At 32.3% G+C, this 72,089-nt stretch overlaps 2 long non-coding RNA genes across 2 annotated transcripts; both read left to right on the plus strand.

Moving 5' to 3' along the window:
- Positions 1-26,959: 26,959 nt before the first annotated feature.
- LOC126880462 (uncharacterized) lies at positions 26,960-27,247 on the plus strand. The gene is made up of 2 exons (XR_007696596.1): positions 26,960-27,079; positions 27,142-27,247. It is a non-coding gene; the product is annotated as an uncharacterized LOC126880462 (long non-coding RNA).
- Positions 27,248-28,828: 1,581 nt separating this feature from the next.
- On the plus strand, positions 28,829-32,817 carry LOC114339737 (uncharacterized). Its single transcript, XR_003653965.2, has 2 exons — positions 28,829-29,102; positions 32,702-32,817. It is a non-coding gene; the product is annotated as an uncharacterized LOC114339737 (long non-coding RNA).
- The last annotated feature ends 39,272 nt before the right edge of the window (positions 32,818-72,089 follow it).

Below are 72,089 nucleotides of genomic sequence, written 5' to 3' on the forward strand. Positions count from 1 at the left end.
GTCCATTTTGCTCTATTTTGAGCACTTTGCATCCAATTTCTTGACATTTTCTTGAGATCGTTAGTCCAACGAGTAGGGGGTCTTCCTCTATTTCTTTTGTCTAATATCGACCTCCACCGAATAGATATTAAAGCGAATACTTACCGGTAATAAAATACAATAATAAAAATAATATTTGTAATACCTATCCATTAATCTAGTAAATATTTTTTTTATTCTGGACTTGATATTGTATGAATATATTTTTTAGATACTACTTGAAGAATCCGACGCTCTTATAGGGTGGACAACGAGAAGGAGAAGATACTACTTGAAATTATGTTTAACTAATCTTCTTCTTGCAGTACCGTCTCCCATCGGAGGTTGGCTACCATCAGAGCAATTTTAACTTTGTTAGCTGCAGCTCTGAACAATTGTATTGGACTGCACCCGCATCACTCCCTTAAATTTCGCAACCAGGAAATCCTCCTACGTATCACATTTTTCTTTCCCGAGATTTTTCCTTGGATTATGACCATTGGCAGGGAGTACTTTTCTCCTCTCATAATGTGGCGTAGATATTCCAGTTTTCTCGTTTGTAAGGATTTTATGACTTCGAATTCCTTTCCCATCTTCAGCAAACACATCCTGATTTGTTACTCTCTCTGCCCGTGCTATTTTCCACATTCTCCTGTATCACCACACCTTGAACGCCTCAAAGTTTTTGATGTTTATCTTTTTCAGTGTCCAAGCTTCCATGCCGTACAAAGGATCGAAGAAAACGTAGCACCTTTTACCACAATTTACCTAATATTTAGTCGCTATTCAGTGAAAATTAATATTTAACATTTAATGTAAAAAATCAATCATTAAAAGTAAAGTAAACTTCCTGTTGGTCAGGCCATGGAGCTGGGATGTCTACATTGTAAAATGGCGTACATCCTATCCTCCATGCTATGACATGCTGGATGAGCCATACAGCCTGTAATCAACACCCCGAAGTATGAGCGGGAATACAAAGTGTAACAATACTCATACGCTTATGACACGCACCTGGCGGATCGTAAGGGCCTTCACATTTTACTCATTTTCAACTAGTCTTGAGTGAAATGTCTTTAATCTTTCCTATCAGCCTCTATACTACAATAAAAGTGGATTTTTTTCTATGATTGTTCTTTATTATATTGATACGATAGATTTTTCTGTTGTAATGTCAAGAACGATACAAAAGATTGTCAGTCAAATGCACGTCAAGTTTTGTATACGCTGTGAGCTCGTACGTAGAGGGGATATTTAAAAATTCGCGAGCGCCAGTAGTGACAAGTCTGTAAACGTTTACTGGAAATTTGACATAAATGTCAAAGTGATTACTTTAAAATTAAAAATAAAAACATTAATTATAAAAAATATTAGTTGGTCAAAGCTGTGGTATATGTTCTTACCTTAAATACACTTATGTTTTAAATACTGAATTTAAGTTTTTTTAATGTTCCGTAATATGTAATTTTAAATTAATCTATTAATCTTAGCGCCATCTACACGATAATTGTGAAAGTCTCCGAAGTAAGAAATTATTATTTCATCAATAGAACGTCAAAATGCTTAGCAAAGTCTCAAAAAAATTCACTACAATTTAATTAATTTTTTGCGTTATAAATATTAAGTCATAACAATTAAATAATAAATTTAAAAATTACCGGTGAAAGTTGCATTACTAATCCGCTAGGAGCGACATCAGCGAAGCTCAGAGCGTATGGGGCTTTTCGTCGATTGTCATTTTTGATTCGAGCTTCTGTCATATGTCGTATAATCCGTGTATATTAATATTATACACAGATTATAAAACATATGACAGAAGCTGGAAACAAATGACTGTTGTTGAAAAGCCCTATTCTCCTGTAGTTGAGGAGGAATAATTCATACTTGATGGTCAGAAGAATATTATTGGTAAATATTTCCTAAAGTAGGTACATATGTCCTTTTTTCTAGAAGTCTTCAAACTGGAAGGGATACGTCTTCTTAACGTACCCTATCAAGTCCCCTTGACGTTGACGATTAACATGGCGAAAGTGTCTCTGTCTCGACCGCTATTTTAAATAGTTGTTCTGCTTTCTTTGTTCCTATTCACTCCTTGATATTCTTCAATCAAGAGACCTGTTTTCTACCAATTACTCATCATCCTTCGATTTTACCCGTCCTAACAAGTTGAAGAATCTACCTCTTACTACTTGTCCAAAATAGACCATCTTTCTACATTTGGTATTATCAAGCAGCCTGCGAGCAGCATTTGCCCTTTTAAGGACTGCCACGTTTGTCAGCAGAGCCGTCAATTAGGGTGGGTCGGTTCTCTAGTTTTTTATGCCTGTAGTGAAGAAAGTTTGCCAAATGTTTTAAAATAAATAGTGATATTTTTATTTTTTTTATTTTATTCTTTAGCCCGACCCCTAAAAAAAATTAAAAATTTAATTCTTACATCAATGAAACCTGATGCTTCAAATGGCTAAAAATAACTTCAAATGCACTTAAAAAATACTTACTTAATTTAAGCAACCTTAAACGCCACCGCCAGGTAAATTTCTCCAGTTCCAGAAGGACCCCTAATACCCCTAAGCACTCTACGGCTACACCGCCTACCATTGACTGCAATAGACCGAACTGAATTTATTATCGAGTAGAAAAGGAGCAATGATCGCTAGTGCAGTTCTTGAAGATATTGGATTGATATCCAAAAATGACAAGTCTATATAATAGACAAGTCTAAATTAGATCGACAAAGAAAAAGGCAACGAGTTGATTTACAAAAAAAAAACATAAAGGATAATTGTAGTCTGCAAACTCTCTATTTTGTTGGTCGCAAAAATCAAAGCCTTCACATTCAAGAGCAGGGAGAATCGTTATCTAGAAAAACCACTGTCGAAGAACATAAAGTGTTATTGAAGGAACCTGGTAGCGACTATATAGGGTACGTAACACCTCAAAATGGTACTGCAAAGGCCATATCATCAACTATTTTTAACTATTTAACAGAAAATCAGGTGTCAATTATTAGCGAGTTGACTGCTATTGGCTGCGATGGTACTGTCGTTAACACTGGGCTCCACGGTGGTGTAATACATTTTATGGAATTGCGAGTACGTCATAAACGACCCTTGCAATGGAAAGTATGTCATCTACATACAAAAGATTTGCCACTGCGACATTTGGTTAGATATCTGGACGGAAATACCACAGGACCTCTATTATTCTCGTGTTCCATCGGCAAACTTATTGAAACTTATGAGCGATTACCTGTTGTGTGCTACGAAAAACTCAAAGTTGAGTGGCCTGAGGTAAATTTAAAAGAATTAAGCAGCAATTAAAAATATTTATACCAGATGTGCACTGCCATATCTTCCGAAAACTGTCCAAATAATTTAGCGAATAACCCTTCTGGCAAATTATCCCATGAAAGATAGCTACCTACGGCGAATCGTATCTTGAGGGCTTACTTACATTGCAGTAAAGAATCCGCCGCCTAGTTTAAAAAATTTAACAGAGTATATTCTGCGAATATATGCTAAGGTTTGGTTTTTAATAAATACTGTATCAGTGTGTACATTTGGAACTCTTCGCCTTTGGAAGCTAATTGAATATTCCAGATATTTAAGTGACGAACTAAAAGCTGTAGTTGACCCTGTGATCCAACGAAATGGCTTTTATGGCCATCCTGAAAATATTTTACTAACGATGATCTTTGATTAACGTAGTCATATAAGAAAATTAGGATAAAAAAGGATATGAAGGTGCAGATCGAAAGCGAAATAAAATCTTATAAATTTGAATAACACTGCGAGAAAATTGGAAATTCTTAATTTTGAAGCGGAATTCTAGATTGATTGAATAGATTGGCAAGAGTGCAGATAATCGGAGCCGCTAATGACGAAAAATCTGGCTGATGAAGACATTCAAGAATTTATTAAATCTGGTAGATATCCAGAAGGAGATTTATGGAAGTTACCCTGCCATACACAGGCTGGTGAAAGAGGTGTCAAATTAGTGACGGACGCATCTTTGGCCGTATGTGGGTTTACTAATAGGGATGGTTCGATATGTACAACTATAGCATCTAGAAGCATCATGCTAAAGTTTAATAGCAAATCAGACTATAACGTAGGAAATTAAAAATTGCTCACATGGTTGGGTGGATGAGTGGGCAGGGATGGAACTCGATGGCACCTACCTCCCCGTGGTGAGTTCTAGGTTATTTTGTATATTTTAAACCACAAAATAAGCGAAGAGCTGCTCCAAAGTGGAAAAGTACTTGATTGTGTTTAGCCAAAGCTTGTCACGTACGGGGAGCTATAGTATAATGTACATATATTATAGTATATCATATCGCTGATTATAGTAATGAGTGAGCCTGCAAACACGGAAGCATTAGTTCGATGTATGCAGCCTCACTCATTACTATAAGAGCGATATGATATAATATACTATTATATTATAATATAGCTCCCCGTGCGTAACAAGCTTTAAGGGCTGGCGGGGTGCCTAAATATATCTAAAAATTAAAAATATTTTTTTTTATGTAATAAGAGAACCATTAAAATGTAATTTAATTATGTAATAAGAGAAACATTATTTCATAATACAGGGAAATTAATTTGTTGATTTAATTTTTTTTGTTCATTGAGGGGGCTGGCGGGGGGCTCAAATAGTGACGAAAAAATTTTAAAAAATTTGTACAAGATAATTTTACCAATACCAACTTTTTCAACTACAGGCGTCTTGTGATTTAAAAAGAAAAGTATAAAAACGACCCACCCTACCGTCCATGGTATTTTTAATCTACGTCTGTGGAGCCACATTCCAAAGGCTTCCAAACGATTAATGGTGAATACTAATATATATGTCCACCGCATAAGAGGACTGACCAAATATAACATTGAAACATGCGCTTTCGAAGTTGAATTTGCAAGTTATAATTACAAAAGAATTTTTAGAAAAGAAAAACCTCATTTTTAAAAATGTTGAGCGGGCTATCTTAATTCTACATTTTGTCTCTTTTTCTGGAACGAGTTGATAAGTAATATGGCAACCAAGATATTTAAAACCGGTGCCGCCCAAAATCCCGACAGCCAAAATCGCGACAGCGAAAATCCCGACAGCCAAAATCCCGACGGCCAAAACTCCGACACACCAGAATCCCGCCACGCCAGAATCCCGACAGGCCAAAATCTCGACATGCAACAATCCTCGCATAAGTAAAAGTTCCGACTTTTTTTAATAATTTTAATAAAATACTTTTGTTTAATAACAAAAAATAAAAAACATAGATGGCCATAAACAAAAAACAAGAAATAAATATAATTATATGTTAAAAAGAAACTTTATCAAACCTGTCGGGATTCTGGACTCTAGGGATTTTGGCCGTCGGGATTGTGGCTGTCGGGATTTTGGCCGTCGGTATTGTGGCTGTCGGGATTTTGGCTGTCGGGATTTTGGGGTAGACCCATTTAAAACTGTTTTAAAAGTTAAAGTTCCATTAACTTTCACGCCCCATTCCAAATTATGCAGTGCTTCTTTAAATTGAACAACAGTGGGGGCAGTATAAAACCTTGCCTTTAAATTTTTGTGCAAGCCGACGGTGTTTTACGCCAGTATAATTTTTCTATTATTCGTACGTCTTGAATACCAACTCCTTTATCCTTTAATATTTAACTCAATTTGTGAAGCTGTACTCTATCAAAGGCCTTTTCATAGTCCATAAATACAGCAAAAACGTCTTTCCTTTGATATCGGCATTTCTACAATAATACATTTAGTGTAAAGAGTACGTTCCGGGTTCCCAGTCCATTTCTGAAGCCAAATTGTGTTTCATCCTGGTTTTCTTCAGATTAATCTATGATCCTACTGTGGATGATACGTAGAAATACTTTTAAAGCGTGGCTTATAAGGATTGCCATTCTATAACCGCTTCAGGTTTTCGGATGTTGTTTTTTTGGTAGTATTATGAATTCGGACTTTACCATCTTCAGGGATACCACCAGTCGAATAAACATTGAAAAGTTTGACCAGTATTTCAATGTTTTACTCACTTATGGCTTTAATATCTCTATCGGTGCGTTATCAGAGTCAACGGATTTCTTGTTTTTTGCCATTTGTATAGCATGTAGTATTTCTGGTTTTAGAATTTCTGGTCCTTCACTTTCATCTAAAGTCTCCAGTTCTTCGAGTCTATCATCATTTTTATACAGTTTATTTTTTATATAATTACACCATGTTGTTCGAATTTCGTGTTCGTCTATTATCATTTTCCCCGACGAATCGGTTAAAGTAGGTGGAGTTTTCTTATGATAAATAATACCAGCTAGGCACTTCTCTAACTGTTTTAAACATATTAAGCCTTTCATGTTTTTCATCAAATTTTTTTAATTCCATGCTCCATCCATTTTTCTACAGCCATTTTTATTTTTTGTTTAATTAGTTCCTGTTTTTCCTTAGTGCTTTTTTTTGGACTTTTTGAGCTTCACATTGATGTCGTTTGCGGACTTCTTTATCTGGTTCTCTATCACTAGTAAGTGGTCGTTAGTGCTATATCCCGATCTACATCCAGTTTGTTCTCTATGCTGTTAGAAGTCCAACTTACCATCAAATCTTTTTTTGATAATATTTTTGAAAAGTTTCTAATTGGATTTATAATTCATATAGACGAAGAGGCAGCGCTGAAAAATCTGTTGAATTTACTAAAGCTAGATTTTTCACAGTTGATTACCGTGATTGTGTAGAGAAACATACTGCGGTCGGTCAAGCGAAACGTAGAACAGGGGTTACTGAGAGGGTATCAAAGTTGCTTTCCTACGAAGGTAATTAAATCCATTTACTAAGGCTGAAAATCAGTACACACATTCTAAATTAAATATAATTAAAAGTTATTATAGTCGGTCAGCTGTATGACGGGACAGAGCCGGTCGGTCGGCCCCAATAATCGATTGAGGAAATGAAGCATTTTGGATCGCAATTTTTTCGTCCAGCATGGATTTACTTGAAATTTTCACAGAAGGTAGGGAATAGTCGAAGGATCATTTCAGCCGCTATCATACGCTAAAACCTTCGGGGTAGTTGCCACCCCATCTCGGGGGTGGGAATTTTTTATTACATTTTAACCATGTAATTCGATGGAAGATTTGATTCTAAGAAAAAAATATTTTTTACATTTTCTTCGTAAAACTAACATTTTTCGAGTTAATCGCGCTTGAAAATAATAACAGTTTTTCAACGAAAAAATCGAATTTTTAAGAGGGTTTTTTGAGAATACCTTGAAAAATATGCATTTAATAAAAAAAACTATTGATACCAAAATTATATCTGTAGTAACTCAAACCAAATTCTTTTTCAATAATATCTTTAAGACCAATACAAACCGTGATACGACATGTTAAAATTAGCTTTTTTCGTCAAATGCATAATTTGAAATACTCAAAGCCAAATAATGGGAAAAATTTGAATTTTTCGAGGAAAACTTAAATAATTTTTTTCAAGTGTCCAATTAGACCTTTCAAAAAAAATAATAAAAAGCTTCTAGCATGAAAATTAAGCGACTTATAATCAAAAAAATGTCGGTACCTGCTTTTCTCTACGAAAAAATCAGTGACAACAACCCCCTAACTACCTTCCTAATTCAAAATTGGTCTTCACCTTTCTGTACATACAGTTGAGTCCGCGAGTCTTTACCCGTGCGTCATCACTTAAAGCAAACGAAATAAGACGGAAATCTATTTCACGCAACAACATCTGACAGAAAGTGGCTACTGTTCCGATTACGGGTTTTATTATAAAATTTTACGTTATCAAATACATATATAGAATGTCAAATGTAAGTTTTGCTTCAAAATTTTTGCGCAGAATTACAGCTACATTTGAAGTAGCTTAATAAATTCTTTTATTATTATTGATTAATAAATAAATAAACAATTTATAAAAAAATCCAATAACATATTTTATTTTTGTTATTTTATTCACTTTGACAGAAATCTAAACACAGTCATTTCTTTACTGTGTGAATGACGTTAGCTTTGTATGTTTTAAATATTAATTGCCTAAATATAATTATTTACCTTAAAATTTCAAAGCCCAATATAAAATTAGTTGTGAAAACAACTGTTTGTGTAATATAAAGAAACTTCAAAACGCAAAAATTCGACAAAAACCGCAAAAAGTTCAACTGACTGACAGCCACAAAATTAAACAAATCGGAAACGTCAAACAAATTGTGCTTAAAATATGAAAACATACCGAATCGTCTTTTTTGTACCTATCTCCTTTCAATGCACTGAGTCTAGATGGTTCATAAAAATAACATGTGTTGTTACTTAATAACAAACGGCAGCTGGTTTGTCATGAGTTTCATGCATGGAAGAGAATGATGCTAGATAAAAAGTATGTGTTTTATCTCGCCAGGTATTAATGACGCACGGGTAAAGACTCGCGGACTCAACTGTAGTTCCTTTTATATTTATATTATCAATACACTCAAGGAGTTTGACCTATTTAAAATGCCTAATTTTGGAAAAATTGGAGTTTAAAGGAAAAATGGTTTTTTACAATTTGGTATTTTTCACTTTACTTCAAAATATCTCCGAAAATACTGAAGATACGAAAAAACTTATAAACAACTAAATTGCAGCTTTTTAATGACTAAAATTACCCTGTGCATCTATTTCAATACAGTAAATAGTTAGCCAGATATAGCTGTTTAAAACCTCTATTTACCAGCAAACACCCCCTTATTCGAGCCCTTTAAACCAGCCCTAATTAAAAACTAAGGGATCTTACGGAATTTAATTTACACAGTCTTATAGCTCTTTAAAAATCCAACAAAATCATTTTTGAAAAAACTTTTTATCGCCAAAAATATATAGAATATTTTTCGATTTATTCTCAAAAAACCCTCTAAAAAAGTCGATTTTTTCGTCGAAAAACTGATATTTTCAAGCTCGAATAACTCCAAAAATATTAGTTTTAAGAAGAAAACGTAAAAAGCATTTTTTCTTTCTTTCTTTCTTTTCTAATCACTATTTACATCGAATAACATGGTTAAAATATAATAAAAAATTCCCACCCCCGAGATGGGGTGGCAACCACCCCCAAAGTTTTAGCGTATGATAGCGGCATGATATAGAAAATGATCCAGAGACTATTCTATTTTTCACATGACCTTCTGTGAAAATTTTAAGTAAATCCATACTCGACGAATATTAAATTGTAATAAAAATAGAACGAAGATCAATATTTTTATGGAATTAATTATGAAAATGAAAGTTTTAATAAAACCAATCAATCTTTATGAATTGATAGTGTCTAACAATTTAGAAGTATATAAGTTGTTATATTAACACATAAGCAGTTTAAATACAAGAATTTGAAGTATTAGTTTATAAATAAAATATATACCAAAATTTTACATAATTGGAAAAGATAGAAAAAAAAAGTAAACAAAAAATAAAAGAAAAAATCATTTTAGTACAAAAAAAATATTGGTTAAAAAGATAAAAAAATGAGACAAAAAAAGATCAAAAAATCAATAAATAAATAAAAAAAAAGAATTATGAGCACAATAAAAAAATATAATAATAAAATAATAAAAAAATATTTCAAAAAAACCAAAAAAACCAAAAAAAAAAGAAATCAATCACTGGAAGCGACACTGGACAATACGGGAGAAATATAACCACTGGATTCGGAACTGGATATGGAACTGGATAATATTAGAAAACTGTGTACCAACATTAATATTATGTGATTTGCAAGTTTGCCAATTGTAGAATGTAGCATTTTTTACCGTACTGATATTGTTTAAAAACATTAATATTATTGATATAAAATGTTAATAAATTTTATTTTTTGTTATAATAATCAAAGGTAAATATGATTAGGCGAATGCAGCCTTAGGTTTCGCAGTCAATATCCCAACCATACACACACATACTCGACGAAAAAATTGCGAGCCAAAATGCTTCATTTCCTCAATCGACTATTGGGGCCGACCGACTCTGTCCCGTCATACAGCTGACCGACTATAATAACTTTTATTTATATTTAATTTAGAATGTGTGTACTGATTTTCAGCCTTAGTAAATGGAAATAATTACCTTCGTAGGAAAGCAACTTTGATACCCTCTCAGTAACCCCTGTTCTACGTTTCGCTTGACCGACCGCAGTATGTTTCTCTACACACTCACGGTAAGTAATCAACTGTGAAAAATCTAGCTTTAGTAAATTCAAAGAGATTTTTCAGCGCTGCCTCTTGGTCTCATATACATATCTATATAAAAATCTTACGAGGATAGATTGATATAAACCTTTGATAGATGCCTTACTTAATACCGAATTGCTCTCGGTTTTGACATTTGCCAATTATGACATGACATCTGTCAAAATTTTAAACCAAAAAACTATTAGTTAGGTTTTATAGCCGTCAGAAGCAAACAACTTTTGTGTTTTCGGAAAAATGAGAAAATCGAGTATCGTTCGGTAATTAAGTTCCTCCACAAACAGGGGAAAACGAATGTGCAAATTAAAGCCGACCTGGACGAAGTATATTATGGTGAGGCTGCACCTTCTTTAGCAACAGTAAAATTTTGGAAAGCTGAATTTGTTTGTGGTCATACAAGTGTTTTTGATGATGAGCGTTCCAGGAGGCCAAATGAAGTCACCACGCCGGAAATTATCAACAAAGTCTATGACATGATTATGGAAGATCGTCGAATTCAGCTCTGCGAGTTAGTAGAGGCCCTAAACATTTCCTACGAATGCATTTACAACATTATTCACCATCATGTGGACATGAAAAATCTATCAGCGCGATGGCTGTCGCATTTGTTGACAATCGGTCAAATGCGAAAACGTCATTCGGTTGGAAAAGTGATGGCGGCTGTTTTCTGGGATGCAAAGGGCATCATCCACATCGACTACTTGGAAAAAGGAAAAACAGTCAATGACGAGTACTACGCAGCATTATTCCATCGATTCGATAATAATAATAATAATAATATCGTATGATATTTTTGCCGGGGAGATCCTTTCGGACAGGTTCCGGCGCCATTTACATATTAACCTTGTTTCAAGTAACTAGTGTCGATGTTAACACTAGCCCAGTGGGACCGACGGCTTAACGTACTCTCCGAGGCACGGTGAACAGCTCGTAACATTATTAGAAATGAAAAATGGATGGTCTTTGCTGGGGTTCGAACACAGGCGCTCTGGTTTATGAGACCAGTTGTCATGTATCAACCCAAAAGGGGACTATGTTGAGAAATAAATCGATTTAATCCCAAAAAACTTGTTTTTTCTATTAATCCACCCTCATAGTTTTTAATTTCTAGGGTAGAAATACTATTTGAATTAAAAACTTATATTTTAATAATAACCATTAAGCTGTAGAAAGGCTCAGGAGGTATATACCAACGACGCGTTGGAGAACGTATTGAAGCAGTTTACGAATTTAAACGTCGGCAAAAAAGATAGTCCAGGAACCTAAGCTTTTAACCTTGCAATTTTTACAAAAAGGATCGATTTGCTTGAAAATTTGAGAATAATCGTGGATAGCCCAAGAATCAAAATCTATATAATGCCGAAAGGCGCTTTTAGCATGAGGGTGGTTGCCACCCCATCTTGGGGGTGGAAATTTTTTATTATATTTTGACCGCAAAATTTGATAAAAACATTCATTCTAAGCAAAAAATATTCTATACATTTTTTTGATAAAATTAATAGTTTTTGATTTAATCGCTATCGAAAGTGTTAGTTTTATATAAAAAAAATCAGTGTTTTTCAATAACATTCTCATTTACGATTCACTCAATTCAATTTTTGCCGTAGAAATTTTTTTTTAAATCAAGTTCTTAGAAATTAAATAACATACAATTTCATAGTTAAACATTTTTTCGTATCTCTGATGCTAATCTAATTATATTCTGAAAAAAATGGCATTTTTTATCATACTACAAAAATTGGTAATTCGCTTTTAACTCCAGTTTTTCTTTAAACGAATCATTCTAAGCTAGTCAAGCTTCTAGCATCCGTTAATAATACATAAATTAATAAAGAAGAATGAATAAGGAAAATGACTAAAAGCACCGCTAACTTACATTATTAGGCGTCCAATTGGATTTCTCTTTTTTTTTTTCAAAAAAAAAATCATTGATTTTTTAACCTTATCTTTTTTATCTTTTATCTTAGAAAGTTTCATAAAAAATTTTTTATAGGTATTTGAAAGATCTATAAGCTTATTAATATTAAATCTTTTTAAAATCCTCAGTCGCAAAAAGAGGTAACTTTGAAAAGGTGGGTAAAGGTAGTTTTTGCATGTTATTAAAAGATTTAATTGTCAATGGGTCACCCAATTTTTACCGTAGAAAAAAATTATGCAAACCAGATTCTTGGGGATTAAATAGTCTACAATTTCATATTAATGGTTTCTTAGTATATTTAATTCTAATCTTCCTATTCTGAAGAAAAGGCCATTTTTCCCAAAACATTTTTTTAAAAACTGATCATTTTAAGCCGGTCAAACTTGTAGAACCTATTATTAATACATAAGTAAACAAGAAGAAATAAGGTCAATGACCAATTTTAATTAGGGTGGTAATTGGGGGTGCTTTCGATCACTTTTTTGCTGGAAAAAATAGGCACTGACATTCTTTCATTATGTGACTTAATTTTTGAGCTAGATTTTTTTTATTTCTGAAGATAGATATTTTTATATACTTTAAATTAGTTTGAACCAGTTATCCTCGAAAATGCATAGTTTTCCCGTCTTTTGACTTTAAAACTACAATATTTAGCACTTGACGAAGAATAGCACTTGACGAAGAATAGCTAACATACAGGGTGGGGCATTAGTGTGACAAAGTCCAATTACTCGTTTCTCGTAAGAGATACGAAAAAAAGTTATTTAGATAAAAGTTGGGGCACACATAGTACCATAATCTAAAAATATTTTCAAATATACAGGGGCGTGCGTATTGACAGGGTGACACAAACTTATGTTTTTTTAAATGGAACACCCTGTATATTTTTACATTTTTGGATTCTCCTCAATGTTTTCATTCTTAAAATATATAGTTTTGTAATATTATACGAGGTAGTTTAAAAGTTAATTACGTTTTTTTGTTAATTTCGTAGCAACATCTACACCCTGTAGAATTGTAGTGATTTGACATCAAATTTTCTATTTATATTCAAACGATTTTTAATATAGTCTACTACTGTTAATCATTAACAGTATAGCGAAATGTTTAATTTTAGTATACAGGGTGGGTCGAAACTCGGAATGAGTATTTTCTGAGTTTTCTTAAATGGAACACCCTGTATTTTAGTATTGTACTAAAATGATATTTTATGGTACTTTTTTATTTCTTAAGCATTCCCTATACCTAAGTGCTTTAATTTGTAAGTTATTCGTGATTCTTTAAGCCAAACATTAATTACAGGAAAAATGACGTAAAATTTTATTAGGTGGCCGTGAAAATATCCAATCAAAAATAATTTTTCAAAAAAAATACATAATAATCTAGCCTGATCCTTAATTTATTAATATTGGATGAGATATCCAAATACATTCGTAGTTAAGGTTGTTGGTTCTTAAAATATTAATCAGACATATAAAATTTTCCCTAGTTGGCTATGACACAAAATTTGCTTAAAAATTTGACATTATACTATTTATATAGTTCCAGTTGATTTGTTACCATTACTAATATTAATTTTTCTAATGAGGTACTGATTAAAATGGCTTTGTGCTAGGACAGTATAACAAAAATGAGCTACTTGCAATAAAAAATTATCATCAGCAATTCCCTGATAGACGACAACCAAAAAGAGAAACTTTTGAAAGTGTACTAAAACGGTTTCAACAGACTAGATACTTAGATTGTAAGAACGGTTGTACTAATATGCAGATCCTCAGTGAAACTAAGGATTACATTTAATTCCTGTTTTTTTCACTTACAATAGTTTTTGTTCGATCAGATTTATCATAATCTAAGTGTCCAGCCTGTTGAAACCGTTTTAGTATATTTTTAAACGTTTCTCTTCTTAGTTGTCGTCTATCAGGTAATTTCTGATGAAACATTCTTATTGCTAGTAGCACTTTTTGGTATACTCCATTAGCACAAAAATCTTATCAGTTCCTCACTAGAATAATTATTCATATTATGTAGTAATGGTAATAAAGCAACTGGAACTATAAAAATAGTATAATGTCAAATGTTTAAAGAAATTCAGTGTCATAGCCGACTAGGTAGAATATTGTATGTTTTTATTAATATTTTGAGCACCAACAATCTTAACTACGAATTTATTTGGATATCTCATCCAATATCAATAAATTAAGGATCAGGCTAGATTATTATGTATTTTTTTTGAAAAATTATTTTTGATTGAATATTTTCACGGCCACCTAATAAAATTTCACGTAGTTTTTCTTGCATTTATTGTTTGGCTTAACAAATCACGAATAACTTACAAATTAAAGCACTTAGGTATAGGGAATGTTTAAGAAATAAAAAAGTACGATAAAATATCATTTCATTACAATACTAAAATACAGGGTGTTCTATTTAAGAAAACAAAGAAAATACTCATTCCGAGTTTCGACCAACCCTGTATACTAAAATTTAACATTTCGCTACACCGTTAATGTTTAACAATAGTAGACTATATTAAAAATCGTTTGGACATAAAATAAAAATTTGATGTCAAATGACTACAATTCTACAGGGTGTCGATGTTGCTACGAAATTAACAAAAAAACGTAATTAACTTTTAAACTACCTCGTATAATATTACAAAGCCATATATTTTAAGAAAGAAAACATTGAGGAGAATCCAAAAATGTAAAAATATACAGGGTGTTCCATTTAAAAAAACATAAGTTTGTGTCACCCTGTCAATACGCACGCCCCTGTATATTTGAAAATATTTTTAAATTATGGTGCTATGTGTGCCCCAACTTTTACCTAAATAACTTTTTTTCGTATCTCTTACGACAAACGAGTAATTGGACTTTGTCACACTAATGCCCCACCCTGTATAATAAAGTATAGCTATTGGCCTTAAAGAAAATTTAAAGAAAGGGTTTCGTTTATTTTTTCAAAAGGTACATTTTTGTTAGGTAAAGTTGTTTTGATAAAACGAAAACTTTTGGAGTTATTGGCAGAAAACTTATTAAAAACATTGATTTTTTCGATATAAAACTGACACTTTCGATAGCGAATAAATCGAAAACTATTAATTTTATTAAAAAAATGTATGGAACGTTTTTTGCTTAGAATGAATGTTTTTACCAACTTTTGTGGTCCAAATATAATAAAAAGTTTCCACCCCTGAGATGGGATGGCAACCACCCTTATGGTAAGAGCGTCTTTCGGCATCATATATATTTTGATCCTTGAACTATCCACTAAATACCTACTAACTAAATATGAACTAACTAAAAATGAAACTAAATACCTACCCATAGGAGCTGAGTTATCCAATATCGAACTAGAGGATAATGAACAAATCACATCCTGTAGTGAATACACGTACCTGGGAGTAATATTCGATAGAACGGGAAAAGACGATGAGGAAATAAAGAAAAGGGTAACACAAGCTAGAAGAACAATTGGCTGCCTAAATGGAATACTTTGGAGCTCCGAAATAGGAATACAGCGAAAATACAATATCTATGAAACACTTATTAAAAGCAGCCTACTTTACGAAGCAGAAACTTGGAGAATAGCCGAGAACAACAGAAAAAAATTAGAAGCTGTAGAAATGGATGTGTTTAGAAGATCGTTAGGTATATCCCGTAGGGAAAGAGTTCTAAATGAGGAAGTAAGACGACGAATTGGAATAGATGGCTACTTAACAACAGACATTGAGAGGAAACAGTTGATTTGGTATGGTTATGTTCAAAGAATGGAAGACACAAGATTGCCCAAAAAGATCATGCAGTGGGTACCACCAAACCGCAAAAAACGAGGAAGACCCAAAAAGACATGGAAAGAAGGGGTAACCAAAGCAATGGGTGCAAGGGATCTTAGAGAGGGCCAATGGGATGATAGAAGGACGTGGAAGTTGGGCATCGGACAACGTCGAAAGACGTTCTAAAACCGATACATATATATAACTATCCACTACTTATTCTCAAATTTTCAAGCACATTAAATATTCTCATTCTGTAAAAATTGCGAGGTTTTGTCCTATTTTAAGCTTGGTCTTTTTATTACTTGGTCTAAGATAGATAGGGCAAATATTTAATAGTGCAAAGGAAAAGTAACACAGTTGGCACCCCAAAGTACTGTAAAATTAATAAATATTTACTTTTATGATAAAATCAATCGGAGCATCAAGCCCCAAGAATATTTCCCCACAACGCCATTGTGGGCGGTAGAAATTTTATCATATTGGTTACCTCATACAATGATAAAAATCTTAACACAATAGACACAATGATAAAAATCTTAACACAATAGACACAATGGTAAAATCTTAAAACTACAACATAGTTAGACCACTACATAGTAAAATTACCACGACACTGATCGTATCATCTCACTAGCTTAGTCGAAAATGGGACGTTTTAACACTTGTATGTTAAATCTCTTTGATCTGTGTAATTTTACCAATAATTCATCGAAAAATGATCCACGCTCCTTAGGACAATTAAAAAGGGCGAAGAGGCAATAAATTAGTGGATCGTAAAGGATCGTAAATCACAAATTTTGAGGAAAATTTACATTTTTACTGTAACATTTTTCTATTTCACTCAGAATGCTGCACAACGTTCTGTCGGAGATCTTCTAATATGTAATGTTGTTTTTAAGACTTCGAAGTTATCCCAAAATACAGACACATAACATATAACATGCTTGAAGAAATTTAACCGAAAATCAATATTGCCAGACAAAATTACCTTAGAGGTGTTTCAAGTGTTAATAAAACGATTTTGCGATATTGAGTAGCCTACACGATTGTTTAATATGATAATGGAAGCAATACAAATGCCAGACGACTTAAGAGGCAAACTTTCAGGTTCGATACATCAATAGACTAAGAGCCGGTATAGATGAAATTTACTAATCATTTTAGGGCAGATAAGAGTTTATAACTTAAAAAGTAGAACACAAAAGAAAACGTATGAACACTAAGCCATCACTTTTTAGTAGCACATGCGTCGACAGTGGCGCATCAAACTTTCCACATATTGACGGGAAAAATAAATTAAAAGGTACCCTCCCCCCTACCAGAATTAAATTTTTTTCGCATTTTTAAGTTTTGGGTGATTAACAAATAAGACTCAGCCTAATTTTATTCCACCACCCCCTTCCCCATAATCAAAAACTTCCTTTTTCTTTTTTATTTTTGTTTAGGTGGGATTCAATGAATTTTAAAATTTCAAAAAATTCACATGCATAATTTTAGGCTTTTACAAAATAGGTATGCCTACTTTTTTTGGATCCGTAAGTTAAGTGTACTTAATCTCAAAAAAAAATTTAATTTTTCTTTCGGAAAAAAGCTTATAGCTTCTTTTGGGGACGGTCTTTTTGGGGACGGGTGAAGGTCTTATTTTCCTTTAGTCTTGTGTATTTTATCAAACACTATATTTCTAATTTTTATTAGCTTTTTCTGTAAGGTTCCCACTTTCAAAAACCCAAATAGGTAATTGTTTTTTTTTTTGAGGGTTTTTGAGGAATCTCACATTTCGATTTTGGGAAGTTTCCCATTTGATAGACTTCAAAACAGACCAAATTAATGTTTTTTTAGAGGTTTTATGAAAATAGGGAACTTGCATAAATTTTTAAATTCGAAAAAAATGTTATAAATCACAACAGAACATAATTTAAAACATGTATCAAAGATAAAAAAGTTTTTTTTGTCTTTCGTTTGGCCCCTAAAGACGATTAAAAATTTAAATTCAAACAGGTGGTCCAAAACGCATCGTGACGTCACTTGGTTTTACATTTACATTTTTCCAATAAAGTAAACAGAATTTTAAATTAGACGTTATAAACGTCAGTAGAAAAACAGTATAAAACTACAATTTTAATATACTGGTATATATTATTACAATGACATACGATAAATGTCATTAGAATATAAATATTTTTGACTTATTCCACGACGATGAGCTTGCCAAATACCCAAGTAGGTGGAGGCCAATAAACCAAAGAATGAGAAGAAGAATATACCTAAATATAAGGTTGTGTCTAGGTATACGCTAACGTGTACGCAAATAAAAAAGTTAGAGTGTCAGTGATTTCTTATTTTTTATTTGTTTAGTGTTTGTTTTTAAATTAACTACGGAGTGCGGACAATTATTTAGTTCTTTTAATGAGTTTAAGAACATTTTAAAACAGTACGCAAAAGATAAGAGACTATAAATTAATATATATATTTTTTAGTTATAAATGAAATAGTATTACCGTAAAAGATTAAAATAAAAGGAAGACCTAAAGATTTCACAATAATAATTAACTTGTTTTAAAGCTATTATCCTTGTGGCATTTTTGTAATCAACTATTCTAAATGGGAACTAAGCCACAATTTAACTAAAAAATTGATTTTATTAACGTTTCGACTTCTAAACCGGATGTCGTTGTCAAAATACAAAATATTAATAAATTAAACAAAAATGTTGTTGCTTAGTAAAAAAATTTTTCCAATAATTTATTTAATCTGACTAATTTTTGTATTTTGACAATTACATACGATTTGGACGTCTAAACGTTAATAAAATATTTTTTTTAGTTAAATTGTGGCTTATTTTGCATTTAGAATAGTTGATTATAATAATTCACCTATGTATAAAAATTATTTTAACAATATTTTGTACCTACATGTCATGTCAACTAAATACATATAATTATTTTGCTAACCTAAATATATACTTTTAGATATACACATTGATTTATTACAATTAAGTTTGAAACATCTAAATAGTTCTGTTTCCCGTCCCTTAACAAATATGTTTCTATCAAACAAACACTAAACATATCAAAATAGCATGTACCAAAATATATAGTAACTGCGCAAGCTAAATAATGACGTCACTGGCTTGATGAAGTTTAATTCGCGTTTACCTAACTTTTTTATTTGCGTACACGTTAGCGTGTACCTAGACACAGCGAAATATAACCATAATAAAAACTAATGCAAAACTATGTGACGTCACGTGCCGTTTGAACTATTTTATACCGCTGAAGACTTTAAATATGTATTTCTAAGTTATTACGAGTTTTTGAAGCGTGAAATTTTGGAAATCTCATTTTTAAACAAAACTGAACATTATTATCTAATAAAAAAAATGTGCAAGTTCCCTATTGAAGTAATTGAGACCCTTGGAACATTTAAAAATGGAAGAAACCTGTTCAAACCCCCAAAAACCCCCTAAAAACTGTTTTCGAATTTTTGAAGACGGCGAACCTTACAGAAAAATCTAAAAAAAATTAGAAATATAGTGTTTGATAAAATACATAAAACTAAAAAAATTAAGCCTTCAGCCATCCCCAAAAAAATTATAGGCTTTTTTCAGAAACAAAAATTTTTTTAGGTTATGTAGGTACTCTCAACCTAAGGGTCTATAAGACATAGACATGTTTTGTAAAAGCCTTAACTATGCATGTGAATTTTTTGAAATTTTAAAATTAATTGCATCCCACCTAAAAAAAAATAAAAACGAAAAATGAAGTTTTTGATGGTGGGGGAAGGGGGAAGGTGGTGGTGAGTTATAATTACGCTGTGTATCACACAGAATTAAATATAATTAAAATCTGTTGATCACATAGAATCTAGAAGAATAAAAAAAATAATTCTGGTAGTGAGGCAAGGTACCTTTTGGAAGTGCCACACAAAAGTGACGGCACAGTGTTCATGCGTTTTCTTTTAGGTTCTACTATTTAAGTTATAGACATATTTCGCGTAAAATTATTAGAAAATTTCACCTATAACGGCTCTTGGTCTATAAACAAGGGTGGCGAGCTAAAACTCGGATAGCCCTAAAATTTAGTAAAATTTATTGGGGCTAAAATAATTTACATATACAGTAAAAAATGGAACGAAAAAGGATTATATTCTCGTTCAATAAATATATCTTTCCTCTTAAGCGGTATTTAATTGTATACAGGTTTACTTCGGTAAAGTTTATTATGTTTTTCATTCGGTTATACTGCGTATTGGTTAAGTAGGTACGTTACCATAATATACAGTATGATGCAAAATTATGGAGTAAATTCGTTATTTCAGAAACAGAAGACTCTTAAACAAAAACCTGAAAACACGACAATTGATGTCTATTTATATTAAAATGTTTGTCTCTAATATGAAATAATAAATAGGCCGCACATCAAAGAAATATGAAACGTAAATCACGTTTCATGGAAATAAAACACTGCTAAACAAATAGACGTCCGGCCATTTATGAAACTTTCCGAAAATAAAAATGTGTTATGAGCATGAATCACACTGGTTTCATTGGTAGGCGGACTTCAAGATTTGTTTAGCCGTGTTTAATTTTCATGAAACGTGTTTTACGTTTCATGTTTCTTTGGTGCGCGGCTTGCCTTATATGACACAATTAATCCAATAGTACTACGATGTACAATACAAAGATATAAAAATGAAAGTAAAGTTAGCAATACGGAAAACGGCCAATGATAACATACACAAGTGAAAATGATTCAGAAGGAAATAGGTAGAGCAAATAGAGGAGATAGGGAGGAATAAACGGAAAACTATTGGAAAATTAAAAAATATGGCTAACAATATAGCCCGGGAGGTAGTGTCAAATTTAACCGGGGCATTTTAGCATGGCTGTTTTCTTTTTATTTAGTTAGGTGTTCCAAAGCTTATTAACAAATGATGTGTCAGCTGGCCCCAAACTGGGGATTTTAGCCAAGAAAAGGTAAAATGTGAAACTTGATGAAAAAACGCTACAACTTATATGTCAAATATTTATGTCCGTGACTTACGTGTATAATTACCCCAGGCTGTGGGTGAAAAAACGTGATATAATTCAGGAATTTTTGAAACCTATCAGGTGTTGTAAAGGACGATGCCAGGAATAACTTCTACTAAAATGTAACCAAAAATATTATGCGCTTTTTTTTATTGCGATCTTCATTTGTTAAATTTGCAATTTTTAATGATTTTTAATTTTGCAGCTTAGAATATTGATTTTAGAAAAAACCTTTTTTATAGAAAGTTGTACTAAATTAAAAACCTACAATTTGCGGTATGGTAAGTTTAATTTAGTTAATTGGTTATTGCAAAACAGCCTGCGAAAAGTCCAAAATTGCCGTTTTTTACAATTGCATTATTTATTGTACAGATAATTTTTTTTTATTTTTTAAAGCTTTAAAATGAAGATCTTTCAATTCCAAATATAAAAAAAATTGTAAAGCCAGATTAACGAATTTGTTGCTTAGATATTATAAATTGTTTATCCCAAGAGGTCAAATGTCGAAGGCAATAACTTTTTGAACAAAAATCGTAGAAAGTTGGTGAAATATCTAATCTCCTTCTAAAGAGTTATATTTTCATATCCTGATGTAATAAATGCGTAAAACATTTTTAAACCTCTAATTTTTGGGTTTGAAAATAAGGGGCAAATTTCGTTATAAACATTTAGAGATGAAGCGGCCCTGTACATCCTATTAGTTTTTAACTTACAGATTATTGTTGCTAAAGATGAAACGAAGATTTATAAGGAAATAAAAAATTTCTACGACCAACTGAAGCCGAGATAATTTTTGGGTTTGCAAATAAGGGGGCAAATTTCGTTATAAACATTTAGAGCTGAAGCGGCCCTGTACATCCTATGAGTTTCTAACTTACAGATTATTGTTGCGGAAGACGAAACAAAGATTTATAAAAAGATAAGAAATTTCTACAACCAACTGAAGCCGAGATAATTGTTTTTTTTAATCGTAGTGCCTTTATTTATAATAATTATGAAATTACATATTTTACAGTCATTGACTAAAGAAAGACTATATTATCTTAAAATAAAAATTATTATAAAATATAATTACATTTAATTATTAAAAATTATTTTTAAAATCGGTGCTTTTGCGAGCGGACGAATTTTGCAAACCGCCCGGCTCGCTTCAAATCCGCACGATCGGAAAATTTTTACGTAACTTATATTACATTTTGACCGAAAACAATTTAATAATATTACCATTATAATATACAGTCTATTTACCACTGTTTTTGTTTTTCTTGATACTCTTTTATATGTGAAATCCAAAACGAATAGCCACTACAAGAAGAAAAAGTTTTATATTGTATATTATAGTAAGAAGTAACATTATTATTATTATATTTATATAATAATAGAAAAATTAAAAATATAGTCATATATTTCATATCTCTGTATCATTTTTGTAATATTATTTCTTCAGAAATGAAATTTCACATATAAAAGTTTATCAAGAAAAACAAATACAGTGGTAAATAGACTGTATATTATAATGGTAATATTATTAAATTGTTTTCTGACAAAATTTAATACAAGTTACGTAAAAATTTTCCGAGCGCGCGGATTTGAAGCGAGCCGGGCCATTTGCAAAATTCGGCCGCTCGCAAAAGCACCGATTTTAAAAATAATTTTTAATAAATAAATGTAATTATATTTTATATTAATTTTTATTTTAAGATAATATAAGTCTTTCTTTAGTCAATGACTGTAAAAGAATTTCTTAATTGTTATAAATAAAGGCACTATGATTTAAGAAAAAAATAACAATTTTCTCGGCTTCAGTTGGTTGTAGAAATTTTTGAAGTTCTACTTCTTTAGGCGCGATTGAGATTGAGGGTGAATTTATATTGATCTGCGCGCCTGCGCACACCGACAGTATGGTATTAGTCGTTATACGGGCTCTGATTGGGTGTTGAAATTATCTGTCAAAAATAAATAATTGTTCAATATGAAGGTAAACAAATGTATAATATATTAGTTTTATTGTTGTGAGGACAGAAACAAAAAAGTTTATAATTGTAGTGACATTTAAATAGTTTTCAAAAGCACAGGTACGTAATAATTGTAAATGTATCATAGGTACCTACCTATTTGAACCTACCAAAATACATAGTATGTAATACTTTTATTTACATAATTTGATTACCATCAAAATTTCTATCAATGTTCACTTAATATATGTTTTTCTTACTCTATGTTTTGTTGTATTTTTTCAATTCTAAATCATTTCAATTCAAAATCAAAATAATTTAATTTAATTCAAAAATGTCAAAAGCTTAATCCCTTTAGTTAGTCGATCTTCGCACATAATGACACATTGCCTCCGTGGCGAAGCGTTTAAGGCGAATGAACCCCAATATACCAACCGCGCTGATAGCTGGTTCGAATCCCAATAAAAACTTTTATTTTTTTATTTTTTTTTATACATTTTATGATTGTAAGTATATTTATTATATAATTTTATTTTCAGCAAATACGTATTTAGTTAAAAAATTTTCCGACAATTAATGTTCAGAAATCATTTGTGGCATTTTTAATGTGTTTGTGTGTGTTTTATTATTTTATTATTTTAATTTTTGGCACTGTTTTAATAAAAAGGTTTGAGAAGCAGTAAGTATAAATTAGTTTAATATTTAAATAAAATATAAATAAAAAGTATATTAATTTCGTTTAAATCATATAATAGAAGTATAACTTCTTACGTGCGTACAAAGTACAAACACATTCTTTTTTATTTTTTTATAAATCTTCGTTTCGTCTTCAACAACAATAATCTGTAAGTTAGAAACTCATAGGATGTACAGGGCCGCTTCAGCTCTAAATGTTTATAACGAAAATTGCCCCCTTATTTTCAAATCCAAAAATTATCTCCGCTTCAGTTGGTCGTAGAAATTTTTTATTTTTTATAAATCTTCGTTTCATCTTCAGCAACAATAATCTGAAGTTAAAAAATCATAGGATGTACAGGCCCGCTTCAGCTCTAAATGTTTATAACGAAATTTGCCCCCTTATTTTCAAACCCAAAAATTAGAGGTTTAAAAATGTTTTACGCATTTATTTACATCAGAATATGAAAATATAACTCTATAGAAGGAGATTGGATGTTGCACCAACTGTCTACAATTTTTTTTCAAAAAGTTATAGACCTCGACATTTGACCTCTTGAGAAAAACAATTTATAAGATCTACGCAACAAATTCGTTAATCTGGCTTTACAATTTTTTTTTTATATTTGGAATTGAAAGATCTTCATTTTAAAGCTTTAAAAAAATAAAAAAAGTTATTTGTTCAGTAAATAAAGCAATTGTTAAAAACGGCCATTTTGTACTTTTCGCAGGCTGTTTTGCAATAACCAATTAACAAAATTAAACTTACTATACCTCAAATTGTAGGTTTTTTTAATTTACTACAACTTTCTATTAAAAAGATTTTCTCTAAAATTAATATCCTAAGCTGCAAAATTAAAAATCTTTAAAAATTGCAAATTTAACAAATGAAAATCGCAAAAAAAGCGCAAAATATTTTTGGTTACATTCTAGTAGAAGTTATTCCTGGCATCGTCCTTTACAACACCTGATAGGTTTCAAAAATTCCTCAATTATTTCCTGAAATCGACCTATTTTTCACCCACAGCCTGGGGTAAATAGCCAAGAATACCTAGCTACTGGCTTTCACCCAGACGACTCGGGTTCAAATCCTGGCCCTGAAAATCTTTTTTATTTTTAAAATTGACATTTTGATTTGAAAAATAATTATTTTTTGATAATATTACGTTTTTATATTTATACGACAAAATAGTTTCTTATAGAATCGTAAACTTTGCATTTGATCATATATATTCAGCTGACGCTTCTTTCGTACAAGCTAAAATTCATAAATTAAAAGTTTTTACTTTTTAATCTTTGCCAAACTACATAGTTCAAGAATATTCTTTTATTATTAACTAGCTGACCCGGCAAACTTCGTACCGCCTTAGAACTAAAAAATAATGTTTAAGAGTTAAATACCTAAAAATTACCAGAAAGCCAAAGAATACTCAAAAATATTGCATATGCTTTCTTTTTTCTGATAAACAATATTGTTTTTGTGATGTCTGCGTAAATAATGATTACTTACAGTAGGAAAAATGAAAGAATACCCTTGAACAAACATGTAAAACACGCTGTATTTTCCTGTCACCGTGTCATACAAAAAATTTGCCAGCGCAAGTACATGTAATAATTATTACATGTACTTGCGCTGGGCAATTTTCTTTGTGACACGGTGACAGGAAAATACAGCGTGTTTTATATGTTCGTTCATGGGTATTCTTTCATTTTTCCGACGGTAGATTGGTCGTATTAACTCAGAAACCTTTCCAGGTTCATGTAGGTACAACAACTTTGCTTGAGGTCATCAGATTATGATCATGCATAGTTTATGATTCGATAAGGGGCTTACAGACAAAAATTCATTTTTATATATTATAGAGAATAAGGAAATATTTAGATTAATAAGGGGTTGGTGATAAAAAAGTGAAAAATTATGGTCCAAAAAAATCTAAAAAATGGGGTAGGAGGCAACCCCCTTTTTCATTTTGATTGGTCGTACTAACTAAGGAAGCTCTAGGGGATTATGTACAACAACTTTGTTTATTAAGGAGGTCAATCATAATAATATGATCAAATGCATACCTATTGTTCGTCCGCTATAACTTTTCCCATTTGTCACGATTTATTTTCAACCAAATTAAGTCAAAACATAAAGTGAAATGTACGCCGATGTGTGTAGTATATAGTATACAGTATACAAAATGTATAAACACATCGACGTTCTTTCACTTTAAGTTTTGACTTAATTTGTTTGAAAATGAATCGTAACGCATGGGAAAAGTTATAGCGGACGGACTTACGATTCTATAAAAGACATAGGTACAGACTTTTTTATATTGTGTCGTATAAATAGTAAAAACGTGGTATTATCAAAAAATAAATATTCTTCAAATCAAAATGCCAATTTTAAAAACAAAAAAGATTTTCAGGGCCAGGATCTGAAACCGAGTCGTCTGGGTGAGAGCCAGTAGCTAGTAGACAAGGCGAAAACGGCGGGTTCGTTGGGAAAAATATTCCCATGAGATTTTTTTGCATAATTACATTCGTGAGACATCCCAGAATAAGGTGCAAGAAGTCGCCCACGTGAAAAGTGGGCCAAATTTTAAAAAAAAATTTTTTTTTAATCAAATTGCAAAAATCAATATTTTTGGCCCGGTAATTTTTTGTAGGTTTTTTGGACCATTCTGGATAAAAAAGTTCTTCTATAATTTTTCTCTAAAGTTGATCGTTTTCGAGTTATAAGCAATTTAAAATTGAAAAAACGTAAAATGACGATTTTCAAGGCTTAATAACTCGCTTAAAAGTTATTATTATGAAAGTCAGAAAGTGACTAAATCAAAGTTTAATGCCCCCCCTACAAGATCCCAAAAAATTTTTGTCATTATTTTATTACTAAGCTGTTATTTTTAAGTAATAATATTGAGCGCCATGCACGTGGTAGCCGACCGTAAATGCTGAGTGCGAGAGAGATGCCACTCCGGCAGTCCAAATGTGCATCTTACTTGCACTCACATTTACGGCCGCGTACCACGTGCATGGCGCTCAATATTATGACTTAAAAATAACAGCTTATTAATAAAATAATGACAAAAATTTCTTCTAGATCTTGTAGGGGGGGGGGGGGTATTAAACTTTGATTTAGTCGCTTTCTGACTTTCATAATAATAACTTTGTAATGATATACCGATATGCTGAACACGCCTCGACACTGGGAACCGAGCGATTCTCTCAATTCGTGCAGATGCCCCCACCGAGTTCCACCTCTCCGAACCAACACCGGCAGATTGATATTTAAGAGCACCGCAAGCGACGATCCGTCAGTCCTGAACGACCGTTCTGGGCCTCCATAACCAGCCAAGCGAAGTGAGCGAGGCACGCCGACCTGAGTCGCGACGTGCACTGTTTTGAGGTGATTCGTACACTTAGGCAGACCAACTCGAGACGAGACGCAAGGTGTACCGAAGTGAGGTAATTTGCGACTCGTAATTCAACGGAGGCAAGCGTAGTGAGCCAGTCCCGATAAATATATATTTGAATACCGCTGTTAATTTTGTTCTTCTGTTACAGACGCCCATCCGGAGGAGGACTTCGCTGGGACGAAATAGAATATTAAATTATTATTTTGCCTTATATTGTACATAATTTAGAATTAATAGATTTGCTTTGTTTTCAACCTGTGTTTTACTGATTCTGTCGTCCTGAAAGAACTACCACGTTACAAATTTGGCGCCCGAGCAAAAATTAGAATATACGCAAGTAAACGTCGTTACTCGACGCCCGGATAATACCAAAAATGCCGACAGATAAAGACACAGACTCAGTATCAGGTGCCACGATGGGTACGTCATGGATAAATCGTCTTTACAAAGAGGACTTACAGCGCGACGCCGAAAGGTGCGGATTGGATTCCAAAGGAACCGTCGACGAGTTAAGGTTAAGACTCAGAACCTTTTATGAGGATCGCGGGGAAGCGACAGGAACAATCCCAAAAATCAATACTTCCAAGGAAGCCGAAGCACTGACACACTGACCCAACAAATTTCATTAATCAGAAACCAATTACAAGACTTAACAATGACAAAACAAATGAGGCAATCAGATTTGCTAAATCAAGTACGGAGGTGAAACACACACTTCGACAAGAAATATTCGGAGGCAGTAGACTTCATAGAAAGGATAGACGAATTAAGCCTAGCTTACGAGGTCGATAAGCAAGATCTGCTAAAAGCATTACCAGAATTGTTAGGAGACCATGCATTGTTATGGTACCGAAACAACAACAGAAATTGGGATTCATGGACGGACTTCATCAAAGATTTTAAGAAAGCTTTCTATCCCAGAGAATATTTACTACAGCTAGAGGAGCAAATCAGAAACAGGAAGCAAAAGAAAAACGAACCAGTGGATAGATACATCACGGATATTCAAACGACCGAGTACGACAAATTGTCCGTCGGACAAATTAAACGAGTTATTAAGCCTTGAAAATCGCCATTTTTCGTTTTTTTTTTCAATTTTAAATTGCTTATAACTCGAAAACGAACAACTTTAGAGAAAACCAGAAAACCTACAAAAAAATAGTTCGGGCCAAAAATTTTGATTTTTCAAATTTGATTTAAAAAAATCTGGCCCACTTTTCACGTGGGCGACTTTTTGAACCCTATTCTGGGATGTCTCACGAATGTAATTATGCAAAAAATCTCATGGGAATATTTTTCCCAACGAACGCGCCGTATTCGCCTTGTCTATAGGTAATCTTGGCTATTATACACGTAAGTCACGGAGATAAATATTTGACATATAAGTTGTAGCGTTTTTCTATCAAGTTTCACATTTTACCTTTTCTTGGCTAAAATCCCCGGTTTTGGGCCAGCTGGCACATCATTTGTTAATAAACTTTGGAACACCTAACTAAATATAAAGAAATCAGCCATGCTAAAATGCTCCGGTCGAATTTGACACTACCTCCCGGGCTAATAGGAAAGAATGAGGAAAATGAGTAAAGAAAGAACCGGAAACCCAATCAGACGAGTGAGAGAGCAAAAGAAAATGAGGAGAAGAAGAATAGGAGAAGAGTGTTAGAATTGTTGCATTATAAATAATAATTAAATAAAATAATTTAAATAAATGTTCATAAATAAATTTTAATAAACAGAAATATGAAAGTTATTGTAAAATAAAAATTTCTTAAATGATATAAAGATAAAAATATGTAAATTTTCGTGTGCGGCATTATAATGACATTCTCAAAACGACACGACATGAGGGTTGCTATTCGCGTGGAACAAGTCTTTACGAAAACATATCTTGACGTGGGTGTCGAAAAGCATTAGCTGTAATCAAATTTTCAAAACGGACAGCTGTCCCTGTGACGTTTTAGTCTAAAAATTGTTAATGTATAACATGCATCAAAATTAAAGCAGTTAGATATGCCTGAAGAAGCAAATTCATGCATTTATTATTTTGGAATATTCGCAATTGTATTTCTATTAATATACTTTTTTAAAAGAATTATTTGGCCGTAATGGGTAAGTTTAATCCTTTTTTTTAACTTAGTGCTTATTTAGAATCCTCTTCTTCTTTAAGTGCCATCTTCGCGACGGAGGTCGGCACTCACCATAATAATATTCGGACTTTAGAGGCGATTGCTCTAAAAAGTTCATTGATGTACATCCTTATCATTCTCTCAGGGTTGCGCAGCCACGATATTCTGCGTCTTCCTATGCTTCTTTTTCCGTTAATCTTTCCCTGCATCTGCATAATCAATTGGAGCAATTTTTATCTCTCTCCATCTGTAATATGTCCGAGATATTTTCAGAATTCTTCTGTACACCCACAGCTCGAATGATTCTAGTTTTTTCATTGATGCAGCATTCAAGGTCCAAGCTTCCATTCCATAAAACAAAGCCGAGAAAACGTAGGATCTAGCCAACCTAACTCTTAGCTTCAATTTCAAATCTCTTGTGCGGAGCACTTTTCTCATTTTTTTAAATGTGCTCTAGCCTTTTCTATTCTGATTTTGATTTCGTCTAAGTAATCTCCTCTGGAGTTAACAATTTTTCCAATGTATGCTTATTTGTCGACTCGTTCGATATTGGATCCGTTTTTGAAGAGATTTTCAATATTCTCATAAACTTTGTCTTCTTGACGTTCATTGTTAGCCCGTATCCTTGTTCGCTATTCTGACAGCCAGCCTCTGAAGATCGCCAACATTTTCAGCTAAGATGACAGCGTCATCCGCACCTCTAGTGTTGTTAATGGGAACTCCATTTAACTTTATTCCAGCTGTTTCACGCTCAAGAGCTTTTTTCAAGATCTCTTACGACTAGGCATTAAAAAGAATTGGCGACAGCACGCATCCCTGTCTCATTTCCCGTCTGATTTTAATTTCCTCTGACAGTTGATCGCTAACACGTACTTTTGCTCGTTGCTTATAGTATAAATTCGATATTATTTAAAATACCAAATGAAAAGTTCACTTTATTTTTAATAATTGATTTTTCATTCATTGTTACATATTAAATTTCACTCAAAATAAAAATATAAATGTGCAATAAATAGCAGTGAATTGGTGGAAATATTAAACTAGTTTATTGGGCATAGAGCAAAACAAGATTTTTTTGGTAGAAATCTCAACCATCTACATTAAAAGGCGGTAGTTTGTATGGTAAAAGTACCCAATGTTTTTGCTTTTTTCACATATGCTATATGCAGTTCCAATGGGTGCGTCACGCACTACCTAATGAATATTTTTATTAGGCTGCTCTATGATACCATAAAAGAGCATATTATTATGTATGTTGGAACATTTTAATTTCGATAAATTAATGGAGAGTTAACTGGATATAAATATTAAATTTGTGTTTGATTTAGTACGTCCTAGGTTTTTATGCCCAATTAATTTATATTACTATTATTATTATTTAGATCTTCTGGCTTTACCGAAAGTGGAGTAAAACTTCCTTGTTTTAAATATACTGTGTTCCTCTGTGTGTTACTATTTTCCTCTTCTTGTGCCACTCCTATCGGAGATTGGAAATCATCAAGGCTACCCTGACTTTGTTTACAGCTGACCTAAAAAGTTCATTAGTGGTGCAGTGTGTTACTATGGATTTCAATAAAACGATTCTCGAGGGTTCTCTCGATAAAAGGAAAAGCTACCTTACGATATATGACCAATTTTATTTTAAAACAGTACCGATTTGACACACTGTACCTTTGTAAATAATAATACTGCGAACATTTTTTTGGTGTAGTTTTTTTAATGTTTTCTGTATTATGGAAACTTTAACATTTTGTGGATGGAATAATATTTATTAAATGTGGTTCAAAACGCGAACTTCAAAATTTATCAAATTTCTTAAATAGATCGTTTTATGTATTATGTATGCCGTTATTAGAAACAATTGAAGACCTAAGTAGAAGAAGGGTGTATGTTACAAAGCCTACCTTTTGTGATAATATGGGCAGTTAAAATTTTTATTCGTCTACTTTTATTATGAAAATATTGTTTGTGTTAATTGGCTTTATTTGTATTGCTATAAGCATTCCTTTACATATTTTATAATGTTGATAATTTGTTTTTATTTTTAGTATTTTTTCTAAAAATTAATAAAAACTGTACATACCGCCTTCTTCCATTAATTTTAGTTTGTATAACTATCCTTTATATGAATGGATGAGAAGGGGGTATGTTGCATGAAATAATACTCTATAATCAGTTTTACAGAAATTTATGTAATTGAACAAAAAAAATCTTCTTTTTTATGTGCCGTACTCGATTATCTAGCGTTGGCTATTAAATTGGCTATAGTAATTTTGTTGATGGCAGTTCGAAAAAGGGATGCAGAGGATCTGTTAAACCATTTTCACAGGTTTCTAACACATTACGGCCTTCTTCGACCTGGCCCTATTTCTTCCGTCTACCTGGCCTTGTATTATTAAATGGAGTACATTATACAGAGCGAGTCTTATATATTAAAAGCCTCAATTAGCTCGGAAACGGCTTGCACGTTTTTTTATGGATTTTGGTCGATAAGGGTTTTCTAATGCGGACAATACTATAGTGGTAATTATATTGTTCTCAGATCATCCGTTTTTCTAGAAATCTAATGAACTTTCTTATTTCAAATGGAACAGCCTGTATATTTTTTGCGTTTTGAAGTCCTTAAGAAATGCTAATTATTTTTCGTGTTATATTCCCTATACATAAATGCCATTATTTCGAAGTTATTGCTACATTTATTTAATAAAAAGTTGTAAACAAATTATAAAAATTATTTTTTTCGGCCCAGGTAGACATTATTTTTAGGTTCTTTTGATCATTGGAAACAAAAACAGACTTTTGTAATTTTTCTCCAAAGTTAATCATTTTCGAATTATAAACAATTTAAACCTGAAAAAACCGAAAAATTTTCATACCTCCTTCTTCCATTTAAGAATCGTATTTTACATGTTACGTACCACCTTCATCCACTAGAATATCTCTTATTAAGCTCTTTAGAGAGACAGTATTAATGTCATATAATAGTGAAGTTACATACCGCCTTCATTCACTAAGAAACTCAAAATTTTAGAAAATGTGACATACCCCCTTCTTCCACTTAGGTCTTCAATTATTATTCCTTAAGTTTTGTTAACCACCTTCTATAAGATAATTCAGATATTTACCTTTTAATGTTTGTGTTTTTAATTATTATTTTTGTATAACGTGCCAGAGAAATTTTAGAAATAACTTAAAAATAAGGCTCTTTTGGCCACTTTTCCTTCGGCAACTTGCTCCATTGACCAGATTTACAAATGTGTGAAAGGCTTCTAAATTCTTTACGAGAATGGCTCTATTGTCAGTGTAATTAATATTCGTATGTATCTCTCCGCCGGTCCTTTCTCTCAACTAAAGACTTCCTCAAAATTTTTTCGAAGTCTACATATTATAGTGGAAATACCAAATAAAATCACTGCCTTGCCATACTCCACATACTACTTATACTTCAGAAATAGAAACCTCAAAATAAACATATTGTAACAAGAAATTGTGGTTAATTGCCAATTAACATGTCATTAGTTTGTTGTAAATTAAAATTGTATTTTGTATTATTATTTTAATGTATTTCTTTCTTTGTTTTAGGTCTCCTCATAACTCAAAACTGAGTTATACAAAAAATGTAAATAATAATAAACACTTATACGTTTCCGAATATCCTGTAATGTAAAATAATAAAATAATTAATTTTATTTGTCGTATTTTAGAATTTGATTTGTTTAATAAAACTTAATGGTAAAATATTATGTATATTGCAATATTGAATAGTGGATAATTTGTCTAATGCCACTTGCTGTGAACTGGCCTTCTTTAAAATTGTATTAGTCCAAATAATGGAAAATGAAGCAGCGGAAGATCCATAGCATTTACGCCGCCAATTTCTTAGTGATAAATTTGCAACCAGAATTCTGTCCAAAAAAATGTTATTACATACCTTCAAGACCTACATGATCTATCAGTTTTAGACCTTACTCATAGTTACTGGAGAACTAAAAAATCTATACCTTTGGTAGAAAGTTATCTAAGTATGGTAAAGTACAATGCAATTATCTATGAAAACCAAAATTCCGCCTTACTGAGTGAAATGACAAAAACATTATTTTCTAACAAGGTTAAAACATGTTATTTAAATTCACATTTACCGCCAAATATGTTTGATATACTAAGAGAAAAATGGTCATATTTTCAGTACATATTTACCAATGGGTCAAAAGACGCAAATGGGACGGACTGTGCAGTGTTCCAAGAAAATAAAAATTACCATGATTAGTATAGCTTACCCATTGAATGCTCAATATACACAGCAGAAATGATAGCAGTAAGGCACTCTGCCGAAACTTCTGTAGTCACATAGTTGTAATAAATTTTGTGGAAGTATCGAAAAAAAGGTTTTCAGTGTTTTATTGTTAGGTAGCAGTAATGTTTGCTCTACAGTATGTACTACTGAATCCAACTAGCAATTATGTTATATTTACTGACAGTAAAAGCGTGGTGGACAGATTTTTTAGTAACATTCAAACAGTCAAACACATAAACCACATTGAACTGAGTATTCTTAAAACTCTGTTTGAAACTATACAATTAGGAGTAAATGTAACAATTGCTTGGATTAAGGGTCATTCGGAAATAAAAGGCAATGAAATAGTTGACAATTTTGCTAAATCAGCTTATAATAATATGATCGGAGGAAAAATAAACAAAAATTTAATTCCAGCTTCAGATATTGATACTTTTAGCAGAAAAAAACTTAAAAATAATTAGCAATTGTATTACAGAGAATGTAATACTGGCTCAATATTGCTTATTGTAACCCTAGGATATCCTCACGAAGATGGTTTTACAGAGAATATAATATACATTTTATAAAAACTATTAATCGGCTGAGAGCAAATAATGCTCTTACGCCATCTTGCATACATAGAATCGGCTTGTCAGATACTCCCAATTATTGTACTTGTGGCAAAATCAGAGATCTAACACATGTCATGTCATAATTAATTAGAATGTCATTTACACATAAATAATATAAACGACCTATATAGTCCAGCAAATGAATCATTTTGGCTCGCAATTTTTTCGTCCAGCATGTCACAGAAGGTAGGGAATAGTCCAGAGATCATTTTCTATATCATGCCGCTGTACACTAAAACCTTGGGGGTGGTTGCCACCCCATCTTGGGGGTGGGAATTTTTTATTACATTTTATCCATGTAAATGGATGTAAAAAGTAATTCTAAAAAAGAAGTTTTTTACATTTTCTTCGTAAAACTAATATTTTTGAGTTTTCCGCGGTTGAAAGTAACAGATTTTCAACGAAAAAATCCACCTTTTTTGAGTGTTTTTTGAGAATAACTCGAAAAATATGAATTTATTTAAAAAAACTGTAGATACAAAAATTGTATATTTTAGTATCACAAATCAAATTCTTTTTCTATAATATTTTAACGACCACTACGAACTGAGATACGGCATGTTAAAAGTTATCTTTTTTCGTCAAATTTATAATTTGAAATATTCAAACCCAAATAATGGGAAAACTTTGCATTTTTCGAGGAAAGCTTACATAATCTTTTTTCAAGTGTTCAATTAGGTCTTTTAAAAAAATAATAAAAAGTTTTTAGCATAAAAATTGAGCGGCTTATGATTAAAAAATATCAGTACCTGCTATTCTCTACGAAGAAATTAGTAAAAACAACCCCTTAACTACCCTCCTAATTAAAAATTGGTCTTCACCTTTCTATAATTCCATTTATATTTGCATTATAAATACACCCAAAAAGTTTACCCTATCTAGAAGGCCTAAGTTTAGAAACATTGGAGTTTAAAAAAATGGATTTTTGACAATTTCGTATTTTTTACATTTTCTTCAAAATGTCTCCGAAACTACTGGAGATACGAAAAAATGATAGACTACTACATGGTAGCTTTTTTATAACTAAAATTTTCTTGTGCACACATTTTCATTACAGTGAATAGTTAGCAAGATATAACTGGTTAAATCCTCTTACGAGCAAACACCCCTTAATTCGAGCCTTTTAAACTCACCCCAATTAAAAACTAAGGGATCTTATGGAATTTAATTTACATAGTTTTATAGCTCTTCAAAAATCCTACAAAATCGTTTTTGAAAAAAATTTTATCGCCAAAAATGAATGAGCTATGTTTATAAAACGGATTTTTGTTTTCGAAAAATTTGAATAGTCCGCTTATATAACATTTTCAATGTATAGGTATAATACCACAGAACCGGTTCGAATACTGGAAGATGACTAAAGAACTATTTGTATTTGTACATATTTGTAAATTAGTATTTTTGTGTAAATAAATGTTTTTGTAATTCTTTAATTCTACTTTTTTTTCTGTATAGAGATCTATTAAATTATCTATTTACAAAAATTGCAATTTTATTAAGGGTGGTTTTTAAGGGTTGAAATATTATGGTATTATATCCTTTAGCATAAACCAATCATCATTTAACCAATCAAAACCAAATTTTACCCATATTAAAATTTATAATATTTTTATATAATTTTTGAAAATAAGGGGTAGTTTACACCCCTAAAAATTATCAACGCCCTTGAGCATGATATAGAATATGAAGTACTACAGGGTTAGGTGATCCTAATCCCAAATTTTTATGTAAATCGGTGCAAGCCGAAATTATGCTTTTAAGATAAGTCAATTTTTTATATATAGCTCCAACAGGGATGGCTGTAAGGGTTGAAATATTATCATATTATATCTTAAAACATAAAACAATCATTATGTAACTAATTGTTGACACTATTAAAATTTATAATATTATTTTATAATTTTTTACAATTTTGTGTAGTTTTCACCCTTAATAAACCAAAAGCGTAAAACGGCTGAATATAGAAAATTAATTAGAGGGTGAAATGAGCCTAATCCCAAATTTTTGTACAAATCGATGCGGGACGAAAAAATTGCGAGGTTTTGCCATTTTTTCAGTTTTATTTCCGCGACTGATATAAGGAATTAAAAAATTTAAAATGTTATTATTATTATTTAGCTAATGCCTCGACAACTAATGGCCATTAGCATGGTAGGTACGGTGAGTTTTTGCAGTTGTGTGTGTTGAGTAAGTGTCTTGTTACTTTGCAAAGTCGACGTCATTGTCTTTGCAAGGAGACGCTAATTGTATCCGAACGTCTGTGATCCCTCCGGTGAGTACCGATCCCACAAGGACAGAAACTATTTTCATTTATTAATTTATAATAAACGAAAAATCTCTGACTCTGGTGAGATTCGAACTCACGACCATTTGGACCTTTCGATCCAAAGGTAGGCGCTCTTACCACTGAGCCACAGACGGGGAAATTTAAAATGTTGTTTCCCAATAAACCCTAATACTTTAATATTTACAAATGATATGGAAATTCTTGATCTCATTTATAAACATGTTAAATTATGTAAATACAAGTTGTAAACGTAATATTTACTAGCTAGGCATAATTTGTTAATATGGTTTGAAAAAATTAAAAAGAAAAAATATATAAAAAAGAAGAATATAAAATAATATTAACAAAAAATAAATAAATAAAAAAAAATAGAAACAAAAAAAAAAGAAAAGAAAAATAACAAAAAAAAAAGAAGTAAAAAAAATTGTTTACCACAAATTAAAATGTATAATAACAAAACAGTAAAATAATTAAAAAAACAAAATAAATAAAGGCAACACAATATAAATACCTATTTATCATAAAAATAATATTGTAATACTTACGTTATGAATTAAGAAATTTATGATTATGAATCTGCAATCAATCACAAACATATCTGGCTAATTGGCTCTGCCAAAGCCATTTTTCAGGAAAAAAACTTTTAAGCATTTTGAAGACTGGGGTATTCTAGCACTAATAGGTACTCTTGGTATAAGTCGGTAGGATACACCGTTTATTAGAAAAATCGATTTGAAAATGTTTAATTTCTTGAATTAAAAAAAAAAGTTAAAAACTTTAGAGAAAGGAAAACTAATACATTTATTTATCTCCCAGATATAAATCGATTTCATTAATGGTGAATTTCTAGTACCGGTCATAGGCATCCGTTTTGGGTAGGTCAACGGTTATTTTATCGCATAAATGTTTTGTCTTTAATTTTTAAGCATTTTTAACACTAGATCATAAAATTATGAGGTATTCTAGTACTACAAGCTACTCATGCTTTAAGTTGGTATAAAATACCGTTACCAAAAGTAATTTTTAGTACTAGAATACACCACAATTTAATTATCTAGTATCAAAAATGCCTAAAAATAGATAAAAAAAATATGCGATAAAATAACCTTTGCCCTACCCAAAAGGGACGCCTATGACCGCTACTAGAAATTCGCAATATATGGAGTCGATTTATCTCTAGACGAAAAATACGTGTACCAGTTTTTGTTTTTCTAAACAGAAGCGTTCTGGAGTTATTAAAAAAACTAATTACAAGCCGCCATCTTCAGAGTCCTAGATCCCTTAGAAAACATTTTCGGACTGGGTGAATTGGGTTAAATTATCTTAAAATTATCTGAGCAGTCTCCGCTCTTCGTTTGTCGGAAGAGTTTCTGGACACCCTGTCTAATAATCTATTAGTTTACTGCTATTTTACTGAGCAATTTATACAGAAAATTAAGAACGAGATGTTTTTCAAATAATATATATCTGACAATTTTGATATAAATGAAATTCTCTGCTTTACTCTGCTACCTTTTAATACAAATGAAATATTTGATTTAATCAATTTGTCGAAAATATCCTTTTTATCCAATATCTAATTCAGTTGCTTAAGAAAACTTCATATTTTAAAATTTTATTTACGCATTTACATATAACACCGAAAAGATCTCCGTCTAACTCAAATATTTTATAATCTGAAAATCACCTTTATTACCAAACGTCCAAAACTTGAAGGGTCTTGTTAAAACACTCGAAAAAGAAATAATTAAAACTCGCTTTTCAAAATTATAAAATAAGATGAAAAAAGTTTAAAGCATTCATACAATTTGCCACTTAATATTAGGTGTAGGAAAGTGACACAACTGGTAGTAAAAACCTTGTGAAAATATAAATAACTTTCCTAGTATATGGGGGAAATAAATATGTCCATGTGCAAAACTGAGATCATTCAAGAACCTAGTTTTTTCGTAACGAATCTAAGGCTACGTTTTACTATTGGAACAGGAGATTATTGATAAACTGATCGATTTGTGTCGAGAGGGTCTTTATTTCTTAACAGGTCATTATGTTTCCGCCCCTAATGTTAGAGCTTCGAAATACCCACTATTTAAATGGAATGGTAAATTTAGTCGCGGCCCACCGACCACCATTTTTGATTTTATTGAAAGAGTTAGTGAATTAGCTGAGTCAAGTGAAGATCCGAAAGATATTTTAGTTAACACGCTGACGGACAGAACGTCTATAGACGTCTAATTTCCATTGATGGAATGTGACACAATGTCTGTAAACGTTGTATTTTTCCCTATTCTACTATGCAAAATACATATAGTGTCACAACACTTGCTTATACATTTGACGCATTGTCCGTCAACGTGTTAACTCGGCTAAGTATAGTAGTAGTAAGATCTCATTAACTTCTTCTTCTTCTTATTGCGACATCTCATTTCAAAGGTTGGCGATCCAAATGGCATCTGTAGCTGTGGAAACTGCTGCACGAGAAATTTTTCTCGGGTCCTTCAGCAGCCACGAGTTCTGGTGTTTTTCTACTGATCTTTTGTCCTGTACTTTACCTTCCAATATGATTAACTTCTTGGGATTGACTTATTCAAGTTTTCTAATCAACTTTTCTATCTCCAGACAAAGATCTTTGGGATCATATAAAGGCCGTAAACAGAAACGTACCGAACCTATAGTCTTCCTTGTACCTCAAATGCTTTCCCTTTTTAATCGTCTTTCCCGAGAAACATCCGAAGCCACAAAATTAAGAACTATCCGTAAAAATACCTTACTATACTTAAAAAGAGAAAGCCGGAGGGGCCAATTTGGCCCCTGTTGCGATTTAAAGTTATTAATTGTAGTTTTTTTATTTGAGGCAATAATATTTTCATATTGTATGACTTTTAATATTTTGATACAAAGCCTTATTTAAAACAAGAAAATATTGTTTACTACATTTATTTAATGGCTTTTTTAACAAATCTACCATAGAAGTCTAAAGGGGCCAAATTGGCCCCGTGTAAGTTATTATCGTTTTCTGGTAAATTCGACGATCCTTTCTTTCAAATTCCTGTCGAATGGGTAAAATTATATTTATGTATGTTTATTGTTATATAGGTTTATTGTTATACTGGTACTGATCATCTACGTAATAAAGATACAATTGTTGGCGAACACAAGTGAACACAAAGATGCAATTGTTGGTGTAGAGGACCAAATGACGCGTCTTTATACTACAAAAGCAACTTCAAGACGATGGCCTTTGTACGTGTTTTATCATACTCTTGACTTGGAAGCATTAAATGCATGGATTATTTATAAAGAAATAACTGGAAGTAGACTCAGTTTCCGTAAGTTTATTCTTCGGCTGTGTGAAGAATTATGGGCCCCATACCTTGTCTCCCGAAATCTGGAACTACGTCTAGCAACACCAGGTCTACCAAAAATTATCACTGTTACTATCCAAAAACGAAAAAAATATCGAAATTTTTTTAGGGAACTTCCCTTTTAGTTTGAGAAAAAAATATCAGTTGAAAATATTTTGTAAAGGAAATCATACTTCAAATCATTGCCACGGTTGTAACAAGGCAATATGTGCAAATATCAAAAACTGCAAATTGTATGGTGTTTCGAATGTTTTTGATGGGCAGCGAATGTGTTAAACAATAAAAGTAAAAAATAAAATTAGATTCTACCGTCTAGAGTTGATTTAATTTCTTTAAACTGAGTTTTAATTGATTAAAGAACGTGGGGCCAAAATGATTCCTTCCGGCTTTCTAGGTAGGTATGCTAAGCCAGACATTTTAGTGTTAAAAGATATTGTCATATCTAAAGACCGGATTATATGTTTTTTGCATATCGATAACCATCAAAGATACAATCAAACGCTTCAGGATGTGGACGAATTATGATAATTAAAGGCGTTTGACACTAATTTAATTTGACATATTTAGAATATTTTCGGTTTTTTAACATATTTTCGACCGTTTGACATATTTTGGCATATTTTTAACATATTTTGACATATTTTTAACATATTTTGGCATATTTTGACATATTTTTGGCTGTAAACAGCTTGACACAGTTAACCATGTAACAATGGTTAGGTTTATAAATGATGCATTCATGAACTTTTTCCTTCCCGACATTGTTCCAGCTAACAAAATCTTGCTTATGGTTTCCGATGCTGCGTCATACATGGTCAAATCTGGCCAACAACTAAAAGTTTTATATCCCAATTTAATTCATGTGACGTGTTTGGTGCATGGTTTAGACAGAGTGGCGGGAGAAATTCGAAATTCATTTCCTACATTTAATAGTTTAATTAGCAACGTGAAGAAAATATTTGTAAAATCGCCTTTAAGGATTCAGATATATAAAGAAAAATTACCAAATACTCCTTTGCCACCGGAGCCTATAATCACAAGTTAGGGAACATATTTAAAAGCTGCCTGTTTTTATGCGGAACATTTTCTCCCTATAAAAGAACTAATTCTATGTTTTGAAGAAACAAATATTGGTGCGATTTCAAAATGCAAATCAAGTTTAGAAAACAGATCACTGCACAATGAGCTTTGTTTTATTAAATCGAATTATGAATTTGTTTATAAAACCATCCTCAATCTTGAAACTGAATCGTTTCCACTACTACAAGAGTCCCTTAATTTAATTCAGAAATTTAAGGAAAACGCTGAAGAAGTTTCTGGAAAAATTGAACAATCAATAAATAAAAAATGGATTGAAACTTTACAGAAAAATAGTGATTTAAAATTATTATTACAGGAAGCAAACCAAATTATTTGTGGCGATTTTGATGTCAATACCAATTTAAATGCGGAGATTGTTAATGTTTGCACCAATCACATCAGTTGATGTTGAACAAAAATTTTCAACATACAAATTACTACTAACGGATAGGCGACATAATTTTACTATTGAAAATATTTAAAAACATTTGATTGTGAATTGTTTTTATAAGAAGGAATAAAATGTAGAAACGTAAGTAATACATTCGTATATTTAGGTTAATTTTGTCAATATATGTACTTACCGTTATTTAATAAAACTTTTATACATTTTTTAATGCACATTTTCTTGTTACTTTAAAATGTTTTTTACATATTCCACATATTTGGAACATATTTTAAACTTTCAGGAAATATTTTCAACATATTTTACTCATATTTCAGACATATATATCCACATATTTCAGTCAAAACAGGAACATATAATCCGGTCTTTAGTCATATCTTATCAAAAGTTAAAAACTGTCAAATAGTTAAAAGATGATAACACTTTCTTATTGGCCGAATTCATTCACGATTCCAAAATACCGATCTTATTTTTTTTTCTTGATGTGCCTATCCGTGACGAATGTTGGCGATTGTCATGGCAATCGTTGTTTAAACTGCAACAACGCGGAAAAGTTGCGCAGATGTTGTGTTGAACCAGGTGCAGAGGTTCTTTAACCAGGATGTTCTTCTTCTTCCTGGACCTCGCTTTCCAAATATTTTTCCTTGCAGGATGGCTTGTAGGAGGGCATATCTGGATTCACTTCGCATAATGTTGTCCAAAGTATTTCAACTTTCGAGATTTGATTGTGGCTAGTACCCCTCAGTTCTTTCCCATTCTTCTAAGGACCTGCTCAATTGTGACCCGGTCAGTCCACGGGATTCTAAGAATTCTCCGATATAGCCACATCTCAAATTCTTAAGAATATCGATAGACGATGCTAGTAACTTCCATTTGAAACATCATTCTCATGACAACAAGGCATCAACCGCAATATGTAATCCATCTACCTCAAATCATTTATCTAAACCATTTAGTAATTACAATACTTCGAAAGGAGTGAAGTATCCTTTTTAACTAATATCTAATTCAGTTGCTTAAATTTTTTTAACGCATTTACATCACATCGAAAAGATCTCCGTTTAACTCAAATTTCTCTTATTACCAAACGTCCAAAACTTGAAGGGCCTTGTTAAAACACTCGGAAAAGAAATAATTAATACTCGCTTTTCAAAGTTATAAAATAAGATAAAAAAAGTTTAAAGCATTCATACAATTTGCCACTTAAATATTAGGTGTAGGAGAGTGACACAACTCGTAGTAAAAACCTTGTGAAAATATAAATAACTTTCCTGGGGGAAATAAACATTTTAATGGGCAGAACTGAGGGCATGCACGGAATGACAACTTAGAAAAGCTGTTAAAATATAACAAGGACCCGGTCTGATTTAATTCAAAACAACATTGTTATAAAAGAATACCTGATGAGACATTAACAAAGTTTACTGAAGACGAAACATAAAACCTGAAAATTTTCAAAGTTCCGAAACTTCATTTTGAATAGAGCCAGCGTCGGACATGACAGTGGAAATTGGTTAAAGGCCTCCAGGCGTACTTTTGGAAAAATCATTTATATCTGAAAACAAAGATTTCCTTGTGAAAGAATGTTTCGAAGGGTCGTAAATATACAAAGGGGCAATTAAGGACTGAACCGAGGAATTATGAAGTATAATACTGTTGTTATTATATTTTTCTTATTTTATGATATTAGATAATACAGATTAATAAAATTTATTCTGTATACAGGGTGTTTCATTGGTAAAGTAACATACGTTAACTGTAGAAAGAGGATACAAAGGCGGTCTCAAAAATACCACACTTAATGGGTCTTACTCCATTAATAACAAAGATATTGGGTGTTTTATCTATTTTGCCATTTTCTTAATTGGTCCATAACTTTTTGACCACACTGTATATTTATTTTATATTTGGCACGCAAATATCATTTAAGGCGTACAATAAATTAATTTATTTACAATTGTAAAAAATCCAGGTCCGGCTTAAAAAATATTTGAAAAATTTTCCGACCCCAAAACAACACCCTGTACTTTAAATTTTTTTAAAATGGATTTTTCAGTTGAAAAGAGGATAAAAAACTTAATTCACTGGTATACTTTGAATTTTCGGCAAAATGATTTTTCTGGTGAAATTTGGAATTTGAATTCTGAAATTAAGTGAATTGCGAGAGCTCTAAGTAGAAAAAAATTTAAATACAGCTTACAACTTGTCAACCACACTGTATATTGATTTTATATTTAACACGCAAATATCATTTTAGGTGTCCAGTCAATTAATTTAATTACAATTATAAAAACTCCAGGTCCGGATTAAAAAATATTGTATAAAAGTTCCAACCCAAAAAACACCTTGTATATTTTTTTTTTAAATGGATTTTGCGTTTGAAAAGAGTATGAAAAATGAAATTAGTGGTATACTTTGAATTTTCGGCAAAATGATTTTTCTGGTAAAAATTTGAATTTGAATTCTGAAATTATGTGAATTGCGAAGCCCAAAGTAAAATAAATTAAAACATGACCTAACTTTAATTAATGCCATTACGGAGGAACCGCAGATGTTCGGATACAATTAGCGTCTCTTTGCAAAGACAATGACGTCGACTTTGCAATGTAACAAGACACTTACTCAACACACATAGTACACAGTACACATGACGCTAGGTACCTAACTACAAAAATTTACCGTACCTACGTATAAAAAAATTTTTGGCGGTGGTAATTTTGAATAAGTACTTTAGTTTTGAATAGTGATTATGCTGCAGATTTTCGCTGTTTTGTTATAATTTTTAGCTATTTTGTTGATTAAAGTGATGTATTCTTTATTGACCCTTTATTATTTATTCATTATTTAAAGATGAATATTCGCCAAAAACTATCTTTCACACATAACAAAAAAACACTAAAATATTAACATTTTACCAATTTAAATTAAATAATGGTATTAATTAAAATTAAGTCGCATTTTAATTTTTTCTACAAGCGCTTCCGCAATTGACATAATTTCAGAATTCAAATTCAAAATTTTACCAGAAAAATCATTTTGTCGAAAATTCAAAGTATACCACTAATTTTGTTTTTTATCCTCTTTTGAAATGCGAAATCCATTTTAAAGAAAATTTATATACAAGGTGTTTTTTGGGTCGGAATATTTACACAATATTTTTTAAACCGGACCTGGATTTTTTATAATTGTAAATAAATTAATTGATTGGATACCTAAAAGAATATTCGCGTGTTAAATATAAAATCAATATACAGTGAGGTTGACAAGTTGTAAGCTGTATTTCAATTTTTTTCTACTTAGAGCTGTCGCAATTCACTTATTTTCCGAATTCAAATTCAAAATTTCACCAGAAAAATCATTTTGCCGAAAATTCAAATTATACCACTAAATTTAGTTTTCATCCTCTTTTCAACTGAAAAATCCATTTTAAAAAAATTAATGTACAGGGTGTTGTTTTGAGGTCGGAATATTTTTCCAATATGTTTTAATCCGCATCTGTTTTTTTTTACAATTGTAAATAAATTAATTTTCCGCAAACCGCCAGGAAATTTTGACATTCCTGTCAAAATTTCTTGAAGAAAAAGTCAGGACTTCCTTACTGTAAGGAAATGTCATTTCCTTACTGTAAGGAAATGATATTTTCGTACAGTTGTTAGTGTTAAATTTATAAGCGTCAAGTTTGACAATTCAACCTCAATACGTTTCCATAGTAACCCAAGTAATTTTATTAGGAATTTCAAAGCACCATTTATTTGGGAATAAAATTATCGCGTTTTTTTTAAATCAATCAATATCTGTCGAATTTTAAACGATTTGCGGAAAAATAGTATGTTTACCTTGTAGGAAAAGCCACATTCCTGGACTCTGTGTTGCTAAGTCTCGGCTTGCGCCTCGACTTAGCAATCTTCACAGTCGTCCAGGAATGTTAAGCTTTTCCTACCCGGTAAACAATGTACTATTATTGTACACCTCAAATGATATTTGCGTGCCAGATATAAAATAAATATACAGTGTGGTTAAAAAGTTATGAACCAATTAAGGAAATGGCAAAATAGATAAAACACCCAGTATCTTTGTTATTAATGGAGTAAGATCCATTAAGTATGGTATTTTTGAGATCACCTAAGTGTCCTCGTTCTACAGTTAACGTATGTTACTTTCCCAATGAAACACCCTGTATAGGGTGTCCCAAAAGTAGGAAAATTAGGGGAATGGTTGAATTCTCTATGATAGTAGTATGAACATCGGATCGAAAAACTAAAAAATACGTTTTTAATAATTTTTAAAAATTTATCGAATGACACCAAACACGAGCCTCCACTTTAAAATCATTTGAATCAATTATTTCTTAAAAGGACTAAGTGATATTAGGAAGTTTTGAGAAAAAGAGGAAAAATATTGTTTATTTTTTAACCTCTTGATTTTTTAAAATTCTTATTATTTTTTTCAGTAGTATGGTTCGTTTAAAGGTGTGTTTGTTAATCAAATCAATCTAGAATTTTGCATTTTCTTTATTGCACAGATTTTTCAAAAAATTAACTTCGGTCTTTTCAGAAATATACATTTTATAAAACAAATTTTAGGTTTTTATTTATAATCCTCTAATATAGCAATTTTGTTGTGAAAAACAGCCACAAAAATATTTAACCAAAATTAAAGTAATAATATGGTATAAAACATGGAAATAAAACATTTTTCCGCAAATCGCCAGGAAATTTTGACATTCCTGTCAAAATTTCTTGAAGAAAAAGTCAGGACTTCCTTACTGTAAGGAAATGTCATTTCCTTACTGTAAGGAAATGATATTTCCGTACAGTTGTTAGTGTTCTACATAAATGATAGAAAACACATTGCTATTAAAACCTTGTAAATTACCTTAATCATTAAATTTTCTTTATCTGGAGCTTCCTGGATAAATTTTTCAATTTCTTCCTTCGTTAAAATCTTAGATTTCTTTGCCCTATAACCTTGAGCTTGCCGTTTCAATGAAGAACGAAGTTTTGAGTATGTAGATATATCTACATTGTGTTTAAGTGCAAGGGTTGACTTCAGCATTGAATAATTGGCCCATAATGTTGAAGATTTCATCTTTAAACAAAGGTCTAGGAAGTATGCCATTACAACATTTTCTGAGAAAGAACTCGTATTTTTACTCATGCGATAATCCATAAAACGTCTGTATGTATTTTCGTACTTTTCTCTTGATTTCTTTGGCAATAATTCTAATGAAGCAGTATTCACTGCCTCAACCAGCTCTGGAGGAGCCCCAGGAATGTAAATTTCATCATCACTTATCATTTTACTTTCGAGAACACCAGCAATTAAATTTATAAGCGTCAAGTTTGACAATTCAACCTCAATACGTTTCCATAGTAACCCAAGTAATTTTATTAGGAATTTCAAAGCACCATTTATTTGGGAATAAAATTATCGCGTTTTTTCTAAATCAATCAATATCTGTCGAATTTTAAACGATTTGCGGAAAAATAGTATGTTTACCTCGTAGGAAAAGCCACATTCCTGGACTCTGTGTTGCTAAGTCTCGGCTTGCGCCTCGACTTAGCAATCTTCACAGTCGTCCAGGAATGTTAAGCTTTTCCTACCCGGTAAACAATGTACTATTTTTTACAGTTTAAAACGAAATCGGAAAATAGTTATTTTCCTAACAAATGCAGAAAGTCATTCTTTTCCGCACGCGACTGCAGTTTGCCGAACGACGCGAAGCGGGAGTTTTTGGGAGGATTTGTTAAAAAAAAATATTAAACACTTTCTGCCCAAAAATTTCGCCCTGCACTCTTCTGGTTTTTTTATAGTGGATATTTTTTAACAAAAATCCACAAACAAACCGAATCAGAACAGTCAGACACAGGCAGCATGATTCCGGACCCCGGAAGTGTCATAGGTTTTCTAAATGGACCCTCAGTGAAACTAATTGGTGACCCCTGCTTTAAACCCACAATTGTATCTTTGTGTTCACTTGTGTTCACCAACAATTTTATCTTTATTACGTAGATGATCAGTACCAGTATAATGGTAACAATTTACATATTTACAATAAACATACATAAATATAATTTTACCCATCCGACAGGAATTTGAAAGAAAGGCTCGTCGACTTTCCCAGAAAACGATAATAACTTACACAGGGCCAATTTGGCCCCTTTAGACTTCTATGGTAAATTTGTGAGAAAAACCATTTAATAAATTTAGAAAACAATATTTTTTTGTGTTAAATAAGTCTTTGTATCACAATATTAAAAGTCATATAATTTTAAATAATTATTGCCTCAAATAAAAAAACTACAAAAACTTCAAATTGCAACAGGGGCCAAATTGGCCCTACCGACTTTCTAGTGTTAAAGGGGCTAAGTTAGTTTTCTTAGGTCCTTTCTGCACTAAACCATTATTTTCTTACCCATAAATGCAAGTAAGAAATATTTGAACTTAGTTCTTTTCTGCACCAAACGCTAGGATTTGGGCCAATAATCAATTTCGCATATTAAACATAAAATGGCCGAAATAGCACTTAGGCTCGTTCAGAAGGAATCGATTCACTTAGGATTTCAATTGCAATCATATCCACTGTAAGATACAATTGATTAAGTATGTAAATTCACTTTATAGTCGAAGAAATTAAGCATTTTGTCTCGCAATTTTTTTGTCCAGCATCGATTTACTTCAAAAAGGATTATTTAAGTTTTCCTCGAAAAATACAAAATTTTTCCGTTATTTTACTTTGAATATTTCAAATTAGGCATTTGACGTAAAAAGCTCACTTTTAACATGCCGTATCTCAATTTGTATTGGTCTTAAAGATATTACAGAAAAAGAATTTAGTTTGTGTTACTAAAAGATACAAGAAACTTGATAAAGTAACCAAATAAGTGAAACAGCTAATTTAAGAAGAGCTAAACCATGGCATTCAAGACTATCTAGAACGTCTTACACCTACAGAAGCAACGGAATATTTATTATGGAAAGCAACAAGAAAACTCAAAACGCAACAACTTCCAAATCCACCAATCAAAAACTTCAACAATGCATGGGCCAGAAGCAATAAATAAAAAGCTGAAGTTTTCGCGGAACACCTAAAAAATGTATTTAACCATTTCCTTCCAAGGTATCCACTGGCAAATCTAAATTATCATTGGACATCAACAAAATACTGTTGTATAAGGCCATTCTCAAACCTGTGTGGACATATGGTATACAACTTTGGGGAACCGCCAGTAATTCCAACATTGACATCCTTCAAAGATTCCAAAACAAAGTGTTGCGAACCATCGTCGATGCACCTTTCTACATCCCCAACAGGGTCATTCTACACGACGTCAAGTTGGAATCCATCAAGGAAGTGATCTACCAGTTCAGTGTTCGTTACAGTGAAAGAGTGTCAGTGCATCCTAACGTGTTGGCCAACCGCCTCGTGCCCGATGTCAACGAAGTGCGTAGACTTGGACGCCTGCTGCCTGCTGACCTGTCTACATGACTCAGATAAGTTTTAGCTTTTAAGGATATATAGACACCAATAAGTACTCTCATTGTCAAAAAAATACTAAAGGACCCCGACAAACCTTATGGAAAATAGGTCCCAGTGGATTTCGTTCATACTTTGGGAAATTACTCTTTGAAGCACCCCGATAAAAAGTTCTCATGGGCACAACTCAATCGTATGAAGGATTTTCAAGATATAGAGGCCCAAACTCGGGAAATTATAAGATTTACGGGGTATTCCAATTCCGTGAATTACTGGTTATTTGGCAACATGTAGAAGTTTGGATCAAAAAAAAGTACTAGTAGCCTAGGATTTTTTCCTGGCTATCCAATGGCGACCTTTACTTTGACCTTGACCTTCAACGGAGGTCATCTTCTAGAGTTTCGGGGTATTTCGGCATTCAATTGATATAAACAGATTACTCATGGGTTTTTGGGATCGCTAAACACGAATATGCCATCAGAATTGCCCTCCGGATGACGTGGTGGCCAGGGCCTCTGCAAGGGACGTCATCTGCTAGAGTTTCGATGGTTTTCTGCATTTAATTGATGCAAATAAATTACTGGTGGGTTTTTTGAGGTCGCTATACACGAATATGCCACCAGAACCGACTCCGGGAGCACCTGATTTCCAAGGTCAATGAAAGGGGCTCCTGGAGTTTCGAGGGTCTTTGGTACTACATTAATGCAAACGGATTAGTTATAGGTTTTTGGGGTTGCTGAACACGAATACGTGATCAGCAAAAAAACAGGAGCACCTGGTGCCTAAGACAGGTTATCTTCTGGAGTTTCGGGGGAATCAAATGGATTATTCTTAGGTTTTTGGTGTTGCTCTTTTTAACTACTCTTTGGTGTGTGTACTCACTAAGTGAGTAACTTATGTACTCAATTATTGTTTTAATTTTTTATAAAAAATATAAACTCAATTTATATCTGACAATGTTTTTCCTTCATTTATTTTAATATCGATTTACTACATTCTATTTTGATAGTGGTATTCATCATGACCACTAGATACTCCAGAGTCTTTTATCTAAGTCATATTCGTGTTCAGCAACCCCAAGAACACAAGAGTAATCCGCTTGCATCAATTTAGTACTGAAAACTCTCGAAACCCCAGAAGATGACGTGCCTTAGGCACCAGGTACCCCGGTATCTGTTCTGATGGCTTATTTGTGTTTAGCAGCTCCAAATACTAATGAGTAATACCCATCTGCATCAATTTAATACCGAAACCTGTCGAAACTCCAGAAGAAGACCAGGCAGCAGGTGCTACGTGGATGGGATATGATATCGAATTTACTTTCAGCAGCCCCAAAAACCTGTGAGTAATCCGTTTGCATCAATGTATTACCAAAGACCCTCGAAACTCCAGGAGCCCCTTTCATTGACCTTGGAGACCAGGTGCTCCGGGAGTCGGTTCTGGTGGCATATTTGTGTTTAGCGACCTCAAAAAACCCTCCAGTAATTCATTTGCATCAATTAAATGCCGAAAACCATCGAAACTCTAGAAGATGACGTCCCTTGCAGTGGCCCTGGCCACCACGTCATCCGGAGCTTAATTCTGATGGCATATTCGTGTTTTCCGATCCCAAAAACCCATGAGTAATCTGTTTATATCAATTGAATGCCTAAAACCCTCGAAACTCTAGAAGATGACATCCGATAAAGGTCAAGGTCAAAGTAAAGGTCGCCATTGGATAGCCAGGAAAAAATCCTAGACTACTAGTACTTTTCTTTGATCCAGACTTCAACATGTTGCCAAATAACCAGTAACTCACGGAATTGGAATACCCCATAAATCTTATAATTTTCCGAGTTTGGGCCTCTATATCTTGAAAATACTTCATACGATTGAGTTGTGCCCATGAGAACTTTTTATCAGGATGCTTCAAAGAGTATTTTCTCAAAGTATGAACGAAATCCACTGGGACCTATTTTCCATAAGCTTTGTGCGGGATCCTTTAAATTTAGCTAGTTCTTTAAAGGAGATCACTCACTGGAGTGATACTCTACATGTCAATCTCACATTTGTCAAAGCAAACGCTTATTGCCTTCCGGCAGGTTGCAGAATCCATAAGATATTATATATAAAAAAAATTATCGATTCAAATAGTGAATAATGAGTAGGTATGTTATTAAACGGTCGTAGAAGAATAATTTTATTTTTTAACATTTGACTATTTAACCAGTGAATTTATGACTCCCACAACACACATATGAAATTATACGCAGTATTTTTGGTATCCACTATTAAGAAAATAAGTGACCACGTTACATAGCTATATAGCCTTTAAAAATGACCAGTTTAAATGATTATTTGTGTAGTTTGTTCAAGTGAGTTTTCAACAAACTGCTTGCAAACAACGGCCGCTACATTTTTGAGAGCTTCAATATTTGCAATTCATTCACCAGAGGAGAATCTGTAAATATCATCTCGAGTTACTTTTCCATTAGCCTTGATAAATATGGGCTCTACTTCCAGAACATTTTCTACGCCGTTAACTCCTAGCGTATTGATGTAACGGACAGGGCTGCAATAAGAAACATTGCAGATGTTTGTGTGTAAATTGTTTCGATTACACGTTCAAGTATGGGGGGCGGTTTACCACTTAACCTCCAGGACAGGATTTACTTTCAGCGGCAGCGGTTAAACTTTTTTATGTTACGATAATTATTATAGTTCGGTGAACTAGGGTTGAGCATTGTAACATACGAAATGCGATTGATATAATACATAAATAAAAATAAATTAAGACTTTTAGTTAAAACTGCAAAAAGAAATTATACAAAACAACGAATTGAAAAAAATAAGACCTATTCTTCATCACTTTGGAATGTAATAAATTCATTGTGCGGAAAAATAAAAGGAAATACAAAAATTGAATCGGTTAAAACCAAAACAGGAGAAATAATAACAGACAGAAAAGAAATTGCAAATGAATTTAATACACATTACAGCACATTAGGACAAAAATATGCACAAAAAATACCCGTTTGTAATGACGAGACTGAGGAAATAGATAGGATAGAAAGCAGCATGTACTTGTATCTCGTTGACCAAAAAGAAGTGGTAAATGCAATACAATTTTTAAAAAACAAAAAATCTCCTGGCTGGGATGAGATCAAGACAGAAACCATCAAACAAATTAAGGAAGAAATTACTGCTCCTTTAACTTTTCTCATTACTGCATGCTTTCAGGATGGTTGCTTTCCAGAATGTCTGAAAATAGGTACAATCAAACCTCTGTTTAAAAAAGGAAATAAAGAAGACGTGATTAATTACAGATCAGTCTCTTTGTTGTCTGTTTTTTCCAAAATATTTGAAAAAGTTTTAAAGAATAGATTAGTAAGTTTTTTTGATAGGTTTAGTATAATATCGGATTGCCAATACGGTTTTAGAGAAAGAAAATCGACACAAGATGCGATTTGTAAACTAACATCACAAATATCAGAAGCTTTTGAGTCTAATAAACGTAGTTTATGCATATTCGTCGATCTCTCCAAGGCGTTTGACACGATATCTCACGAGACCTTGTTTAAAAACTTGAGAAGTATGGTCTGAGAGGAAGGGTTTTGACATTACTAAAAAGCTACTTAACTGACAGAAAACAATTTGTAGAAATTGATGGTGTCAAAAGTGATCCTGAAGTAATTAATTATGGCATACCGCAAGGGACCGTTTTAGGCCCTTTACTTTTTACACTCTATGTTAATGACATGCTCAAACTAAAAACTGTTGGAAACATAATTAGTTTTGCTGATGACACTGCCATTTTTTATAAGGCAGATAATTGGGAAGTTCTTAAAATTATAGCAGAACAAGACTTTAAAAATATAAAAACATGGTTGCAAATAAATAAACTCACATTAAACTATGAAAAAACTAAATATATACCTTTTGCAATATATAAAAATTCTCTGCCAACTTTTAATTCATTAAAAATTAATAAAAAACAACAAATATCTAAAGCAGAGTACATAAAATATTTAGGAGTTTTAATTGACAGGCACCTTAAATGGGACTTACAAATAAAAAATATTATAAGAAAAATACGAGGACTGCTACCAAAATTCCGCTATTTAAAAGAGTTTTTGGATGTTGAACAACTTAAAATGCTTTACCTGTCTCTAGTACAATCTCATCTTTTGTATATGGGATTTTAGGATGGGGTGGAGTAGCTGATTGCCATCTGGCGACCCTTCAAAATACTCAGAAATGGTTCCTTAAACTAATATATGGAAAACGAAAAACATATCCCTCAGACCAACTTTTTCATGAAACTCAGGTTCTTGATGTTCGGCAATTGTACTGCTTAGAGTTACTTAAAAATATTTATGAAGATAAAATTCCTCTTAAAGTAAAAGTGTCAAATTATGAAACAAGAAGAAAATTGAATGTCGAATGTCTTCACACTTTAAAAACAATCACACAACGGTCAATTAAATATTTTGCTCCAAGAACATACAATCAATTGCCCATAAATTTTAAAAATATCAAAAATTTTTGTTTGTATAAAAAATTAGTTACTGCTTGGGCAAAAGAAAACAGGGAGTTCTGTAACAATTTAATAAATTTAAATTATACTAGATAAACAAGAAACATAGAAATTAGATTAGAAACTGTAAAATAAAATAATGATTTGTAAAAAAAAACAATAAACATAAACTTGTCAATATTAGACAGATTAAGTCAACAAGCATGTTTTGCTTTTAAGACTTTTTTTTTACGTTTATTTTAGTGTAAGTAAACCGAAATTATAAATTATTGTACTAACTATTAATTTGAATAAACGTATATTATTATTATTATTATTATTATTATAAGACTCCTCGCCTTTAATCCGCGATACTCGAACGGCTAAATAGCCTTGTAAAAGCTATGTCAGAAAGTAGGAATTAGAGGCACAATAGAGATAAGAACTGTTTTTTCTCTCTAGGATGATTTGCTTCAATGGGAACTTCCAAATGAGTTGACCCTCTATTTTGTTGAAATCAACAGTTAAATGTCTTGTGACCCCAGTGAAATGGGTCTTCTCTATTAAGACTCTCTCTTTAAGTTGAAGGATTACAAAGTCTTTCGTGTATCGATGCCATATTTTTTCCAGCTACCCGAACTGGCAACCATCAGTGTATTTAGCTCTTAATACCATGAAACCTTTAAGGGGATGGGTACGTATTATCGTTTGCAATGCCATTCAAATGGGGATTCATTTTCTTCGAATCCTGAGAAAACTAATAAGTATTTTTGAAAAATTTAAACGCAGAATGAAAGATTACGTTCTTACCGAGGGTCGAAAAATCCCTGAAAACTTCTATAATGTTTATTTTAATAAATTACAGAGGTGAAAATCTAAGAGAAAATGTAGTGTGATTTTTAATTTCAAATATCTCATTCAAAAGAAACTTTTTATTTATTCTAAGGAACTTTCAGCCCTCGATCATAATTAAGTCTTTCATTCTGCTTTTAAATTTTTAAAAAATATTTATTAGTTTTTTCAGGATTCGAAAAAAATCGACACCATGTCCGTGGTGATATTTTCCAAATCGAACATTCGCTATCTCTGTCATACAACTCACTGAGTCAAACAGAATATGATGACAAGACAGTGACAGTTTTAAATATTTGACGTGGCAGTGGGAATATTTTGAGTTGTTGATTAAATAATATTGAGAGTGTATTTGGTAAATAACTGACTTAAGACGTAAACTTAATAAAAAGTTATTTATTGTTTATTATTAATTTATGGCAGATCCAAGCAGAGAATCAGGATATATTGTGTGATCCAAGTGTTTTTTTTTGTTAAAGATGTTTAAAATTGTAAGCGTTCCGTAATAACAATATATTATTAAAAAATCACTTTAACACTTTTCGTCTTTTCTCGATTGAGTATTAGTTTTTGTTTTATATATAAATTATTACAATCACTGAATACATACTTAGTGAAACAATAACCCATTTATTAACTGAATTAATAATTTACAATTATACAAATAACAGTTATCCAAGAACATTCAAAAGCAATCTCTTTAAAGTTAATGACGAAATTGTCAAGTAGAATGACATTCTACTAATGTTTACATATCCATACCAGTGTGAATTTTACTACAGGTAATTTGCCATATAAAGACAGAAAAAGTAGGGATAGCCGTAAAATATTTGCGAATTATGTACCGATGGCCTTAAGTAACAACGAGAAATCTAAGAAATCTGTTTGTTACACTTCTATAACCTAAATTTAGTGGTACCTACTTCAAAGTATAAGTTGCATCCAGTCATGAGGGTGAAATATTGGAATATGAGTTTTCTTTTTTTGTTTTCTCAATTATGCTGTCAGCGGTATCTACTTTTAAGTAATTATGGCCTAGTACCATAAAATTATGATCTGTCACCTTAATATTAATGGAAGATTTATTCAAGTCTCACGTAAACATGACAGGCACATGAGAGTTACTGTTGTGTCCCACAAATGATTGTTTGCAGGTATTTGTACTGAAAATAGCTATCTGATTGGCCTCTCTAGCTGCATCTAGAACAGATTCATACCACATCTAACATAAAGTTTTACCTGTGAACCATAAAATTTAACGGCCACAGTCGCTTCTTATAAAATGCAGCCGATGATTTTCTGTCCATGGCTGAATCCCTGTCCCATCTGCAGTTGGAATGCACTGTTGGAGTTCGAAAGTTTATGGACATAAATATGGAACAGTTTTGTCAGTTTCTGTATCTCTTTCTTCATCATACGATTGGGCTAGCTTCTATTTCTTGGGACCTTGGTCTAAAGAGAGTCTTTCATTCTAGTCTTCTGTATACATTTTTAATTGCATAATATATTTGTCGCAGATAAAAATATATCAAGTTTTATTTTTTTAAATCCGAGGCTAAACTTTTTAAATTACTCTGAATACATTTAGGGTGAGGATTGTTTGAACAGCTTGTACATTTTTTGTGAGGTTATGTGAGGCTGTAGCACATTATTTTATCCTTTTCCGTGATAGTTTATGAAAAAATTTGCGACATAACTTTCATTCGTAAGTGCTTCTAGGAAGATCTTAGTAATGCCTAGGTATTTTTTATTATTTTTTTTATTTTCTTTTATTTTTCTTTTTTGTGGAATTTATGACTTGGCGAGAACCAGTTAACTTTAAAATTGTTAGAAATAGATATTTTTAACACAACAAATAAATAAAAATATTATAAAATAGAAATTTGTTTTAAATTCGTAAGTATTTAAATTCCTATTGTTAGATTTAATCTAATCGCGCGACTGCTTACGTGACAGAAGAGAGCGCCACTGCTCCCGGGTTCTTCTTCTTTTTCGTCTAGCGATTCACGTCCACATCTGAACATAAGCCTCTTTAAATCTTCCTTTCCATTGTTTTTTAGTGTACGCTACTTTTAGCCAATTTTTCCCGGCAGTTCGTTTCAGATCGTCGGTCCATCTCATAGGAGGTCTGCCTCTGGGTCTTTTGTGTTGGTATCGTCTCCAGGTTAGAATTGTTCTGTGCCATTTGTTAAGATCGCTCCTAGCTTCATGTCCAGCGTATTCCCATTTCACTTTTAATGATTATTGACAATGTGGAATACTATAGCAAAAATGGTACAAGAAAAATATTTTTCCACCTACCTCTACCGAAAGTATACTTTTCTGGACCTGATTGTAGGGAGCAAAGTTGTACTTTTCCTCCCTAGGGAGGAAAAGTAAAAGTGACGTCATGGTATTTCATTCATGAAATAAAACTTATTGACGCTACAATATCTATTTTCTATTACGTAAATATCTATAAATTTTAACGTTTATTTAAAAACACTCTGTATTTTGCAGAATGGTAAAAAACAGTAAATTGTTATTCTGATTTAACAATGTTTACATTAATAATTTGACTTATATTTTACAGTTGACAGTTATATTGTACCTACTTGCTAGTTTTAGTTGTAATAAATTTTGTTGGTTAGTTACATAAATAAAATAAGTAAAAATGATAAAATGACTTGTTATTTGAGGAAGGTGGAAAAACCATATGTATAACAAGGGAGTAAAGTGCCTTTTCCTCCCTTGAATGATTACTGCCCTCCGCTACGCGTCGGGCAGTAAACTTCATTCTCGGGAGGAAAAGAAGCACTTTCCTGCCTTGTTATACAAATAGCTATTTACACCTACCTCTACTGAAAGTATACTTTTCCGGACCTGATTTTAGGGAGCAAAGTTGTACTTTTCCTCCCTAGGGAGGAAAATATTTTTCCTCCCTAGAGAGGAAAAGTAAAAGTGACGTCATGGTATTTCATTCGTGAAATATAACTTATTGACGCCTTGTACAATATCTATTTTCTATTACGTAAGTATCTATACATTTTAACGTTTATTTATAAAACACCCTTTGCAGAATGGTAAAAAGCAGTAAATTGTTATTTTGATTTAACAATGTTTACATTAATAATTTGACTTATATTTGACAGTTGACAGTTATACTGTACCTACTTGTTAGTTTTAGTTTTAATAAATTTTGTTGGTTAGTTACATAAATAAATTAAGTAAAAATGAAAAAATGACTTGTTATTAATTTGAGAAAGGTGGAAAAACCATATGTACAACATGGGAGTAAAGTGCCTTTTCCTCCCTTGAATGATTACTGCCCTCCACTACGCGTCGGGCAGTAAACTTCATTCTCGGGAGGAAAAGTAGCACTTTCCTCCCTTGTTATACAAATAGCTATTTCCACCTACCTCTACCGAAAGTATACTTTTCCGGACCTGATTGTAGGAAGCAAAGTCGTACTTTTCCTCCCTAGGGAGTTAAAGTACTTTTCCTCCCTAGTTAGTAAAAGTATTTTTCCTCCCTAGGGAGGAAAAGTAAAAGTGACGTCATGGTATGTCATTGAATAGTATATTACTTTATGAGACGGAGAAGCATGACTTTTCTTGACGCGCCCGATATTACGCACCGAACGAAGTGAGGCGCGTAATAGAGGGCAAGTCAAGAAAAGTCGCTTCTTTGCCGAATAAAGTATACTATTTTTTCTTCAAACGTAGCAATTTTCAACCATAAATAGTATAATTAATACGCTATTTTTACTCGAAATTAACTGTGACAACTATCAAAGTCGTCTAGATGTTAGAAATTAAAATAATTAAGTCGTCGGTGGGATTTGCGTCTCCCTGGTTACAGTTGTTTGACAGTTGTTTGAAATTATTAAAGACAGCTTATTGTTGTTGCAACCGCAAGCGCAAATTTGGTGCGAAAATGGAAAACCTAAACGAAATTGAGTCCGCGGCTAATGATGCAGTAGCACGTTTGGGGCCCTCCAAGTCCGAAATAAAGTATCGGTTAGCATACAAGCACTTCCAAGAGTGGTGCGATACAAGAGGAGTACGGCAAGTTACCGAAGACGTTTTACTGGCATATTTTAATATAATGGAAAATGAAAATAAATGGAAATCTTCTACAATGTGGTCACGATACTCTATGATAAAATCGTTAGTTATTAGAAAAAATGTGGATATAAGCAAATTTTTAAAGTTACGTGCCTTTCTGAAAAAGACAAGCGAAGGATATACTGCAAAGAAGTCTAAAGTTTTCACTAAAGACGAGTTTGATAAATTTTTGTTTGAAGCGCCAGATAAGTTGTATTTAAGATTAAAGGTAAAAAAAATTATATTGCAAAGCATGTAGTATACTCTACTAAATTATAAAAATATTTCAGATTGTTTTGTTAATTAGGGTTACCGGCGCCTCTCGATGCGACGAAATGGTAAAAATGAAGACTGTGGACATTGAGGATAAAGAAAATGTAATAATTATCAAAATCCCAGACAGTAAAACACGACAAATTAGATCTTTTACGATAATTGGTCAAAACTACATTAAACTGTATAAAAAGTATGCATCACTGCGGCCTGAAAATTTCAAAGAACACCTATTTTTTATCAAGTACCAAAATGGAAAGTGTTACCGAAGCGTCATGGGAATACATTAGATCAGCGCAGTAGCCCAAAAAGTAGCTAGTTATTTAAATTTAAACGATGCAAGCGCATACACGGGTCACTCTTTACGACGAACTTCAGCAACACTTTTAATTGATGGAGGCGGAAATTTAGAATGCCTCAAACGACATGGGGGCTGGAAATCAAGCACGGTTGCCGAAGGATATATAGAGGATTCAATAAGAAATAAGAAAGATAATGCTCAAAAAATTTTAAACTCTCATGATTCGCCAACATCGGGAATGATTGCTGAAAGTTGTGCTCGACCATCAGTATCATCAACAATTACCAATGCGTATCAAGAGTCGGGAACATTTTTGCACGGTTTCAATTTTGAAAATGCCTCATTAACTAATTGTACTTTTAATATTACTATAACTAAAAATGATGTTTAATTGTTGTTAATGACATTTGTATTGTTGCTTTGTGACATGTTTCATATTGTTGCCATGACAACATTTTTCCCTCCGCCGCCGTAAAGAAATGGGAAAAAAAACTGCTGCCGGCGGAGACATCAAACTTTGACAGGATCAAGTTAGATAAATAATGTCATCATTATTTGACGTTTGAAGAAAAAATAACTTATTGACGCCTTATACAATATTCTGTTATCTATTACGTAAGTAACTATACATTTTAACGTTTATTTGTGGAACACCCTGTATTTTGTAGAATGGTAAAAAACAGTAAATTAATATTTGGGTTTAACAATGTTTACATTAATAATTTGACGTATATTTGACAGTTGACAGTTCTACTCTACCTACTTTTTAGTTTTAGTTCTCTAATTAATTTTGTTAGTTAGTTAAATAAATAAATTGATTGAAAAATGATTTGGTATTTGTGGAAGGTGGAAAAATCATATGTATAACATGGGAGTAAAGTGCTTTTTCCTCCCTTGCGTGATTACTGCCCCCCCGCTGTGCGTCGCCGTAAACTTGATTCTCGGGAAGAAAAGTAACACTTTCCTCACTTGTTATACAAATAGCTACTACGAAGTAAGGCATAAAAATCGACCGTTTCATAGACATATCTTTCAAATGTGCACGATTGGCCAGAGATACCAAGCGGAGGCAGCTTTAAAGTGTTCAAGAAAAAATAAAACTCAGTTCAAAAGCATTACACACCGAAGAACTATTAAAAATCATCCAAAGCTACAACGAGGAAACCCCCCATGGAACACAAAAATGTTTTTTCATCTTAACCCATTTAAACTTGCTTGGAGAGGCAATGAGGCCGTAAACTGCAAGATTCACTTTTCCAGAAGGAATTTGATGTTATGGGAGTATTTACAGGCCGAATTAAATACAACAGCATTTTTTCCAAAACAAATCAAGGCGGTTTATTTTTTAAATTAATGGAAAAAATGGGACCAAAGATTTTATAAGGCAGACTCTTTCTTACCGTTCGCCCCAACTGGAAGGATGCATCTTGGTTTAAAAACTATACAGTTGGAATCAAAACCGTATCTAAGTGGACAAAAAAATGTCAGCTGAAAGAATTGGAAAGGCATAAAATACCAAACCATTCTCATCAATCTTCAGCTGTGTCAGCCTTGTTCAAGCAAGGTGTTTCTGAACAGGAGTTAATTAAATTAACAGGTCACTCCAAGCTCTCTAAAACCATATCTGCAGCTGGATTTCAGTCACCACCAGAAGTTGATCGAAAATCTCAGAACAAATGAAGCTGGGCATTCGAGCTCCCAAATGCCACCTACAGGTCAATAATACACAAAATCATGGTTTGGTAGATAAGAATGGGCAAACTACTATAGCTTATAATAATTATTGTACATTCAATATTTTTAACAAATAAATAAAAATTATGTTTTGTTGATATGGTGCATTAATTGTCTCGTGAAATGGTGTTGTCGAATATCATTCGAGAGAAAATTATTTACCGGCAAAAGTTTCTTCTGGTTTTATTCCTTATGAAATTTTGACAAAATCACTCGACTGAGGTCTCGTAATTTAACTGTCAAAATTTAATTTGCGAAAATTACCAGGCAACAAACTTTTATACCAGTCGAAAATATTGCCGGCAAAATTGTCTCTCTTATGATATTATATACTAAAATTATTATCTATTAAAACATTCCAACTTTTTCTTTCTAATTTAAGGATTTTCAATGTAATCTATAACGTAAATATAAATTTTTCCGCCTTTAAAATAAATAACAAACTGTTAAATTCCATATTATAAAATGTATATCTGTATTATAGAATGAGTCTCTAATACTTTTAAGCTGAACTTCTAATATTGTAATATATTTATGACCTCAATTAAAGAACAAACGAAGGACAAGTGTCAAAGCTGTTAAAATATTTCCTAAAATCCGAGCGTTTATGCTGTGCATTACATTATTAATGAATTTAAACCAACAAGTCACGCGATTCATTCGTGCAATAACAATGAGCTCAATTTTGACCTTTTTAAAATAACCTAATTTAGAGAATTCATAAACGAGAAGATAAATCCCGAAACAGGTCGATTATTATTTTTATACTGTGATTTTTTGACTTACTTACATAATATTATCAAGCCACTGACCGTAGTCAATTCTCTGTTCAGTAATAAAATATATTTTTAATATAGGGTGGCCAAAAACTATTTAATTTTTGAAAAATGTTTGTAATTTTTTATAGCTTTAGTCCTGTCATCGGTATGCTTTAAAATATATACGAAAGACACCAAGTAGAAATGAAATTGGGAGAAGAACAAGCGGCATTTTGACCAGCTAGACAAACAAATGACACAATATATATCATTAGGAACCTAATGGACAGAAGCATAGACACAGTATTCATAGATTAAGAGCAGCATTCGACACGATAGAAAGACAAATTATATAGGAAATCTTGAGGAAGTTAAATATACTAAATATACATTGATAAACATTGTATAGAGTACTTACAAAGTGATAAAAGGAAGAATACAAATAATAACAGGAGAAAGATCGGAAGAATTTAATTTAAAGAGAGGTGTTACAAACGGAGATTGTCTCAGCCTTGTGCTATGCATAGTCGTAATGCAAGAATTTATAAGAAGGACTAAAGTAACAACCAACCAACCAACTACAGAAAATAATAGGATACCATAGATTACAAGCAGTACCAATAGAGTCCTTTATACGCGGATGACATAAAACCCGACTGTTTTCAGCTATTGGCCTATTTAACAGACCCTTTTTGTTTACTGAATTTGTTTGTGAATGCTTTTAAAAGGGGGACATTTTAGCAGGTATACACCTCGCTATTTCTTTTTCATTCTAGAAAATGCTTATTTGATATTTATGTAAAAAAACCTTCGATTGTTATTCTAGAATAAGATCAATTCTTCCGTAATAATCTTTCTTATTCTGGAACATTGTAATAATGTATAAATAGGAGTTTTTTCAATTAGTAAGTCAGTTGTGAATTTGAATACGTCGGTGTACTTTGATATGTATCGGGCGCGGTATTTTTGAATTTGTAATTATCTAGATATAGTATTATATTTATATATTTATATTTATATTTATATTTATATTTATATTTATATTTATATTTATATTTATATTTATATTTATATTTATATTTATATTTATATTTATATTTATATTTATATTTATATTTATATTTATATTTATATTTATATTTATATTTATATTTATATTTATATTTATATTTATATTTATATTTATATTTATATTTATATTTATATATATTTATCTAGATATAGGCTTAATATGCCCGTTACACAAAAAGGGAAACCAACTGGAATGCAATAATTACCGCGGAATAACTCTCCTAAATACAGCATACAAGATATTGTCAAACATTTTACACGAGAAATTGAAGCCCTATACCGAAACGATTCTAGGAGAATATCAGGCAGGATTCAGGCGCGGACGTTCAACCATTAACCAGATCTTTACACTACGACAGATCCTCGAAAAAGCGCAAGAGTTCAACATAGATATGTACCATATTTTTGTCGATTTTAAGGCGGCATATGACAGTGTCTTAAGACCAAGTCTTTACAATGCTATGAATGAGTTGGGAATTCCAAAAAAACTCATATCTATGATAAAAGTGACAATGCGAAGATGCTATCAGCAGTAAAAATTCAAAACGACTCAACCCCATTCGAAATACATAAGGGGTTAAGGCAGGGAGATGCGCTGGCGTGTCAGCTTTTTAATGTAGCCTTAGAAAAAGTTGTACGAGACGCTAATTTAGATAGCAGAGGAACAATATTTAATAGATCAGTCCAAATTCTTGCATATGCAGATGACGTGGACATTATAACAAGAACCAGGGCGAGAACTGCGGAAATCCTAACCGATCTAGTAGCAGCAGCAGAACTAATGGGGTTACATATAAATCAAAATAAAACAAAATTCATGGCGACCAACACAAACACAAGAGCTGGAAATGTTCTATGCTGATGCATATTAGATACTGATCTAATCATCAATGACCAAAACTTCGAAGCGGTCAAAGAGTTCATATATCTAGGGACATCGGTTAACCCCAATAATGACACGTCTGAGGAAATAAAAAGGCGAAAAATAATTGCAAACAGGTGTTATCATGGTCTATCAAAGTACTTATCTAACAAACGTCTGTCTCAAAAAACTCGTATAAGGCTGTATAGAACATTGATAGTCCCCGTTCTCACATATGGTTCAGAGGCATGGACGCTAACTAAAACAGATGAATCCGCTCTATCAATTTTTGAAAGAAAGGTACTACGCAAGATATTCGGAGCGGTTTGTGAGAACGGAATATGGAGGCGTAGATATAACTTTGAACTGCAGAATATCTACAAGCAAACGTTTGGTGGAAAAGATATTATCACTATAATTAAGCGAAATCGCCTGCAGTTGGCAGGACATATAGCCCGAGCCCCTGAATCGAACATGATAAAAAGGATTCTAACAGCTCAACCCGTGGGAATGAGAAGACGGGGTAGACCAAAGTTGAGGTGGATGGACGGAATAACACAAGATGCCGAGAAGATCGAAGTCGGCAACTGGAAAGCGCAGGCAAGGGACAGAACAGAATGGCGTAGAACGCTTGAGAAGGTCGAGGCTCTCTAAGGGCTGTAGCACCATGATAATGATGAGTATTATATTTAGTGTAATAAATAAATTAGATATCGTAGTTTGTAAAATAAAAGATATAAATTCAGTGTTTTTCATTTGTTTAGAAGTAAGTTATTAAAAATAAATAAAGTCAACTAAAACTAAACATTAGCGCCTAATAGATCATAGGAAAGACAGTTTTGTAACAGTACTAATAGCGTCCGAGATCAAAATGTAGAAATTATGGGACTAATGGGTAGAGCAAATAAAAGAACTGAAAAGGGAAAAAACGAAAAAAACCTAAGAAAATGATAATTAATGGAAAATAATAGAATAAAAGAAAAATGAAAGTACATAAGGAAAACAATAAAATAAAAGGAAAATGAAAAAACACAGAACTGGAAATAGTTACATCTTACGAATACCCGGGAAGAATCATTATTAGTAACGATGCAAAAAGAGACTAGAAAATAATAAATAAAGCAAAGAAATCAAACAAGTTTTACTACGCGTTGGCCCCAACACTAGAAAAAAAGAACTTACGAAAGAGACAAAAATAAGAATTTATTACCCAATAGTGATACCGACTATGCTCTATGCAAATTTAAAATGAAACATTTAAGAAGGATAGTTGGAAAGAAAAATGGGATAGATTAAGCAACGAGACTATTGAGATAATAGCTAATTCTGAATCATAAAAATGGACAGTTCTGGAAAAATAAAGAGCAGGTTGAATGCAATGGAGATGAGAACTTTAAGAAGGTTAGTTAAACCTTCTCTGATTACACCTCGGAGGCTTCTAAAATTTGCAAGCCATAACGGATGCTGAGACTAAAGAAGATGAGGGAATTTTACAATTTATAATTCACGTCCCATCTGCGCAGCGCGGTAAGGTTCCAACGAGAATGATTCCCTTCGTACTTCAATCATAGTAAACAGGTAAATAAAAAATGAATAACCATTTTCATTTTCGTTGCAACACGAAACTACAGCCGCATTATATTCTAGTTTAATCAGAGAGTGCAGCAAGCACCTCTACCGGTTTCGAAACTTATTATTAGTTTCTCATCAGGAGGCACATATGCTACTCTCTCTGAACCAACCAGGAGAAACCCCGGCGTGCAGTTACGGATTGCAAAGAACCAAATGGCAGGGATGCCCTAGCGGTAACTGCTAGCAAAAGACTAAGTTTTCAATCCAATAGCACATAAAATAACACTAAAAATATTACTCTACAACCCACCAGATAGAAAATAATGGAAACCTTCTCTGGTTACACCTCGGAGGCTTCTAAAATTTGCAAGCCATAACGGATGCTGAGACTAAAGAAGATGAGGGATTTTACAATTTATAATTCACGTCACATCTGCTCAGCGCGGTAAAGTTCCAACGAGAATGGTTCCTTTCGTACTCCAATCATAGTAAACATGTAAATAAAAAATGAATAACCATTTTCAATTTCCTTGCAACACGAAACTACAGCCGCATTATATTCTAGTTTAATCAGAGAATGCAGCAAGCACCTCTACCGGTTTCGAAACTTATTATTAGTTTCTCATCAGGAGGCACATATGCTACTCTCTCTGACCCAACCAGGAGAAACCCCGGCGTGCAGTTACGGATTGCAACGAACCAAATGGCAGGGATGCCCTAGCGGCAACTGCTAGCAAAAGACTAAGTTGTCAATCCAATAGCTCATAAAATAACATCAAAAATATTTCTCTACATCCCACCAGATTGAAAACAATGAGAACCTTCTCTGGTTACACCTCGGAGGCTTCTAACATTTCCAAGCTTTAACGGATGCTGAGACTAAAGAAAATGAGGGAATTTTACAATTTATAATTCACGTCCCATCTGCTCAGCGTGGTAAAGTTCCAGTAATAGCACATAAAATAACACATCTGACTCGTTGGAACTTTACCGCGCTGAGCAGATGGGACGTGAATTATAAATTGTAAAGTCCTGGTCAGAAATTGTGCTTCTTCTCGTAGGTATACTCCTCTTTTAATAACTGGAAAACACATACGTAAGTAACGTTTTCCTGCTTGGGAAACAAGGTGTATCCAAGATATAGGCAATATTTATTCATGAGGCCGTGAACCGTAAATAATTGACATATTTCGTGTCCACATATTCTGTCCACAATATTCTGTCCACATAGATGGTATTTAAATTAAACAAAGATTTAAAAATTATCTCGCAAGAAAACACTACAAAATCGGCGTCAGCATTTTCCGTTAACAAGAACTTTTCTCCTTTATTTGTAGGTATTTCAATTATGATATTTGTCATTTCACTTCCTTCACACTCGTTGGTGGTTTTCAGTAACACCTTCATCCGACTTTAGTAGGTACATGCAGTTGCTTATAAGATGTACATAATTCACAGTAAGCGTTTGCCACTTATTTGTGGAGAAATTTCATGAACTGCTCATAAAAATATCTTGAACGACCCTTCCCTCCGGTGAATTGTTGAGTTTTTGGCGGTTTATTGTTTCTAGATTGAGACCACCAAATTTGAGCATTATGTATGCTACGGAAGGTTTCGTTTTCACATACACCTTAAGGTACGTATCCATATCCATACGGGGGTGCTCCGTGCTCGGTGTAGCTGCTCAAATGGATACGGCATGCGCTGCCACATATAAACCGCAAAACCGGTTCAATCGAAGAGGGTGAGCGCCGAACGTATCCACGATGTGGAGCTGCTACACCGAGCACGGAGCACCCACGTATGGATACGTACCTTTACATCCACGATGTGCATATTGCCATCGCTTCAATTCTTCCGACAATAACTTCTTCGAACTAAAACTGTTTATCACTAGGTGAACCCATGGGTTTTCCCCGTTCGTTTTCCCCCTCATTTCTGTAGCTTTCATCTTCTACGACAATGTTATGATGAAGAATAAGGGAGATTCGAAACTCTCAGCAAACTAATTTGAAATAAGTTTGAGCTATAGCGGTATACAAATTATTTAAAGAATGATGGAAAACTACAATTTGTAAATCTCCGAGAATTTCATCGGGAGCCAATTTGCGGAAATCGATTTTTCCGTAAAAGGATTTTTATCTGTGAGCAGGAGCTAGTTGTTCATATGCACTCTTATATTTATCCAAAGTCAATAAATAACACAAAAACTGAGTCACTTGTAGAACAAAAGGCTCAATGGACCTCTAGCTCCAAAAAATGGAGTTTTTTGTTTGATGATGTTTTCAAGATATAAGCCACTCAAGTTATATGTATGGTGAGGACGTTTGAGTTAGAATAAATTCATTTTCTCGAGAATGGGCGACTCTGGAGATAAATGTTAAATCAGGTTGATTTTTATTTTTAAATTATAATTTTTTGGCATTTACATCATACTAGTGAAGTCATTCATCTGAGCCTGATGACGCAATCGATGATTTTTTTAAATGAGAATAGGGGTCGTGTAATAGCTCATTCAAAAGGTTATTCTCTATTCACTAATATAAACATTAACATAATTATCTTTACAGGGTGCCCAAAAAAATTATTTTTTAATTAAATAAATTGAGACAAAAAGAAGAATGTATATATCTAATTTATTTAATTCGAAATATATTTTAATGTTGTTCGAGAACAGGAAAAAATGTTTATTTGATTAATAAATATTGTTTTCGCTTAAATTCTTGCTCGCTTAAATTAAAAAACAATGTTTATTTTTCAGGTTAACATTTTTGTCTCTTTTCTGACAGCAGTAAAATGTATTTTGTATTAAATAAATTACATAAGTACATTCTTATACAGTCAAACCCTTATACAGTCAAAATCGACCTGATTCGGAATTTATCTCCAGAGTCGCCCATTCTCGAGAAAATGAATTTATTCCAACTCAAACGTCCTCACTACACTTGTAATTTCAGAGGCTTATATCTTAAAACCTAACCTAATATTTTGATGTTTGTTTTCAAAATTTGACATTTCAATTTTAACTGCAGTGCCTTAAAATTTTTAAAGCACTAGTGCTTTAAAGTAACATTTTTCTACGGAGCACTCCTATGGAGTGCTAAAAGTGGCATTTTTAACACGTTTGTAGAAAAAAGTAATTAAAATAAGTAAGTAAAATAATAATAAAAATTCTAGAAAAAATGGAATTTTAAATTTCATCTTTAACACTCTATAAGACGTATCTTACTTAATATCAACATTTTCTAAAAGCAACTTGCCTGACATCATACTTTATTAAAATTTAGAATCTACTGTTAATTTTTACAAATACTTGGACTAACCAGTATAAAAAGACTTCAGTGATGCCATCACTCAGAAAATTGTATGACTTACTTATTCGAATACTGAGTGGCCTTTAAACAAAAGAACCCTCATCTAAATAGGTTTTCATGTAAAAAGGGTTTGTACTAATTATTATTAGAAATTATAGTTGTCAAATTTATTAGTCAGGTGCACCCTATTATCGCCTCCTTACACCACTCAGTGATTAAACGTGAATGTGGAAGGAAGTCAAACAGCTTTTATTAAATTCCATAAAAAACGTAACGAGAAATAACTGAAAACGTAAAACGAACATGTAAAAAAAGAAGAAGCATGATTGTGGAGTGTTTATAATCAGATTGAAGAACTTTGTCTATAATCATTCCATTCGGGTAGTACAACGAATCTCACACAGAAGAAGAGGAAGAGATGAAAATCCATAATTTATAAATAAATCAGTAAGTAAATTCTGCAACTATGCACATTGCTTAAGGTTAATTTGCACCCACTTAAAACAATAATTACACATTCAAAAAAGTTAAAAAAAAATTGGGAAGGTATATGATAACTATAAGTATTTTGACAAATTAGGGGCAAATTTCATGTTTTCGTTTTCGAAAGAACTCAAAAAACTACTTTTTTCCAAGTATAAAGCGGGAAAACCAAACATACACTTTTGTTAATTTTCTTACAGCATAAAGATACTATAATCCTGATAGGGCAGTCAATGAGAGCAAGAACAGGTTATTACCTCCGAATTCTATCCTACTGCATGGATTTTAATGAAATTTTAGGAGTAGCCTGAAAATATCCCCTTATTCAAAATCTACCCTATACCGATGTGTGCTTTTGTCTTGGGGGCGGTTAAACAACAATTTTCTGGTTAAACAACTACGGAAATTGCTAGAGAACCCAATTCTAAGCAAAAACTGTTTTATAATTTTTTTTTTCGAAAACTCAATACTTTTTGAGTTATTCGTGGTTGAAAATTGGCCATTTTCATTGAAATATAACCCTTTTTCAAACGGTTTTTTTGCGAATACCTTAAAAACAATGCATCTAACTGAAAAAATTATATAAAACATTTTTGTAGCGCATAAAAAAACAAATAGGTTCGTTCCTTCTTCAATATTCTAGTTATAACAAAAAAGAGATATTATGGTAGGTAAACAGAGTTTGTTTTTTTGGTGCATGCTCAAATCAGTGTATTCAACTTGAAATAACAGAGAAACGGTCGATTTTATGTATATAATGCTACCAATACCTTTTATTGTGCTTGAAAATTCATTTCAAATAAGCAATCTTAAATATCGATTACATTCAAACTAAGCGAGATATGCTGCAAAAAATTGATGACTAACGAATTTTAAGAAAAAAATTGAGAAATATATTTAACCCCTCACCCACAAGAATTTAAATGCATCGTTTTCCTTCTACAATACATTTTACTACAGTGTCATTTTTATGTTCAAAAAGTTGAGCGGGTTTAAAATGAATGGTTTTTGAAAAAAATAAGGTCAAATTATAGAGCGCATATTTAAATTTTCTTAAAAATCTTCTTTTTCTCCATGTAACTGGAAAATGATAAGAGATACTGTTATAAAAAATAAAATCAAAATGTTTATCTAGAAGAAACCTTCATTTTTGTATGGCATCTTTTTTTGTGGCATCTCTTATCATTTTAGAGTAACATGGAGAAAAAGAAGATTTTTAAGAAAATTTAAAAATGCGCTCAATAATTTGATCGTATTTTTTTTTCAAAAACCATTCATTTTATACCCGCCCAACTTTTTGAACATAAAAAGAATACTATAGTAAAATGTATTGTATAAGGAAAACGATGCATTTAAATTCTTGTAGATGAGGGGTTAAATAAAATATACTTCTCATTGTCTTCTTAAAATACGTTAGTCATCTAATTTTTTACAGTTTATCTCGCATAGTTTAATGTAATCGACATTTAATACTGCTTATTTTAAAGGTCTTTTCAAGCGCAACAAAAGTTATTGGTAGCATTATGCACCTAGAAAGAAAACAAGTTTTTTCACTTACCATATCTCTTTTTGTGTTATAACTAGAAGATTCATGAAGAAAAGAATCTCTTTGTTATTTTACAGGCTACAAAAATGTTTTATATAGTTTTTTTAGTTAGATGCATGGTTTTTAAGGTATTTGCAAAAAACAGCTTGAAAAGGTGTTATATTTCAATGAAAATGGCCAATTTTCAACCAGGAATATCTCAAAAAGTATTGAGTTTTCGAAAAAAAATTATAGAACAGTTTTTGCTTAGTATTAGGTTCTCTAGCAACTTCCGTAGTTATTTAAGTAAACAATTTTCCGTCCCCCAAAAGGGGTAGACTTTGTTTCTTGGGCTATTCCCTACTTACTGTGAAAATGTCACGTACATCGATAGAGTAGGATTAGTCCTGTCGCCAAGGGGGGTACAACGGCCTCCTTAATTCAGATGAACTTACCCAAGTTTTTTTATATATTTTTACCCGTAGAATACGAATTTTTTGGGTAACAGTTGATCCGGGTGTCGATAAGATTGTTATAGACAAAGAACTTGAGGAATTACATAACAGCGATTTCTCGCAAAACAAAACATCTTTTTGTATTTTTTGGGTCATTTTAAGCAAAAAATATTCCTACAAGTTTTTTCGTAGAAAGCATAGTTTTCGAGATAACCGCGGTTGAACTTTAAAAAAATCGAAAAATTGCAATTTTTGAACCTGAATAACTTTTGATTAAAAAATAAAGTAGCAATTCTGCTTACCGCATTTGAAAGTTTAAGTCAAATTATATCGGTTGTGATTATTTGCATTGTTAAGAATAAATTTTTTTATTGTTAAAAAAGCTATAAACACATAGTGTTTCCTGTGCTAATACATACATTTTAACGCATGCTACGTAGAAATTGCCTCGCTTGCACTTGTAGCTACTCTACCTACTCGTTCGATTTTAAATGAGAAATCATTGAAAACATCACTCACGCACTAGGTGTTTATAGCTTTGTTTAACAATAAAATAATAAATTTTTAGCAATGCAAATAATAAAAACCGATATAATTTGACTTAAACTTTCAAATGCTGTAAGCAGAATTGCTACTTTATTTTTTAATCAAAAGTTATTCGGGTTCAAATATTGCAATTTTTAGATTTTTTTAAAGTGCAACCGCGGTTATCTCGAAAACTATGCATCCTACGAAAAAACTTGTCAGAAAATTTTTTGCCTAGAATGACCCAAAAAATACAAAAAGATGTTTTGTTTTGCGAGAAATCACTGTTATGTAATTCCTCAAGTTCTTTATCTATAACAACCTTATCGACATCCGGATCAACTGTTACCCAAAAAATTCGTATTCTGCGAGTCAAAATATATAAAAAAAACTTGGGTAAGTCCATCTGAATTAAGGAGGCCGTTGTACCCCCCCTGGCGACAGGACTAGATAGAATTCGGAGCCATATACCCTCATTGACTGACCTATGAGAAATAATTTTAATACATAATATTATGTTCATTATTGTTCATATGTTGTTATTAAAATTTTGTCCGGTTTATTACCGGTAGCATTATTATAGGCCGTAACATATTATTTTTTCCTATTGTGGCAAAACTGTACTAAAAAATTTTCAAAAAAGTTTTCAAGAGTATATAGGGTGAGGCAGATAACTGGCCTATTAGAAATATCTCGAGAACCAAAGGCAACAGAATCATGAAAATTGGAATAAAGGGGTTTTGAGAGATGATCTATTAAACGAAAATATTTTCATCTCTTTGCAACTTCCGGTTATACCGGAAGTTGCTTATAACTTGGTTTTTTTAAATGGGACACCCTGTATATTTTTACATTTTTGGATTCTCCTCAATACCTTCTTTCTTAAAATATGAGATATTGTAATATTATACAGGGTATTTTAAAAGATATTTACGTTTTTTTATTAATTTCGTAGCAATATTCACGCCCTGTAGAATTGTAATAGTTTGACATTAAAAACTCTACTTACGTTCAAATGATTTTTAATATACTCTATTATTGTTAAGAATCATTAGTAGAGCTAAATTTTCAATTTTAGTATACAGGGTTGGTCGAAATTTGGAATGAATATTTTCTGAGTTTTCTTAAATGGAACACCCTGT

This window comes from Diabrotica virgifera, chromosome 2 (genome assembly GCF_917563875.1).
Source record: "Diabrotica virgifera virgifera chromosome 2, PGI_DIABVI_V3a".
Taxonomy (NCBI): Eukaryota; Metazoa; Arthropoda; class Insecta; order Coleoptera; family Chrysomelidae; genus Diabrotica; species Diabrotica virgifera.